The 72,089-nt window shown below is 42.1% G+C and overlaps 1 protein-coding gene across 1 annotated transcript; it reads right to left on the reverse strand.

Annotated features, from left to right (window-relative positions):
- Positions 1–811: 811 nt before the first annotated feature.
- On the reverse strand, positions 812–38,181 carry LOC310903592 (amine oxidase [flavin-containing] A-like). The gene is made up of 15 exons (XM_083847102.1): positions 38,016–38,181; positions 26,627–26,721; positions 24,589–24,726; positions 17,382–17,486; positions 16,939–17,030; positions 13,269–13,410; positions 11,469–11,618; positions 10,009–10,168; positions 8,572–8,668; positions 7,159–7,212; positions 6,165–6,222; positions 5,650–5,747; positions 4,101–4,212; positions 2,574–2,636; positions 812–2,183 (listed from the first exon to the last, which is right to left on the reverse strand). The coding sequence occupies exons 1-15, from the start codon at positions 38,089–38,091 to the stop codon at positions 2,028–2,030; spliced, it is 1,596 nt and encodes a 531-aa protein (XP_083703228.1). The 5' UTR covers positions 38,092–38,181; the 3' UTR covers positions 812–2,027.
- Positions 38,182–72,089: the final 33,908 nt, after the last annotated feature.

Here is a 72,089-nt window from a genome sequence, read left to right on the forward strand (position 1 = left end):
ACAACGCTGAAGATGTCTCAGAAGACAGCCTGTGCTCCCCCCACAAGCCTCAGGCTCGCACTACAGCAATGCCAGGCTGCATGCACAGAGGCAGTCCTTGTGCACAGAAACACCTGCATGGTAAAGGCTGGGGTGGAGGGAGAAAAAATGACCGTTTAATACCACAAAATCCAACATTGCTGCTTCCTGCTGAAACTACTCTCTTCTTTCCAGTGCAGAAAGGAGCACGAAGCACATATGTAAGTTCAAGGTAGATGGGAAAGCTGAAACTGAAAACATAGATAGTCTCATAAATAATCTGTCAGGTTTTCTTTCCCCAGAGAAACTGGTAGGGGCTGTCTGATCCTCACACAGCATGGCTGGGAACAATGAAGAAAGTAGCTCAGGAGATGCGTACCAGCTGTACCTTTTATGTGTTGTGCTTGACTCCGACACTCTGAGCACCTGCTCACATCTGAAAAGAGCCTGATGACAAGGGGCCGCCTGAAGTTCTCCTTCCCTCTGGGAAGAGCTTCTGTTGTTAAGCCCGCCAGCATATAGGCTGCGATTGGTCTGCACTGAATTACGGGGTCTGCAAAGCTTTTGTACAAAAAAAGTGAGAGGATATACGAATGTAGTTGAAGAGGTGAGCAGGAGTGAAGTCATCTTTCTGGGTAGGTAGGTCTGTTTTGTGTAAACTTTTGTGTACGCATACAGACCACGTTGAGCAGAGCAAGGGTTTGTTGGCTGCTGTATGTGATACGCCCTATGATTTAACACAGGTGCAGAGAAATACCACCTTGCACGAACTCACAAAAAATGACACAAGAGAAAGAATATGAAGAAAAGTTTATAGAAGAGATCCTCTTATCAAGGTTTCGGGACTATTGAAAGGCACATTTCACTGATGTTGAATGACAATTGAGTCCATGGACACATACAATGGTCACATTTCATGGCAAAAAGACCGCATAATGACGGTACGTTGTGAAACATATATTCTAGACTTCAGTTAACACTAAACTGATTATTTTAAGTGTGTCATGTACATAATAACAGCGGAACAGGCAGATGCATCCAATTACTGTAATTTACAAGGCAGTAATTCAAGCCCCAAATATATTTCTCCTTATTGTAGGAAGGCAGTATGGAGTATGAGCAAAATGAGGGACAGCGAATTGACAGGGAGCCAGGAAACTGCTGATGTTCTGAAAATAACAGCCAGCATCTGCTGCAAGTCAGAGGGGCTTCAACTTTGCTAATTCACTTCTCTCCGCTTTAACAGTCAGTGGCCAGCCTGGGTCGAATGCACTTGGGCCAGGAAGCGACTGAGAGTTGCTCTGTGGAAGAACTGCAGCAGCGTGAGGCTCACTGCCCTACGCACCTTCTGCGACCATAAAGCATAGTTATTCGTTCAGCAGCAGGTGGAACAAAGTCCACCCGTGCGTCTCCTCTCACTGTTTAGCGATCTACTTCATGCTAATTATCTCCTTTCATCCTGCTCACAGTTAAGTTTCAATTGTGATGATCAATAATTAATCAAATGCCTTTGGAAATTAATTTAGCAATTCTATGTCTGATTGGCATGCTAATCTCTTGCGTGCAGCAGGGATGCTACAGAAGTAACCTCAAATATTCTGAGACACTAACTGAGGTGAATACATAAGAGTACTTATTAACTCGTGTGGCAAAAAATAGAGCAGCAAGTGGAAATGAATGCATGATCCAAAACCTCTTTGATTTTTGGAAAAGGTCCAATCTGCATTTTGCCTTCCCTATGTTAGGAATATAACATTGATATTAACGGGTCCAATCAAAACAAATGGACAAGGAAAAGGCAAATTTAAAAAATACCCCCACAGTTGATTTAAGTTTGTTTTGCTGGTAGCAATTGCAGTAGATTTAATGCATTAATTATGACACTAAAAAGAAAATCACAAGGAGAATACCTTTTGCCCTTTCCAGCCCGCTTCTCTCCAAAAATAACCCTCATCTGGTAAATGGGATGAAGAGTGAGTACGCAGCTTCAACTGGCCATTTAGTCCACACTAATTTCGAATTAATAGTCCCTTTTTATAGGCAAACAGCCCTGCAGCAGCCACAGAGGTGAAAAAAACAGTATTCCCAAGCAGACAGAGCAGTCCCGGCGCAGACGGCAGGTTCCTCTCCCAGAAGGTGGTGGTAAATGGTCGGGATGGGACATCCTGGAGGAGAGAGGAATGTGTATGACCACAGACTCTCCCTCACTGTGTGAGGGGATGCAGTAAATGTCTCCCACTAGGCTGGGGAGATCACAAGATTTTCCTGAGGGCCACGTAAGGTGGGGGAAGGTGGGTCATGGTCGTGAAACACGTGTTTTATGTTGGCCCGTAACGCCACAGGACAGTCAATGTGGAGCTACCTATGGGTCTTAGTCATCCACCCCTTAACCAGAGGTAACAATATACCTTGGACAAGTTGAAAAAATGAATACTGTCAGCACAAGAGGTAATTAAAATCTTGTAGAGGGACAGGTCCCACAGGAACCACCATCACAGGGACCGCAGCCCAACCAGGGGGTTCACTCTTCTGGTGACAACGAGAAAGTCACTCACCTTTGACTCTGGTTCTGGCATCCAAATTTCATTTTCAGGGATCTTCCCCATACGGTGTAAAATCTAGAATTAAAAACGTTGGTACCACATGTGAAAAACCACACCAACTACTTTCTGTTTTGGAAAAAGACAGCAAGTCAGAGCAAGCTGACACTGAGAAAAAGCATAACTATGACTAGCTGAAAGTGCATTGAACCAGAAAACATACAGTGATTTGTCTGCTTATATCAGCAAAGAGAGAAGGAGGGAGTTTTGATAGTTTGCCTAAAAATATGATAGCTGGTGATCAAATGGCTATGTGTGTGCCTAACCAATGTTTTAAGAACACAAGGACAGTTTCACAGACTCTTTCACCCTGTGTGTAAAAGGCAGGCCTACACACAGAAATCCAAAGGAACTACAGCTTTTCCAGATGTTTATTTTTCTTCCTGAGTACAAGTAAAAATGCTTTTTCACATGACATTTGAGAAATAGCATAGTGCCACATGCTCTGGACACAAAGCCTGTTGGGAACAACGCTTCCAAACTAGAAAGAGGAGATATTCAAGTCCTGGGCTTTCAAAGCATACTATTACGAAGTTATCTCTTGGCTACACTCAGAACATACAAAGTTCATCAAGGTTTTTTTGACAATAGACTGGTTGTAAAAATCATGGAGGTTCTTGGGGGCAAATTAATGTCTCCAGAAGAGACAGCTAACTTTGTAACAGCTGCTCACAGGCACAGAGAAAAGAAATGAGAAATTAGGTTACTTGAAACAGAGCAAGCAATGAAGATTATAAGGTGAATTTGATACTCTGTCAAAGGGAAGCAAGGGGCTGATTTTCCATTATTTAACAACTCTGTGGCTCTGCCATACAGCAGTTTTAATTGTAATGTATACCCTTTAAAGACGTTTTTTTCCCCTCCATCCAGACAGTTGTAAAGAGATTTTACTGTGACTGGGAACCCAGCCCAATGTGTGTCATTCTGAGATTTAGACATTATCAGAGCCACCCGTTATGGATTCATAAAGCCGAGCTCACTATACTCTCTGGTGAAAGGAGAAGCAGAAGGGACAGATCAAAAATCTGAATAATGCTCAGATTTCCAGATTGCTGCACAGGAAATAACCGCACACATTTGTAATGACTGATTTTTTTTTTTTTTTTAATGTGATTAATATGATAGAAATTGTGGTGGAATATCTAAGGGCTGCATCAGTTTGGAGGGTTTGTCCATCGGGACATGAGGTATATAGCTTGAGCTTTGTTTTAAGTCTCTAGTGCAGCCACATAGTGTGTGATGTTCAGTTTCTTGTGAGATTTTGGCTGCACTTTATTCAATAACAAACAAAGTAAAGTTTAAACAGTTTTTGAAGTTAAAAAAAGAAAGCCTTTGGCTCAATTTCCTTTCCAGGATTTTTCCTCACCACTTCTAGGAGCCCCAGCCCAATTACAGTGTGCGATACACCAAATGAGACCCTCCAAGCTGTACTTAATTCTTTTTAGCCTTTTAAAAGAGATGATCCATGCCAACAGTCTGTACCTCTCTGGCTGCCCTCTCTCCTGCCTGTACGGCCCCCTCCATGTACCCGCTCCATTGGGTAGCCGTCTCCGTGCCAGCAAAGTAGATTCTGTCAACTGGCTGGCGAATGATCCTTCAAAACAAATGGAGAATGTCAGATGACAAGTAATAAGAAGGCGATGATCCTTCTTAAAGCAATTCATTGGCTTTGATGGAGCACTCAACTTGGTTTCTCCAGAATCCCTGCGGACCAGGGCTGGGGAGCACAGCGCAACAAGTTGTCCCTGCAAAACCACCCACCTGCCTCTGTACACAGACACAAGATCTGAGAAAGAAAATCCAAAGCATAAATCAGCTTCTGTGCAAAATAATACGAGCCTTATTTTAGTGCTGGGATAAGGGATAATCTTAACGGCCTCCAGAAATGCAGTGCAGCTGATAGGTTTATGTGTTCTGCATGGCAGCTTTGTTGTTATCCTGCCATTACAATGGGATATGAATGATGTTTTTCTCAGCGAGGGGTCACCAATACCAGCTTCTCTTCAGGGTGGTGGACTTGCCTGGCTGCTTGCCAATAGAGGCTGGCAGATGAAGGCGTCTGCATTCAGGGATTTGCATCTGGCCCTGTAGGGTGGTATAAACCAGCCCCTCAGCTGGGCAAAGCTGCACAAGGATCCTGGTCAACTCAGCCATAGGGAGTGAGCTGCCTTTCCCAGGGACGGACATGCTTGCTCTAACAGTTCCCATCCAACTGCAGGCCGGAGACCTCACCCATCACTACCCGAGCTTTCAGTTTAATTGATACAAAAAAGTCTGTGCATGGGATGACTGCTTCCCAACTCACATCTTGGCACAGAGGCAGGGTGTAGCTCCACGATGGACAGTCTGAGGAGAACATGCTAAAGAGCTCACGCTGTCATGTGCTACATGATTTGCTTGCTCTTTGGTTTTCGATACGTGATCTGTCTGGTTGTTCCCAATAGGTGCTGAACTGTGCTTTCCACAAGCATTTCAGTGATACACCACATATTAATCAGTATTATTGAACACGCTCCTTTAGGAATACAGCAGTTCTGTGTGGGGAGGGCATGGGAGGCTTTGCTGGGCAGGAGGAGAGAATGAGTTTTCATGTACGGGTTTCGTGTCTTCCCCTGGTTATGTGACTCAATGGGCTTTGCCAGAACCCAATGCTCCACCAACACAGTCAGTGGAGATTCCTCCTGTGTCCAAGATGCATGTCTTCAAGACCTCGGAAAGCATTAAAGGGTATAATGAAAACATGCAAATACTGCATAGTGGCAAATACTCTAAGTGGCCTGACTTGTGGGGAAAGGTTTTGTAGCTGTAGCAGGTCCCCTTGTGACTGTGCTTTGTTTTCTTGAATGTCACAAGAGAAACTGCTCTCATTAAAGTCGAAAGCAAGACTCTTACTAGCTGGGGTGTAGGGGAGCGGAAAGAGGGTTGGAGTTCCCCCAGAGGCCTACATATGTCCTAAGTTTGTTGCACAAAGTGCCTCATTGTAAATGAGCTAAGAAATGCAAACTAGAAAGCAAAGCGTTCTCTGTTTTACCTTCCGTACGAATACATTATGCCAGGTGGGAAGTAGGCTGTGTAACAACCCCCTGAATATTGTTCCATGGTCCAGTTCTTTTCTTCATAATGCACTGGCTGTAAGTATTAGCAAACATTAGAGAGTGAAACAGTGGCAAAGAAACTGGAAATAGAAGAAAGAAAAAAACAAATTTCCTTTGAAGATGGAAAAAACAGGTTAAGGGTACAATGTCATATCATCTGATTAATGCTATCCATTAACACCAAACAAACATTTGCACTTCTAGAGAAGCTCTATCCTCCCACAGAGAAATGCAGGACAAATTAAACCATGCACTGCCTTTTCTTTTCTTGCAAAGAGTGAGACTCCCAGGTCTTTTCTTCCTGTACTAGATGCTGCTGCCCTCACCTCTGGTGTACAGGTTCTATGGCACAACATACAATTTTAGGTCCCAGGCAATTTGGCTTCATCCTCCAGAACAAAGTAGCAATGTTACCATATAACAAAGGTGAAAACAAATATTCGTGTCTTACATGTAATGCCTCTTCCATCTCCATTGCCTTGGCATATGCCTCGCAGATTTTCTTCTTCCTATATGAGAACAAAAATATTCAGGAAAAAAAAAGTGGAAAAAGCCTCTAAGCTATTGCTCTTGTTATTAAAAAAAAAAAAAAGAAAGAAAAAAACAACATATTGCAACACATAGGAAAGAAAGTTATTTTTTTGCTTTGCTTTTAAGTCTGATTTCCAGTTCTTATCTTAGTGTGCATATTCAAATGCTGAAGCATAACTGTGATATACAGAATGGACCCTGGAATGGGAAATGAAGGCCAATTTTGGCAATGAGCTCTAAAAAAATAAATCTCTGTGCAGTTATTTTAGGATGCGGAGCCAATTCATTCTCCTGTTCACTGATGTAAGACCAGAAGAGAAATAATATAAATCAATGAAATCCTTACAGATTTACTATACCTGAGAACAAAATATGAGCCGGAGAATGCTACTCACATTCCTAAGCAGAACTCCTCTTTCACTTGCATGTATACTAAAATCACATTTAGAAAGTACTGTTTGTTCATGCCACAGACTAACAGAGGAACAACACTGTTGTAAGCATGGAGGTTTAACAATTTTGTTGCCCAGTCCAAATGTGAAGGAAACCCAAAACTATGGTTGTCAGTGCTCCATCTCTTCCTGGGATGAAGCATCATTCAGTGGGGTGCAGCCTGGCAACGTCTTGAGGAAAGTCTTATCAATGCACATGCAGAGCTGATCAATCATAAAACGGAAGAGCAGGCAGGACTTTGAAACTCAGAAATAACCATAACTGCATGGATATCGGTGTTAGTGTCTTGGCCTGTTTATGCTAAAAGCTAAATTTTCACCCCGATTTCCAGCACTTGTAGTTGCACTGAGTATGTGCGTATTTACATACACACACACACACAAACCCACATACACGCCTGTGGGGAAGCATTCCAGACAACCGATTTGTATCCAAAATATTTACAATTTCTGACCTCTTACCTCTCTTCCTTAGTGAGACTGGCCAGTTTAACAGCCTTTCTGGTAAGGATGAAACTGAAAAGAAAAATATGGCATATAAATATCACACAGTGTTAACACTCCAGCTGATTTGCAACATCTTGCTTGAAATGACGCTAAAAAAGATGGACAAAGCATTTTAATGGCATGTAATGGGTCTGACAGTTTTTCATGATATCTAATCCCTAAATAACTATAGGACGGACGGGTGTAAGGCCCCTGTGGGATACCCTGCATTCAACAAACTAGCCTGCACCGACTCCCTTCTTACACCTAGTTCTTATCCAAAAAGGCTGAGACCCTGAGTTTTCTTGCGCTTTTGACGTCTCACAGGCAGCTGGCCATACCACTGCCCATGCTACTTGGTGTTAATACGTGCTGGTAGCCTGCTGCTCTGACAAACACTGCACAACACCATGGACCAGTCCTGTAAGAACTGTGCTTGATTTTTCCTCAGCATGAAAGAAGCAAATCTGGTGATTAGTTCCTCTGACCTCAGTAGAGATACCCCGGGGATGAATTAGGTTCCTGCACTCTTTCAGAGTGAAGTTGCAAGGAGAAATCCACAAGGAGAAAGCAAGAAACGATTTCCCATTTGGAGGAGGTTTACCACTTGCAGGACGGAAGTTTTTAAGCCTTGAATATGCCCATAAGCATGTACAGTTTGGTAGAAGTAGCATGCTTTCCTTGCCAAATACTTCACAAATAGTTGCTTGACATTTATATTGGCCTTTTTTGGCAGGTTCCCCTCAGATTACAGTGGAAACATTTGTAAAGATTGTTTGTTCATATTGGCTTAATTTCATTTTTAAAAGCCAATAAATGCCGCTACACATTTTCTCATCTGTTTGTCCAAAGTCCAGCTCCAATATTTGGTAATTTCTTCAGAATTCCGATTTCCTCACTGAACAGCTGCTGCCTAACGTAACCACAAGCTGATGTTCTTTGTCCCTCCTCAGCTAGGTGGGGAGAGGATGCAAACGATGATGTCTTGGACAATTGCATTTTCATTTTGCTAAATACAAGGTCCTGACATAAGCAGAATACAGGCTCATAAGACTCTCATAAAACTAGGTAAGTAAAGGATTTATTTCTAAGTCTACTCAGCAGCAAAACACTGTCTGAATGCTTCAAACGAGCAAAGGTGAATCCAGCAACCCCTTCCCAATGATCACCTTTGTATCAGGCTATTTGTAGCATAAGTTTCACATAAAAGCTTATGTGGACTAGAGAGGCACAAGGGAGCTGTCAGAAGTACTCTCCACCCTCTACTAGGGCTGTGGGAGTGGGCACCACTGATAGGATCTGTCCATTTCCCCCTCTTCCTCCTCCTCCTCTCACTGCTTTATACAAAAAGAAATGCATATCTGTAAGTATGGGCTAGAAGCTCCTAACCCCATAATGGCAGGAAAAGATCCATCTGGTTTTGTGTCATCTATGGTTATTCCAATTGGGCATTCTTCATCCTCAATGAGGAGAGAAGCACTGCAACCTAAGGGGGAAAAAAGCAAAATAATTGTCAGAGAGACCTGTTGATAATCACTACTACTGACAGCAGTGAACTGGGAAAACTATCAATAAAAGGAACTGCACAGTAATTCCTCGGTCACCAATAATAACTACAAGTCTGTAACAGTCTTTCCTCTCTTCCCTCTGACTCTGGGAAATTTTGTACATGGACTTATAAAAGTCGTATTTAAATTCCATTACTACTTAGTAAGGAATTTTTGTGGCTTGTTGCAAATCCCTGTGGCTTTCTGTATTGGACTCAGTAAGCATTAAAAATAAATCGATCTAGCAAGAACTACGATGGTTCATTCCATAAGTAACTTTGGTTAGAACAACAAGAGCAGCAACAAAACCCGATGTAATTATATCTGGTCACTGTGGGCTCAAATATACACTCTGTATTGATTTTGTTGATGATACGACTGTCATGAACGGTGTCCAGTAACAGTAATGCAGCAGAAACATGGGCAATCTAATCTAGTATCACATCCCTGGCACCACCTACATGTTTCAGATGAACACGCAAAAAATCCTGCACAGATAGCAATGTATAAACCTACCTACATTTCTTTCTAATCCCATTTGGTAGCTGTCTTATGCCCTGAAACATGCAAAATTATATTCTTTCGATTAAGAAATATTCTCATCCAGCGCAACTTTCAGTGGCATTATATAGGAAGTGGAAACTAACCTGTTCATGCAAATAGCTCTAGAAATGGTAACTGATTTTTTGATCATTCTTTAACAGTTAAAGCTGAGAAAAATGTGATGCTGCAGTACCTGAAAAAATATCTTGAGCTAAACAAAAAGCTAACCTACTTTTCCCATTCCTCTGAGATACCAAGTCTGTAGAACAGAGGATTAAAAACAGGGTAAGGTCTCACTTACACCCAAAGCTCTCACTGTTGCCTGCTGTAAATTCCCTCTGGCTGCCCTAACTCTGTCTCTGCAGGGAGAAGGAAGGACTTGCTGCTGCATGGCTGCTGTTTCTGTGCATTGCAGGTGGCCTCACAGCTTTCAGCAATACTTCCCAGGGAAACCTGGCTTCTTCTATCAGTCATCACAGTCATCAGCTGGCAGCTCTGAGACTTGGGATCCTGCTGGAGTTTGAACTCTGCTTTGGGAAAAGGTGTATACTTAAGCTTGGACAAAGAGCTCTCCTTCTCAGGGAGAGTTACCTTTTGCTTTTCTATTTCTGTTTAGTTTTGGGTGTTTTGCACATTTAATGCTCCCCTCCCCCCCCAGATTTATTTCCTGATAGACAGCAGAGCTTCAAAATTAGCATAGCACTGGGTTCCCAAGTCCTTCGCTTCCCCCACATACCTTTCTTCTCCCAGAAGGCTTCCTTGTAGTACACCATGCATTTTATGACAGACCCCATAGGCAAACGCTGAATTAACTGGTTTCTCTTCGGTGGCAGTTCTGGGTTGTAATGGATCTTTGTTGTCAGGATAGGAGGGATAGCACTGATCACATACTTGCCCTGAAAAGTAAACCACAGTCAGCAGAGACAAGGCACTGCCTCACACTTAGGTTGCCCTGCAGGACACATTTGAAAGATGCTCTTATCCGTCATTAACAACTTTCTCACCCCTGACTTTCCTACTTGGCTTTCCCACACAGATATTTCCAGCTGGCCAGAAGAATTTCTGCCATTTCAGAAAAAGAAGAAAGGGAAAATATATTATTTTGCGATTATGTGATTCCTGATAGCTTTCTGGACGCTACAGGACTAGAGATGAAACTTGGCTGGAGACAGGTCAGGGAGTGGGACAAGAAAGATCTTACAGCACAGGTAGAAGTGTCTTTTACTATTCCCAAGAAAATATGACCTTTTTTTTTTATTATTATTAAAAAAAAAATATCACTTCAATGCATGTTCCCAATATTCTACTTCCAGACAGGCAATACTGATTTCAGCTTTCCTGAACACGCTCCATTCCTCCCACAGGTCTGTCTCTGACTGGAGTGACGAAGGATGCTCTGCTTCAGGGTTCAGGCTGACACTGAATCACTGCACTCACTGCTGCTCCAAGGAGTGCTGATGCTGGAAGGGCCACTGAGTGCAGGAAGCCCATCTGCTCCGACTGGGCTCAGCCGGCACAGAGGAAGAAGCCTGTGGTTTGACTCCGTGGTTAATAATCCCTGGGGGAGGTAGAGAGCCCCTCCTCAGGACGTCCTCAGACCGGTTCCTCTGCCAAACAGCCCCTTCCCTTTCTGCTAACTTTCTTTAAATATCCTCTGAACACTGCAGCTGGTGAGACAAGGATCTTGCAGGCGGTGACTGAGCCCCGCAAACCCTCCTCCCCCCCACAGCAGGCTTAGCTCTGCGTTCAGAAGGGAGCTGCTGTCACTGCATGGGATGGGGCTGAGCCCTGGCCTTTCCTAACTTGTGACAAGCTGACCTCACAAATCTTACTAACTGGGTTTGAAATGTTGCCCCCCCCCCCCTTTTTTTTTTTCCCCTGCAAACCACAAACTTTGATACAAACAGGAACCTTATTTTTCTTTATCTGAAATGGTCTCAATGAGGAACTAAAATGTAAAACTACATAATCACAGAAAAAGGTCAGATAGACAAAGCAGACTAATGACCAATTAGCAGAACACCAAGATGTGACCCAGCCATAAATAAATCTGCAAAGCAGGTTTCACAGACTGTCCGGACAGTCTGAGAAATAGACACACACAAATAGGTACTTCCTGATTACATCTGGCTAAGAGCTACAGCAGATGTATTCACCCACTAAATGCATACTCTACTTTTATTTTAATCAAATTACCTCATATATTTCATGGTTTAGAGTCTCCACAATGACATTATCACCTGTCTGATCAATACGGACCACAGGTCTCTCCAGTTTAACTTTGCCTTCAAGGCGATCCTTTATTTTCTCCGATATCTGACCAGAACCCCCAATAAACTTCCTCTCCTAAAAAACAAACAGAAAAAAAAATAAACAAAAATTCACAAGTATTAATCGCAATGACATTGAACATGACTCCTGCTCATAATCAAGAAACTCCAGGACAGATCTGCAAGTCCTAAGGATGCATAAAGTAGCCCAGACTTTCAGAAGAGCTAAGACAGAAGCCTGAACCTCAATGGAGATTGATAGCTGAGACATTTTTACAATGGCTTTCTCAATTAGCTGGCTTAAAGGCTCATGAAGCCTGCAGAATAAAGAAGTATAATGCAGGTATTTTAGCTAGAATAAACAAATCACCTCATTAAAAAGTTTTTAATATTTTACCCATCGCTGTGCTATCAAAACCCTCATGTGTGACAAAGATACCAGCCTGCATCTCTACAGCTAAAGCCTTCTCAAGCTCGTAAGTAAGACAGGTCTTTAACTGAGTCTGGCCTTGAGTGCAGCAGGCAATGAGCTTTATCTGTCCCTGGGATGACACAGAGACAGTGTCGTCTGGGAAAAGCACAATTTGTGACACATATTTTTTGTGATGTCTGTGCAGAGGCCCATTGGAAGCACTAGCCCTCTTTTATCCGCCAGCCGCCGTTGCTCTATCAAGCAGCTCACTTTACATAGAAGATGCTGGTACTGGCAGGGAGGAAAGGAGCCACAAATTCTTGTGCTGAAAGACTGAAATGACTGCCTGAAGAAGTTTTTTAAGACTCGTCATGGCTGCTAAGTCAGAAATACTTTTGCTCAGCTGATTTTGATCTGGGAGAGGGAAGGAAGGCAGCAACCAAGGCAGCCTGACACATCCAGGCACAAAGAAAAGGAAGTGCCCTTCTCAGCCTAGCTTTCTCCTCTCCACGTCTTGTCTAGCTAAGGGTATTTGTTTTATTTTTAATCCTTACCACAACATCTAGCAGCTGCTGACATGGGACAGCAACTGTGGCTGAGAGGCCCCTAGGGAGGAAGGCTCTTGGGTTTTACTCCTACCTGAGGGCAGCACTAGCTCTGCTTCCAGCCTTCCTGACACATGGTTGTCTATTCCTACCCCAATATACAAGTATTGATAGCCCCCCTCTTCCCTGTTCTGAATTTTCCTCCAGAACAATAAGATGAAAAATGAGGCTCTGCAGGCAACCAGCTGTCTGCCACGACCAAGGTGAGGAGCAGATTCAAGTAACTCAAAAAACGTGCTGCCATGTGAGCTGTCTCAAGAAGGAAGGGCCTTTTGCTTCCTACTTCCAACCCTTGGCATTAGAGACTTTCACAAAAAAATGAATAAATCGGTATTTCAGTCTGAAGCACAATTGCTTTGAACTGTTGAAAACATTCAGATGTGGTAAGTATCCCATAGAAAACAAATTGGCACACAAAGGAGGGGGGGGGGGGAACAAATCTGCAACAAAAGAACTGTGCTGAAGTGAACACAGGACAGAAAAATTAATTAAATTGTCCCAATTTATCCCACAGCCCAGCTAATGAAATTCCTCATTACACAGAGTTAGCTGAGAGGGCCGTTCAGCCCCATGAGAACATAACTGTCTTTGGTGCCCCATAAACTTGGTGTTTTGTTCTCCTTTCATTAATTACAGGAGTTCGGCGGGTACAACACTCCACTTGCTCTTTATGGTTTCAAGAGGGGGAAAAATAGGAGACATTTTGTACCTGTCCCCCGTTGGTGACAGAGAATATCCTGGCTGTGCCCCCACACTGCCTCACGTACCACAGGAACCAGAGAGCAGAGACTTCATGCGGCTCAGACGTGACGTTGACATTCACAAAGAGGGTAGCAAATTCTTTACCGGCTCTGCATGAAACACAGGAGCAGAAACAGGTACTGAATAAATGCGACTTCCTGATTGCTTTCATTATTTTTTCTTTATTATTCTTGATAAGGGCTGCTACCCCACAGTCAGAGAAGCCAAAATGATTTATATTTGCCTCATTTGTTAGCCTGGAGCTTGATTGTTTCAATGGTTATATCAGCGCCTCCCTCCCTTCCTCCCAAAGCATTTACCCATGCAGTTCGAAATCCCACTGATTTTACCTTAGTTATTTCTTTAAATACTTTCCCAGTTGCCATTCTTTTCATCAAAACAAATATTTTTCTCAACAGGAGAATGCATTTGGTAACCTGTTAGCAAACCTCTTCTGCATTTCCCCTCCACGGGGAGCTCATCAGGCACATAATTTCCAAGGTCTGATTGGTCCTCAGGGACTCAGCTAGCCACACTGCTAAGACATTTCCCATCTCTGGTATAACAGTGCTTTTGTAAGACCAAAAATCAGACACCATAACTAACCCAGAAAAACCAAAATGTCAATTAATGCCACAAATATAGGGAGAGGACCAGTTGTCTTCTGAAGTAAATCCTTTGAACATAAACAGAGTTACACCAGCAGGAGATGAGGACATTGCTATCTATGAACAATTTGTTTCATCTGTAGCTACATATTAGTAAAAGAATTGAGATTATTTTGCAAAGACGGCAAAAGGTCTTTGATTCAGATGAAGCTTCATAAAACCACATGGATTTATAACCATCTCCTAAAGGAAGCAATTTTGCAAGTTGTCCAGGCTAAAATATATAACTTTTAAACTTTTATAACCTAATTTCCCTAGGCATGAAGTCCAGTCACCTCTATTTCATTAGTAAGAATATGAAAACATCATGCACACAACAGACCTCTGTAACAGTCCTGAAAGCACTGAGATGCCAAACTGCTGTAGCTTGAGAAATATGAAGAGTCTCCAGGATTAGTAGAGGCTGATCTGTGGCATGTGACAAATTACTCTTACATTGCAATCTTGACCCAAGTCATACAGAAAATGTTGTAAAAAAGCTTTTCCATTTAGGGTGGTACCGTTTTTAACTATGTTTAGAAAAATCTGGTTTGGCTTGAAGATTTAAAATGGCTTTTTGGACGTGTTTCGGCTGAGTGTGTCCATTAAAATTGGAGTGCCACAAAGCCACCAGCAGTAGAAGCAGTCTTGCAGATAAACATGTTCCCGCAGAGATCACTATAAACCTGGTTTTGCTTATACTTCACTGACTTCCTGACTAAGAGGAACAGTAAAAACTAGAAAAGGAAGAGCCAGTGCACTTGGAACAGAAAGGGTAGCTCAAAGTGACTGAGTTTGCAGAGAAATGGCTCATGAGATTTATTGTAAAGAAAACTGCAGTGCATCAGAGAGCAAGAGAAAGTCCGAACTGCTGTATATTGTATCACATGGAGTCGGAGTAAGATTTAACCTAGCAAAATCCTTTCAAATGGAAAGTTTTGGTTAGGAAGCTGCAAGCACAGTGCTAAACCACAGTCAGCATGAAAAGGCAAACAGAGCACAGCCAAACAAATAAGATGCTGAATGCAAGGGAGGAGAGAAGTACAAAGAAGCACAGGGGCCAGCACAGCAAGCAGGGATACAGGTGTTAGCATGAGCATGTTTCTCTTTGCCAATAAATAGAATTTATTGAAAAAGGAAATGAAGAAAAGAGTATTTCCAGCTGTTGTTGCCCCATACTGAACATTGTTCCTTTTTCTATTCATATAGTGGGCTCCTTCATAGACATATAAAATACACTGCACATTTTTTAAGCAATATATCACCTTGGGCCCTGATGCTGAAAACTGGTGGAGACATTTTGTTGGACCTGCTGCTCACAGATGAGGAAGACCTGTTGGATAATGCAAAGGTGAAGGGCACCCTTGGCTGCAGTGAGCATGAAACTGTGGAGTCTAAGATCCTGAGAGGAGTAAGACAAACAGCAGAGTTACAACCCTGAACTATGGAAGAGTGGATTTTAGCTTCCTCAAGGACCCGCTTGGCAGAATCCCATGGGAAACTACCCTGTAGGGCAAAGGGGCCCAGCAGAGCTGGCTAGCACTCAAGGACGGCCTCCTGGGAGCAGAAGGACGGTGCTCTGCAATGAGCAAGCCTGGCAAAAGGCCAGCAGGGATGAAGACAAAGCTCCTAGCCAAACCCAGGCACAAACCAGCAAGGGAGGTGAAGGGCAACAAGAAGGCCTTCTTTCTCTCCAAGGATTAAAACAGACACACACTATAATTATGTAGGAGATGACACGGCCAAGAGTCAGAGGACATCATTTGTGCTGATTTTTTTTTGTGCTGTTTCCTCCTGCAGAGGAGGAAAGGCATGTTCTCACCTGAATTAAGTGGAAATATGGTGAGAAGAGCACACGCTGTCACTCCTGTGTATGTGGGCCTGCAGAGGCAAAGCTCAGGTCTCTCCAGCATCTTTAATCACATCTGCCAGCCCACACAAGCACTGTGTCCTACCCTGTCATCCACATGCCCTCACCCAGCGCCTAACAACAGTCCCTCACAAAGATCAATCTCATCTCAAACATCTCCTGCTCTCTCATTGCCTTTGTATATCTGCTGTCTCTTGTCCTAAACCTAAGCACTTTGGGTGAGATGCCATACATTTCTCTCGTGCTTGTACAGCATCTTACTCTGTGGGTATGTGGTCTGTGAAGGGGGCCCAAAGGCACTAAAACAACTGATGATAATAAAACTTAGCCAGCTCAAGTCACTGATAACTACTTCTTCATGCTATGTGGATGGCACACCCTTAAGTACTCAAAAATGCTTCAGACGACTTAGCTACTGGAAGAAATAGCTACTAGATTATGCCACTGTGATCTGTACGTATGCTCAAAGTAGATGTTCATACCCTAATCTTTTCTGCTAGCCCCCGCACAGCTGAAACACTAACTGCACTGAAGACCACAGGAATTTTCCCACAAGACTTCATGTCACACAGTGACGCTTCTCAACCCCTCTATGAAGACTTTCTCCAAACATCTAGTAATTTATTTCCTCTTCGAGTCTGTCATAATTTTCCAGTTCCTTTTTTTTTTTTTGTCACACTAAGAAAAACTATTCTTTTTATTTCCTCCATAGCACTGAATAAAAAGGAACAATTACTTACCTTGCTCTACCTGGGATACAGTGTGTTAAAGCAGTGTGAACTGTAAATGCATTCAATGTACTGTCCACAGTACATTTATTTTTTCTACTCTGTCACTATCTGTCACATGTTACCATCATTGCCTTTGTTGATATGAACCACATTTCATCAACTTGAGACATTTCTAACTTCTCGGGCTCGTTTGGACTCCGCAAGGTTTTTGCTGTCCCTCCTTGCCATGGGTACTTGGCTCAACAGAGATCTGAGTATGCCCCATCTGAACTCAATTGGAACACGAGAAAGCTCTCCACAAGAAGGCTTCATGCAGCTGTAACCCAGAATTTGCTAGGGACCCACTGTCATTCTGCATTTGGATTTCAGAATGTATGAAGAGTTACGTACTTGGTCCAGCAAGTCTTATTTATTAGTTCTTTCATGGTCATTTTGTCCCACTCTTCAGCATGTGGAGCATCCCATGGTGCTTCAAGAGGAATCTAGAGACAGAGGCAAATTATCCAATAAATTATAAAGCACTTTATCGTTGCCAGGTCCCAGCATGAATCCCCAGGGGCTACTTTTTGTACACAGGGAGATCTGAAGTTGTACTACTTGAATTTTTGAGGCATTTGCTATTTAAGAATTTTAGAAATAAAATTACTCCAAAGACAAATCAGAGCTCAGCTTAGCAAGCTACAAAGATGACCCATCCATCCTCTAAAAGGCTCGAGCATGGGAAGGGGAAAAAATCCTTCTACAGCCTGCCAGAGAAGAAAAATATAACCAACACAGATTTACTTATGGTGACATGAGCTCTATAGGAAATAGGTGCAATTTACAGAACCTACCTCTTTTCCAAATTTGTCCATGGTCCTCCAGAAGTTATTGTAATCCAGATAAACGAAGGGATTCCATGTTGAAGGGCGAATACCCACGAAGTGGCGTGACTTTCCCTAAAACAACAACACAAGCAACTGAAACTACAGAGCATACCTGCATTAGTCAAGAACAGAGAATTCCCAAAGTCATCACATGGTCAAACTTCTGGCCCAAATGACCTAAATTCAAGCCTTTTTTTTTTTTTTTTTTCTTCCCTACATACACGTATAAGCAATGGAATGCAGGAATCTAAGTATGAAGGAAAAAAAATGACAGTTCGTCTGACATTAACGCTGTTGGTTTTTCATTTGGGGTGGGAGAGTGCATTTGTTCTGAGCTGATTCTGTCAACTTCTGGGCTAAGGAGACTCAAGCAATGGCCAAGGTGATATTCCTTGTTCCTAAGTATTCTTTATTATATATGAATGAATGTAATGTTCACCTGCCTGCTCTAATGTGCATCCTAAAATTTGCATGGGTTTAAAATTGCATGCATTTTAGATTTTTAGACTATCTAGGTGCCCTTATGATATGTAGCACCTTTAAAAAAATATATACCTCTTTATTGTTCCAAGTGCCTTGAGAGAAAATTAGCCTGCAAAAAATTGTTTCGCCAAAAAGAAAGTTTTTGGCTGCAGAAAGAAAATTCTGCACAATTGTAAAAATAGTACCAATAATCACAGTGTGTATGACACATAGATGCAACAGGAATAGAGACTGTTTGCAGATAATCCTGTGATATAAAGATAAGTGAGACAATCTAACAGCAGCTGGTTCTTTCTGATAACTTTAATCTGAAAGAGGACTGGATGAGTGGGCAACATTTTCTCTTATTAAATTGCTTTGAACTTTCCCCCGTGTAAGTCAATGGCAAATTTCTCATCAGACCTCTTACATGTTTGCTTTTCCAGGTGTGTCAAAAATTTGCACGAGGCCATGTGCCAGGATGCAGTGAACGAGCTGGACCATGGCAGGTAGGAGCTGTGGTGCTATGCCATGTGTAACACATTTTTTAGTGCAATGCATACACCATGTTGCACCCACGGGTAGGATTCACAGGCCAAGCAAGAGGCTGCAGTGCTGCAAGTGCATGAGGTGCAGACCCAGGGGCAGGGGGAAATGAAGCTGGAGCCGACAGTGCCATCCTCACACTCAGTGTGAGATGATTTATCAGTCTTCCCCACTGATAATTGTGTATGTGTGTACAGCCTGATAATTGATACAATGATAACTGTGTATGTGTACAGCTTTCTGATATTCTTCAGAACATTTTTCTGCAAAGATGGTACGAAAATAAAAGATGCAAGGTGAAACTCAGACAGAATACTGAACTCCCCATCCTCACAGATGGCACCACCAAACACGGTCTCCAGTGTGCTCTAGGCACAGCAACCTCTGGGCTGAGCAAAGCACAAGGCTGTGATCCCACATTCAGAGACAAGAGCTTAAAGGTTTGTTTTTTATTTTCAACAGATGTCGAATTTTCTGTTCAAGTCACCAGGAGGACTCTGGAAGTGGTTGGTTGCCTCTGGGTTTCTGGGTATATGTAAATTGGAGGAGGAGGTTGCTCCATCCTTCTCTAGGTGCACGTGTGCATGCAAAACACAGTCCTGCCATGGCAAGAACAGAGAAAATGCTCCTACAAACTACAAGCAAGGGAATCCTCTGCAGGATACTGCCTCTTCCTTTTCCTGGAGCAGCATTTCTCACTGCCATTTCTTCACTGTGCGTTCAGCCTTAGAAGAGCAGACCAAAAAATGCATGCAGAGTGATAAACTGCTTGCTTGCAGCTTTTACTGTCATAAACTGATGTTGTATCAAGCATGGTAATCTTCACGCAAAGCTGTAATATATCATTAATATTTTTCTTCTTATTGCACAACATTTTGTTTTTCAAAAAGATCATCGCATACCACTCCTTCAGAGCTTATTTATTACTACCCTTCTTATTCTGGTCAGGGATGCAGGTGCCAACAATGTGTCTTCCTTTATGCGCTTTAAAACTAATAATCCTGCCCTTAAGCAGAGACGAGGTGCAGTACTGCCAGGCCACCTAACAACAGGTGAAGACGAGTTATTACTGAGGTCTTGTGACGGCGATATTGTAAGGGAAAAGATAAGCCCTCAGTTCAAGGCTGTTTTCTTCAGTTTAAAACACTTTTCTCTTTTCAGTAAGACCTCTGTCCATGCAGCTTGTTGAAAGGGTGACTGTGCTGGAACTGAGGGGTGTAACTTGAAAACACCTCTCCTGTCCTTGGGTTACTTAACTCAAAAAAAAAAAAAAATCAGCACTTATTTTAATAGAAAGTCAAACAAAGTAATTTCTTCTAAGGCTCCTCTCCTCCTCTTTTTTTTTTTTTTTTTCTTTTTCCCAGCCAAACCTACATCAGCCCAAAACATCAGCCCAAGAAAATATCTCTCAGTAACTCTGTGATGGGGTTTGCGCCAAAACATTTTTCCAGCTCCCAGTGTTTACTCTACCATGTTAAACAGCTCCAGGTTCAGAAACTCCCAGACTATCCTGATTGCGGCAGATTTTTCCCTGCTGAGGCAGGGAGAACCTGCCCACTGCCTGGCTGCCTCATGTCTTCCTCCAAATTTTCCAGCACTGTGCTAGCTTTAAATCAGCATGACCACAATCTGTTGAGAACTCATCAAGAAAACTTATGATAAAAAATACTCCCACTTCTTTGGTCAATGGCATAGCCCAGGAGGATCAATGGGAAAATGTATTTTAACCACTCAGAACTACCAGTTTCCTAATGGTGATGAATACAGTCTAAACCAGCATTACTTACTGCTCTTTTCTGCATGTAAAAACCATAACTTTAGTAAGATTCAAGACCAAGGGAAGGAAAACCTTGAAAAATACAATGCCAGCAGACCTGGAAGTGGCTAAGACAGAATTTATGTAGCCTGAAATAGTTCATAGGCACGGTATCTCCTTGTGCAGAGGTCTGGATCTGTAACAGGTTGGAGCGGATCAGACAAAAATCCCAATCTAAGAAATTCCAGCAGAGAAGTCCCCGTTGTCCACCAGACAGACAGACTGACTGCCTTAGTCATATCAGTTTTTCAGCCCTCTCTCTTGCACAAGTACTTCCACAGAATGGACTAAATCCAGCCCAGCTGACATGGGGCTGGTAAATTATTCATTGGTTTTTAATATCGGCTCCCTACGAGGCAAAGGAGCTCTGGCTGCATGCTTCACAGAGAAGCTCACTGCAGGCAGGCAAGATCTTGCAATAGTCCATTTTTAAACAAGTTTATAATGTTCTGGGTGGATTATTTAACAACTACTGTTTTCTTAACTAAAAGGCAAATAACCTCCTGGCTTTGTTTGCAAGCTAACACAAGGCTGCTTGGCTGACCCACAGAGTTTATCTAATTTTTCTTCCATTTCCTGGCATGTTGAACGCTTTCCTGTGGACCTCAGATTTGCGTCCTGCTGCCTGCCCGGATTAGGTACACCACACCAATCCAAAGGAAATGATATGCCCAGGCATCATAGTTCAATGGCTAGAAAGAAGGCCACAGAAAGATGCCGTGCTCTGCAAGGTCCATCTCTCCGCCCAGGGCTAAGTTGCAGCTTGTAGTCATCACCACAGGAACACAGCCCAAGCTGTGACACCACGCCAAGAACAGACAATTTTTCCAGCTGGAGAAAAGCAAACGTGGCTCCTGCCCCCTGTGCTGAAACTATGAGTCAGGAGCACAGGAGCAGTTCTTGTGCCCCAAGAGCAGGACTGCGCTAGCCCTTGGGCCATGCACAACGTGCCCAGCTGGAGCAACAGCTCCTTACGGTGTGAGCCCTCTGGCACGCATCCCTCCCTGCTCAGTGCTTCCTAACCTTGCAAGCTTTGCAGTGCCAGGGACTGCCTGCAGTTCCCGTGTCTGAACTACACATTTACAGCGATCTGCACAGACTTATCTGCTGCACGCTAACCTCCTAACGTTAAGGCTAAAGGAAGGAAATAGAAGGCTAGATGGCAAATGTGAAGCACTATGTATGAAAATTCTTTTGTCTTGTGTTGCCTTGCTCTGAAAATGATAAGCAAACAAATAAGCAAAACCAGTTCTTATTTACTAGTGGTATGTACACTGGAGCTGAGTGCTGCAGCCAAGCACTAGAGGACTGCAGTTATTCGAGAAGTTTAATACTACACCAAGGCATGAATGCCTTTACTTTCTAATGTCTTCTGCTAAAGAGAAAGTGAAAACTGAGCACGGCGTGAGCTTCAAGGACCTCTGTAAAAATAAAAAGCTATCTGCCCCTCTGGAAAGGGACAACTGCTGCACATTTGCCTTTTCTTAGTCCAGAAATGCTGTTTATGATCTATGGGAGAGCAGCCGTGGAGCAATCAGGCTGGAAAGAAAGTCTGGGGCTCGGAAGAAAATCTACAGCTAGAAGTTACAGATTTACCGTGACAGGATACAAACAAGTTCCTGATTGATATCAAAGCAGTCTGTGTTTCCATGTTAACCAATGGGAGAGAATGAACAAACAGACAAAAAAAAGATAAACAATAATTACATATTTCAATCTTCAAATAAACTGTGACTACAGAAGAAACCTGCCCACACGAAGCAATACAATTTCTAACGCATGCCGCATGTGGGATTTTTCCACATACATATGGGAAAAATTCCTTTCAGAGCAGAGCAGCTCATGAAATCCCCCGGGGGATTTCCACTTTCCCTTGGCTGCTTCCGCTTGTAGGATAAGGCTTCCCCACTTTCTTCTAACCCAGCCCGAGCTGTATCCTGAAAACCTGCAGAAAGAGCCAAACTGAGCCAGACCAGTGTGGTAAACAAGTGACCAAAAATCTCTTAATCTGGAGATGCTGGGGATTGCATACGATTGAATGAACGACTATCACAACAACATCTAAAGCCATGTTTAGCTATTCCTCAACACAACTCTCCCTCTCACATCCGGCAAAACTGCTGCGGAGTCACAGAGTTCAGAGATATGCCCTTGGGATGAGACCTTCCTGTCTACCCCTGGCTCCACAGTGCCGGACAGCCCCTAAGGGGCAGAAACAGCGAATGAGACACGAGAGGAGAAGTTTTCAGTCACACTCTTCAAACTTGAAAGGCAGCAGCTGGCCCACAGCCAACGGTGTCCAAGAAGCTGAACATGTCCCTATTCTAGATTAATATTTAATTTCTGGAGTGACAGTCCTTTAATATCAAACAATTTCTTCTCTAACACATCTTTTATCACCTAGAAAATACTACTTCTGGTTCCAAAGAGCCTCTACTGAATATGAGAGGTATACATATAGCCAGGAAAGCACATATCTCCACCTGGACACCGTCAAAGCATGACAACAGTATGTAGCAGGTAGGCAAAATGTACAAGTCCTAAGATCACTGAGCACTCATCAACCTAGCCAACAGCCTGGGCTGCACAGTTTGTTTTCAATAGGTTCCAAGAAGAAGTGGGATTTAAAAGAGGACTTAGCAACAGATCCTTAAAACAAAGGACATGCTGACTACATGAATTCTCAAGAGTAAGGAGAAAAAGCAGTGAAAAACCTTAGGGAAAGAAAGGAAAACAAAAGGCCTGTAATCCATGGGAAAATAATGTGGGAGGAATGAAACCGACTGCAGTAAAAGCATAACTATTATTTATTCAGTGCTTAAGGGAGTCCCTTTGCTGATCCCCTGTTCCAACAACTATGCCTCCTTTGAGGATACTGGTTTGCTCGGCAAGACCACAACGCCAAATCTAGAATTGATCCACAGCCTGTGATCCAGCTGAACAGCTCGTAATTCTGCCTCTTGCTTAGGAACATGCTTCCACTTCAAAGAAAACTTACGAAATTACATGGTCATTAGCAAGGACATGCATAATGTAATAAGGGACAAAAAAAGCTGTAGCTTCACTGTCAAAATGGATTAAGGGCTCAAATTCATGTAACCCATTAGAGCCTTTTATTTAACACACAGAAGATAAGTGCCTTTTAAGAAGCTAACAGTTCCATGTTTGAGCTTAAATTAAATACAGTGGGCCAAACATACAGCTGGTAAAATCAGCCCAGCTCCCTTGCTGTAGAACCACACCAATTTTACACCAGGTGGTGCAGTTTATTTTTTGAGTATTGTGGAGAAGCTATGCAATTATTTAACATGTGACTATTTTACAAGCATGGTATGAATCTTCACAGTAAAGAGAAATTACTTAGAACCAGATCATAAAACCATCCAGCATGAGCACATTGTTCTAATTATAGTAAAAAAAAAAAAGCAGAAAGATGATAAAAATTAAATCAGTTAAGGATTCACCACATAGCCTTGCCTCTATCATGCATGTCAACTCTTACTCATGTAGGCTTCAAGCCTTGTTCTGCTAATGTCTGGGAAGTACTCCAGCAAAAGAATATTAAAAAATAAATAAATGATGGAAATTAGTTTGTGAGTTATGGAGATGGACAATGCACCTTATGCCTATGAATCTTAGGCCTCTCTTTGTCCCTCTCCCTACCGCTCTCACTCTGTACTTATTTTGGCAGTAGGTCCTCAACAGGACCTGAGCAAAAAAATGGTGGGCTGAAGAACTAAGATAAGGGCCTGAAATCTGCTCGGAAGATAGGTTTCATGCCAGTTCACTTTAGCCACTTGCATGCTAGTTGTCTACTCAGAAGCAGCTGTCTGAGCTCCCTCTGCCCCACATCTCAGACACAAAGTTTATGGTGAGCCTTGGGAGGTGCCTGTTCCTTACCATTAGCTAGAGAATCTCAACAAGTCTCAAATCCAATTTCCAACTTCTAGACATCCAATTTTTAGCAAGATGAATCCCACTGTAAGGGACTAGGATCTCATGTGAAGCTAGCTACATAAGTGGACCAAGTACTTTGTAATACTCCAGGCTGGTCCCATAATACTGTTGTCTAATATTGTAATTTAATATTATCCAACAGAATTATATTTTTTCTGTATTTAAATTGGCCTTGTATTTCAGAACTAGAATTTTCTCATTTTTTATGACTTTTCAAAAGAAAACAAGAATCATTGATCTAATTGCCAATAAATTATAACAGAGTAACAACACTTCAAACAGGTGCTTCCTGAATTCGCAAACGTGAGCTCTAAATGAAACCCCTTGAATGACTGCCAGCAGTTTCCAAAATTTAGTGTTTAGGTGTCTGAACATGAAAGATGTAACACTTACCCCCTTGTAATGGATGGCATAGCCATCTATATTCACTTTATAGGTCTCAATACCCAGCTCCTTTGCTAGACGGAGAATCCGATTTTGGGTAGGTCCCACATATGCTCCACCAACATCTACGTAATTAACTTGCTTATTCTGTCAAAAGAAATAACACAAGAATCAAAAACTCTGTGTGAGACTCCTCAATGTAAATACCTAGAATTAGGAAGAATTATTCCATGGTGAATGGCACTGCATCTAAGTGAACGGGAGACAAGGCACTCTGACTGGCTTAAATGTAGGCAGTGCTGAGCTCTGCAACAACAGACACACAAGAGATCACGGTGTCTTCACTCCACTGCACGTGGGTTTAATTCTTATTTAAATCTCACTATACTTACCAGTTTTGGCTTTGTAGTCACACAAAAGACATGCAAATATGAAGAAATATCCAACTAAATACCTTGGTTAAAAATCTAACACCGCTTTCTCAGAACTCACGATACTTTTCTTGTCTTCACAAAACCCTTCTCAAGTTGAAACCATCTCCAGCACCAATGCTTGTTTTCCCTGTCTCTGCAGATACCTGCTTAGATTTAATACTGTAGATGCTGAGCACAGCAGTGCAGTATTCAAAGGGAGTAAGCTCCTTTCCAGCAGGGCACACCCTGGCTCCAGCCCGCTGCACTTGGGCTATCAGCATCCAGCCACGCCTGCCAGCAAAGAAACCCCACACACCACTCAGACCAGCATCACGCTCACTTGGAAAGTGGAAAGAAAGCAAGTTTGAGACACATACTATTAGAAGCAGGCTGATTGCCCAAGACAGTAACACTTGTGCAGATAGCTAACTTTTTAACGCTGTTTATAGTGAGCAGTTCAAGCTAGGCATTTGCAGTATCACAGAGGAATGCTGTTTATATCTCACGTACAATGATTTCTACTAAAACACCCCTGTTTATCTCTGGTTACCAAGCAATGGCATCTGACTTAATTTAAATCTTTCCCATTTTTAGGCTAGGAAGCACAGGGAATATCTGTATTACATTACCCTGCGCCTCAGGTGACTCATTGTTTCTTTCATTTTCTTTTTAATGGCATCATTTTAGTGGTGGTCCTTTGTTGGATTTTCTCCAGTGTGTTCCATAATGGGACTGGTAATGTTTAATATCTTTATTAAAAACATCGATTTGCATAGATTGGGTGCAACCTCAGCAAGTTTGTGGACAACACCAAGCTGAGTGGTGCGGTTGATATGGTAAGAAGTAAGGGATGCCATCCAGAGGGACCTAGATAGGCTTGAGAGGTGGGCCCATGTGAACTTCATGGACTTGAACAAGGCCAAGTGCAAGGCCCTGCACCTGGGTCAGGGCAACTCTGCTGTCCACACAGACTGGAGGATGAATAGCTTCAGAGCAGCCCTGCAGAGAAAGACCTGGGGATACTCACAGATGAAGAAATTGGACATGAGACAGCAGTGCATGCTTGCAGCCCAGAAAGCCAACCGTATCCTGGGTCACATCAAAAGCAGCGTGGCCAGCAGACTGAGGGAGGTGATTCTGCCCTTCTACTCTGCTCCTGTGAGACCCCACCTGGAGTGCTGCGTTCAGCTCTGGGGACCCCAGCACATGAAAGACATGGACCAGCTGGAGTGGGTCCAGGGGAGGGCAATGAAGATCATCAGAGGGCTGGAGCACCTCTCCTACAAAGACATGCTGAGAGGGCTGGGGTTGTTCAGCATGAAGAGAAGGATCCAGGGAGACCTTAATGCAGCCTTTCAATACTTAAAGGGGGGCTTCTAAGGAAGATGGGGAGGGACTCTTTACCAGGATGTGTACTGATAGGACATGTAAAGATTTAGATTAGATATAAAGAGAAATTCTTTACTATGAGGGTGGTGAGGCCCTGGCACAGGTTGCCCAGAGAAGGCATGGATGCCCATCCCTGGAAGTGTTCCAGTTCAGGTTGGATGGGGCTTTTGGCAACCTGATCTAGTGAAAGATGTCCCTGCCCATGTCAGGGGGGTAGACTAGATGATCTTTAAGGAAGCACTTACCCTGATAGTGAATGTCCTTCCTCCAACTCTGTTCCGGGCTTCAAGAACCACCACACTTAGCCCAGACTCAGACAGCAACTTGGCAGCTGATAAACCTAACAGAAAAAGAGAAAGAGCGCTTTAAAGCAAGTGGCAGCAATCAATTACAATGCTCAAAAACTGAACCAAAGCTTCATGGTCAGAGATTTTAATACTGTTTTCAAAAACTCCTGAGAGAATTCTGAAACTTTTCATGGTTCCTTATCACAGAAATCATGCGACTGCTGCCTAGTTGCATCTGCATAAATAGCATTCCACAGACTGAAGTTTCCTCCTTTGGGCTTGCATTTTGGCATTTTAAAGAAAGCAAAATCTTGGTTATTAAGAGCATGCATCTTATTCTTCATTTGTGCAGTGCAGAGAAAAGGTAGAATCCACCTTGAGGGGCTTGCATGGCTAAAGTGACAGAAATAATAATATACTAAATACAGCAAAGTAGGCTTCCGATTTCTTCTCTCACTCCTCAACTCTCCACTTTATTGCCACCCATTGTCTTCATTCATATGCAGAAAGAAAGTCTGCCTCACTGTCAAGATTAATTTTAAGCAATGGAGTTTGACCATGGCAATCAAATAGCCTGTATATAGATACTTTATAAAAGGAATTACCGTCTCAGCAAAAATCATCTAATTATGGGACTTTGTGATGGAAACACTACAGAAAACTGAAAATTCAATAGGACAGGAGTCCTCTTTACTTTTGACAAATGCGAAATGAAATTGTAAAAAGCAATCATGAGTTTGTGAAATCAGATTATCCCATTGTCCTGCAGGCCAATTTGGCACTGAAGCATTGTTTCTCTGGAGTTGTTTCCCCTCCTTAAGTATACAAAAGCCAGTCTTATTGATCAGAACTTCCAAGATACCCTGCAGTAAGGAATAATAATATTATATTCATGTTTACTACACTACTTCAAAATGTCATTAAAAGCAACCGTTCATGAACCCACAAAGAATGCAAGTCTTAAAAGGTCAAATGAGAAGAATCATTCTAAGGTGCCGGGCAGTGCTAAGTGTACTCATTTATTCTGAGGACAATACAGAGTAGCCCATAAACTTTTGTGCACGTGATCTTCTAATGTGGAAGTTGAACAGCACTCACTGGAAACCAGAACGGAGGAAGTTCTGTCTTACACTGACAAAAATGATATATATGATTTCAGTGCTCACCAAAAAATGACTTCATGTCCTTTTATCATATTCTTTGGATTGTTGCTGGAGCAAAAGCGTACTTAATTCTTACATCTATTTAATGTTGGAAATTTTAAAAATTCTAGCCATTTCTCAGTAGGAATGAACATCTTTGTTCTAATTTCTTTCAATGGCTTTTGACTTTTTTTCTGCATGAAAGACTACAGACAACACAGTTAATTATAGTTAATTCTTTAATCCTTTTGGTGAGTGTTCTCATCCTCAACATAATCATAGAAAACACAAGTCTATAATGCTGGAAGCACAAACTACAGCATTTTCTTATGAACACATATTTTCATATGAGAAAAAAAAGTCACAAAAATGTGGATTTCCTACATATACAAAACACAAGGTGGAATTTCTCTGTTCTTTGTAAATACCATTGGACACTCAAACATGAACGATAATTCTCTTATTAGAAAGTTTAAATAGATAGATATTGAATAGATATTATGTCTTCTGAAAATACATGTAGTAAGTAACACGAAGTGGAAAAAAAATCTGTCCTAGGTTTGAAGAAAGGATTGTATAATCCTCTAAACCCATTAGTGTCAAAGACTGATAACCTTATCTCTCATTTTGTGCTATATACAATAGCAATATCCATGCCACAGCTTGTTTAGGAAGAATAATAGTTTCACTGGACTGGATTGGAAGTTAACCTTAATGCTGGTTTGTACCTTAATTAAATCATGTGTTCTAATAAAGAAGGGCAGCTAAGGAATGAACAACATGAGGTAATATGACTGAGGTTCTCTATTCTGTTTGCATCTTAAACTGTACTTCTTGCACTCCAGCCATACAGATTTTTAGATTCATTATTGTTGAACCCAAGTGTCACTGTAGACTGATCCAAAAAAAGGCTTCAGAGCTATAGAGGAAAGGGCAAGACATACACCAGGACAGCAATGACGTAACGTCAACTGACAGAGGGCCTGACTGAGAAAAAGCAGTGCCAATTTGTAAATTCAGGTTTACAAAACTTGAAAGGTCAATGATACAGCATAAAGAGAGGTGGTTATTGTTTTAATATTCCTAACATTACAGAGCCTAAAGTTAAAGATGAGACCTGGAAGGTCGAATTTAAAATTATGCATATTTATACAAAAAAAAAAAAAGAGAGCAATATAAGATGAAAATAGTTTTGTTTTCCCAATAGAATAAAACCACCAACAAAGGCAGGGGATGGGTGTTGGGCAGAAATAGTAGGGGACAAGCAAAATACGTCGATTGAAAATTGTTACTATGCAATTATTTGTTTAAAGCCTAGACACAATTTTCTTTGAAGACTAGCAAGAACACACACACACAGAGAACACACATCTACATGAAGCTGTCTGTTGAACCCAACTTTTCAGCTCCATTCTGGTTTGAACCAAAGTGCACTGGGTAGAGATGCTTCCAGAAGCATGTCTTAAGCATCCTACAGGTCACAAAGCCCATGTGCTTTTGATACATGGGCATAATTAGCCTCAAAATAGATTGCTGTGCCCCCCTGCTACACATGTACTCTGAAAACAGCCACAATATCCTGTCACACTGTGGATATCCACCTTGTCCTACAACCATGGCACACCAGGCCACGCCGAGCAGTGGGCTATGACATCTCACGCCACAGCCAGGACTCAAGCGAGGTATTTCATGATGCATTTGTGTATGCCTGTAGGACAGCAGCACAGACATGCCTATCACTGCCACCTCACACAGGTTCACAGCCTGTCCCCTCTCATCACACCACGCTTGGAGATGTCCTCCTCACCTTCCCATCCACACCGTGGCTTCCAGTATCTGAGCCTGGTGTTGTGCCTCACTGTGTCCTCCACCTCCTTTGAGTGTGGCCTAGAGATAAAGCTGCAAGCCACCCAGATCACTGGCCATGTTCCTTCCACATATCACTCTCATTCTGTGAGTTAGAAATACTGTCTGCCTAAGTAAGATGAAAAGAGCCTGCCAAAACCATGCCTCATTTGAAGTATCTGGCTGGAGAAATTCACTTGTTATTAGATCAGAATAAACAAAACGAGATGACTTATACATCCTCCACAAGGGTTTCTATGGCAATCTCATACCAAGCTCCCTCTGTTTGAAGACGCTGTACAAGAAAGCTCTTCTCCAATTGATTCTGCAGTGCTGTTAAGAGCCCGCAACTGCTGCTGTCGCAGATCATACTGCTGCTGCTTTCATTTCAGAAAATTGTCATAATCCTATCAAGCAAAGTGGTTTCAAGTGCATAAAAACATTGGATGCACAGGTTTTTTTTTGTTTTTGTTTTGTTTTGTTTTTTAAAAAGAATAATTTAAGATGAATTTATGCCAATCTGCAGAGTACCAGGCATACATCACGGCCGAAACTCAGTAATACTGAAGAATACTGGGTTTTGTATGTAGCCAGATGGAAAATACAACATAGCGTGCCTGTATCTTATAGGAGAGGAAAGTTCAGCCCTACAGGTAGAGAACAAAACTGGGACTTAAGAGACTTGAGCTTGACTCTCAGCTGAGCCACATGGTATGGGGAGTGTTTCCCTACAAAATAGGGAGGCATTTATAAGAGAAGCATTTATGAGAACAATTCCAAGTTGCCTTAATACCAGGGTTGATACAGCACATATAAATAGATACTGTAGCATAAATGGTGGGAGTTAAAAAAAAAAAAAAAAAAGTTACCTCATTGGAAACATGATATTATGGTAAAGTATAGTAATTCTATTTTTCAAAATCTGCCCTCTAAATCCAGTACATCAAACAGATTCACTGATACACCATGATGGGAAGCAAAAATCACCAGCATCTTTCCAAGAGACAGCACTTTTTATATGATGAATGCTCAACATCTCCAAAACATGCAAGGTCAGTACCCGTGCAGGGTAACGAGGGGCGGTGAAGGAAGTAGTGACAATTGGAAACCACAAAAATACCACCACACCAGACAGAGAACGTTTCTGACTATCACAACAGCAGGCCCAGAAGTTTTAGATTCTACCCCCATTCTCTTCAGATTACTTGCATCACCTGAGCAACAATTAAATATTTGAACTGAAGACTGGCCCACCTGTGTTATGTATGAACAGGAGCCATGGGTGCTCTGCTCCATCACAGATATCCCGGACAGCACAGTTTGTCTCCCACCAGGCACTGTCTTCTCAATGAAAAGTCATGACTTTTCACTGCAAACTCTATCTGGATTAGCTGCAGCCTGAGTGACAGTGAGATTAGTTGCATTACAGCACAGCAAAACTGTTACAGTACCTCTGGCCACTCGTATAGCTGGTGATGAAGATCATGCTATGGGTACAAAGTCTGAAAAGTACTACTGAGTTCACAAGGTGTTTCAACGTATTAGAGAAGCTTCATTTTTCAGGGACATTTACCTTCAAACTGAGGCCCACTACATATGTGTCCCATTGAGCACACCAAAATAATGACAGAGAAAATTAACAGTTACTACAGAAAAGGTAACTGTCTGCTGTTTTTCTGGATGTATTAGATGCTAGCTTCTTATAAAAAGTGCATTTGCTTTTTATGCATCCAACGTTGGGGTGTTACAAATCCGATGTTACCATAACCAACCTAATATGACATTCCTCCTTAAAATTCTTGGTAATCCACCCTACTATACATAAAGTGAGATAATTACATTATATGAAAGTCTACAAGCCCATTATTGTGCTGTTCTAGCAATCTTTAATTGAATCATGTAAGGACAAAATCTTTATGGAATGTCTCAACATTTTTTTGATCTTAACAGCAGAATGATTTTTAAACTTTTTCACTCATTATTCTAATACACATCAGTAAAGTAAGGCAATTGTCAATACATCCTCACTAAAGTTCCACTGTAATGACATGCTAACGCTGTGATTGTTTTTCACCGTTCCACTGATGGAAAATGAAACTTTTCCCAAGTACAATTGAGTAATTAAATCTGGCAACGGTCACCTCAGAATCATTTCTCATTAGAGTAGAAGTCTCTTTGCCAAGTAAACATGAACCTGCCAATAAAAGATACAAAACATTTCTATCATAGCTGTAGAGTAAAATCTCCGTTTCTTTCTTTTCTTCTACTTCTCCCCTACAAGATTTTGCATTCATTCATTTTTTAGCGTACTGTGGGACTCAAGTAAGTTTTAAAACAAGTTAGTTTAAAATATAGTCAGAATGTACTTAGTTACATCACACTGGCTCCAGAGGAGTCACTAATGGACAACACCACACAGAAGGCTGACAGCGAAGGAACTGGTTTCCTATTCAGACTAAAAGTTTGAAAGGCCTAAATTTGCCACTGAAAACAAACAAAAGAACTTACTAATTAAATTACATACCTTAAATTTGCACAGAACAGCAAGAATGCACAGCACTGATCACATGTCTATATTCATTTCTCCTTTCAGTGTTGCCTAATACCACAACACTAACTTTCTGACTGTCAGAAACTGTTTTGTCTTTCCATGCATTGTTTCATAATCCCCGTCATACTGCAGTTGACACTGGGGATCATGGTGCATATATTTAGCTTGTCATTTCCAGATAAATATTTTTGTATACATCTTTCTTCCCCCCATCAAACATAGTCCAGTTGATTGATCTAAGATTTCAACCAAAAAAAGACCAAATATTTTCTGTTACAGAGTACACTGCTGAATGAGAGCAAGCCACTCTAACTGGTTTCAATGGCACTACTGTATAAATGCTTTAAACAGATGCAAACCTTGTCCTGGAGGGTACAAAGACAGTTTCTCACAGACAGTGTTAACAGAAACACAGTGGACATGAAGAGGGAATTGTATTTGGAGGACAATTCCACTCCTACGTACACACCCACTATGATTTTTAAGTCCAAAGCCTGCTGCAGTAAACACCTCGGCCCAGCATAACTTCCTCTGTAATCCCAAAATAAAAGCAGAAAAAAGTTAAGTAGTACAAGCATGGAGTTAAAACAGGAGCATGCTCCTTCACCTTACATACAAAAATGAGTAGCACCAATTAAACAGTTATTAAGCTGATGCCTTAATACTACTTGGCTTATGGAAACATCTAAGGTATTTATGCACATTTTCTAACTATTGCTAAGTGTATTGATCAGCATGCAGAATAAATTCTTATCAGTTAAACGGTGATCACCAGATAAATATGTTTGTGAAAAAAAATATTGCTGTGACCCTATGAACAACATCATTACTACAAATACCAAGAACATCAGCATTGGTGTTCCTGGGAAGGACACAACACCTGTACCACCCCTATCCTCATTGTACTATGATATTTTGAGATACACCCTAACGACTTGGCTATTTCTTTTGCTCACTGGAGTAAATAATACTCTTAAGACTTCAGAGCTACCTAGCTAACAGGAATATTCTTCCCCACCTTTCAACAGCTTCCAGCTAAGCTGGAGGCATGGTGCAAAATCTGCTCCTCAAGGAGGAACCATAGATTTACAGTGCTCTCCTAGGAACTCTGAATTTGCTAACCAGCGAATCACAGTGGGGTCTGATTGATTTGTTCCTGCAGTAAATTCTTCACGTAATGACATTCAGCTTGCTAGCAGTACATGGGGAACTGAGAGCCTTTTGAAACATTGCTGTTTATCTCTGCATCCAAAAACCTGGCTTATAGGGATTTCTAGCACCAAGTGACAATATTATCACCAACTGCTGGCTTTCCTGTTAGATACAGAAAGTGGCAACAGACCAACAAGCCAGAGCCCAGCACAGGGTGCACATAAAGAGAGAAACACAGGACATGTCTTAGGGGGCAGCTACTGCATTCCTACAGGTCAAATTCTGGGTAAACGTAGAAGTAGTGTTAGAAAAAAATAATCTATGGGAAACTACTCCAGATTTACACAGGTGTAGCTGATTATATCTTCTACCAGTAACTGTGCGTTTGACAGTTTATCTGACACCGCCACCCACCAGCAGGTTGGCATGCTGTCAAAATAAACAGAGCAGTATACAAGACAAGTTGTGCTGCCACTATAGCAAGCAAGGAAAAATCTGCATCTCCTTGTTATTTGGTATTTCACTCAGAGACCACAGCCAACGCGTAGGTAGCTCAGGCAGTAAGGTTGTCAATCACAAAGTGTGGAGCAGGAGATGCCAAGGCAAAGCGCTCTTCCATGGAGGGGAAAAAAATAACCAAACTAATGGCACATCGTATGCTTTACTTCAATATAAAGACTAATTACTATCATTTTTACATCCCAGCTTCTCCTACAGTTTGTGGACCTTGGACTTCTCCTTAAGTTCAACAGAAAACACTGCTGTTTCCTGCATGTGGCTGGCAAATCTAAGCATCTGTTTTCTTTAGCCATGAGATCTTCTTGTTTCTAGCTACAAACAAATGTGTTTTTGTTCGGAGATAAGAACTATCCATGTCAAAGAGTGACCGTCCTCAGTACAAGCTTCAATTAGAGCTGTGTTTCCCTTGTGCCTTGTTCTCATAACACAATGTGCTGAAAATTCTTCCAAAACATATCTGCATACAAGTTCCCTTGGACTTGCCTGCTCCTTTCTATATTTGTCCATATCTGACATATCTGGTTTGCGTTACGGAGACAATCAATCTTCATCCTCCATGCGTTTTTTTTGATAAACTGGGCTTCCAGTGTCTAAAATTCATGTGTGAAGAGAGGCTGGCGTATGAATATACCTCAAACTTCCCACTGAAAAAGTTGGAATATTTTGCTTAGACTCTTTTTTTTTGCCAAATATTGAACTACTTAAGCTTGAATTTTCAGGGTGTGGTTCTCATGCTGATTCTTTTATTTTTTTCCTTCCGGAAAATCTTGGTAAAAATTGGCTGGCTATTCCTAAATCTCTAGGAACAAACATTCTTGTATGGTTTTGAAATCTTGTTTGTTTGAACTTGGAAGTTCTAGCAGCAACTTGAAATTTGGCAAGGAGGTAGCCTTTGAGTCAACACAGCACATTTTGTTATCCACGGGAAAATATGCCCCAATAAAGTTAGTTAGAAAACTTTGAGGAATTACAAATCACATGTACGCTGTGGTCATTTTCTAGATCTTAAAAGCTGAAATATCTGAGTGTTCACTAAAAGCTCTTGGAGCACTCAGTGCTGTCCAGCCCTTAACATGCAGACCCCAAGGAGTGAGTGAGCATGCTGGAGCTCCTTACAACGTACCTCATACGTCAAAGCAACTGAGTATGCTCCATCCCAGGGATATGGAGCCGAAATCTGAATTCCCTGTAATTTTTGCTTTAGCTTGGAGAACAAGTAGGGGAGCTAGGATGGGGACAATGTGTTAGGTGTGACAGTGACTTGCTGCATAAAGGGACAACTTCTGGAAACCGTCAATACAGTAGTTAGTCCACACAGAGGATGACCATCTACTAGTCCTCAGCTAATGTGACCCCTTAACCAAAGTGGCAGAGGACTGTCTGATGGGATGTCAGGGTTACAACCCTGCCAATTAATCAGATGTGTCCATGGTGTGCCACGTGCTGTCAGCTTGCTTCCTGGCAAATGAAGGAATGACAGCCTAAACCACAATGTGTGAGCAAACTGTGAAATTCATCCAAAACTGAACAGCAACTTCAGTTCACTAGAAAATCCCATAAACACAAAATCGGAACAAGGTTTGAGGCATATACATGGGAAATTCCCATGGGTACAAGGAAAGTCTTTAATTTCAGGTATCAGTTTATTTAAGATGCTTGAGTATAAAATGTTGTCATTACCATTAACTGTATTAGGGAGACACTATCCATCAAGCATGACACAAACGTGTTCCTGGGGCTTTTCCTGGCCACCATCCACACTTAATGTGCATGCCCCTATAAAAAGGGGAATTTAGCCCAAGCTCTGCAGCTCCCTCCGTGTTGGGGTCCAAACATACTTGCTCAGACAGTCTGGACAGTTTGAACATGACTCCACAGAATATGAAGAAAGATCTGCAGAAAGATCTGTGGTGGAGGCCACCAGAGCAAACTTCTTGCAAGAAGTGAAGTACTCTGTGCAGAAGCTTCCCTGGTCCACAGCTTGTGCTTTCCTACAGGCAATCGATTCAGTGCCTCTGTCACTGGCCACATACAGATACGTGTGTACAGAGTCCAGGAGGATGGGCAAGAATAATGCATTCAGCTGTACAAAAACTGGGTCTCAAGACTGTTCCTTGCTCCAAGGAACAGATACCTCCAGAGGTGCCAGTCAGGATCTGAGCTTCATTTTGCTCGGCATTGTACAAATATTTTTAAAAGCCACAATCTCACCGCTGGGAAGCTCACTCAATATAACAAGCAGCCTGCTTATCCCTCATACACATTTCATGTATTTCTATTAAAGAACTGGCTTATCCCGACATTTTCTATCCTTTCTTGTAAGCATTGGGTAATGTGCATTTAAGATATAACAGAAGCAGAAGAGACAGTAATTCTATTAGATGAAGCAACTGCAAATGTATCTTCAGAGGAATAAGCAGCAGCAAGTCAAGACTGGGATCACAGAGCCATAGAGGCAGAAACCTTGCCCATACTGGAGCATGCTTTACTATTTATCTCACTAGAACAAAAATACTAGAAAAAAAAAAAAGTTAGGACTAGAAATCGGCACTTCTTATGTAGCTGAGGTGTAGGCATCTTGGTATAGAAACAGTAGCGGCAGAGAAGCTGTGTGCAAGGCAAAACAGACCAAGAGCTAACAGGAATTACTGTGCACAGCTATGAATGGTACTGTGTATTAAAGATGGATTAATTATGAAATAAGGCATTTATTGTTCATTTTTCTAAGGCTGTTTACTTAAAATGGTGTCTGTTCTAATTCGTAAGAGGTAAACACCAATTTCTATGCCACTGGCATGACATTAAGGGTTTCCACTAGCAAGAAAAACGTTCCTGTATCCCAAGAGTGCTGTGATTGGTCCTCCTAATGCCACCATCAAATTTTCAGGGACTTCAACGCCTTGAAATTTCCTGCTTGGCTCCATTTTAGACTTGACAGTAGGCTTCAATCCAAGGAATAAGTGTTCTGAAGTAACTTACTGATGCTCATACTAGTGAGTCAAGATACCAGTATGAAATGCCCAACACAATTTCCAAAATACTACTAACAGATCAGAAAGTCAGAGGAGCACGGTGCCCTCTGAGGACAAAGGGCTTCTTGGAGCCTTAGAAACCATTATAATATCACATCACTATCAGCTGCACACAGCATGGGCAGTAATTCCCTAAGGGAACCGTGTGCTTTACAGGAACCTTAAGGATGAAGACCAAATGACTTGTGCTAGCAGGAGAATACCCAGGCATCTGGTAAAACCAAAAAGCAAGCCAACCTCGGGTCTAAACCCTTTCCATCTGTTTGAGGATACTACAGATTATTTTATACGTTATTGCATTTTTAAATAATTATTAGGAAAAAAAAATAATTGTTTTGTGAAACTGAAAAATGTAATTAAGTAAGCAACATCCTGTTTTGTGCATTAATTCATTGCAGGTTAAGGAAAGGAAACCTCCAACTCCTCAAATCTAACAAAAACTAATTTCATCTAAAGCAATAGCAGTAATGCTTGCATTATTAGTGAAGTCACTCAGTCACATAACTCACTTTTTCTGAATCGTTAGTGAAGTCAGGACTCCCTGAAACCTGCCCAAAGCTGCTAACACGGCATCTATCCGATGGACGAACCAAACACGGATTTTCCCCAACTGTGCAACAGGCTCACCTGCAGTACCATTGGGTGTCCTAAGAGAAATGACTTCTCTTTTAAGCACGAGGACCAGGGTTAAAGTAGATCTGGGGAGTACTCTGGGATGTACCGTCCTGGCAAAGTGCGAAGAGCCCGTCGCACCGGGGGAACTTGGCTGTCTAGAGAGCAGCTCGTCCCAAGGCACCAGAGCCCAGCCTGCCTTTACAGGTACTCCCCGACGCCTTTCTGCCGTATTTATCAGCGGGACACAAACCCCAGCACCCCGAGAGCTACCCAAAAACACCCGAAAGAACCCCACTATCCACCTCGGGACGCACAACCGCCACCCTGCACCCCTAAGCCACTTTTCCCTAGGGTCTCTCCCCGACGAGCGGACGCCCCCCGCGCCCCCACGCGGAATATTTCCCCTTCATTTATCCCCCTCCCTGCACCCGGAGCCCCCGGCGGGCGCCCACGGGGCAGCGCTGCCGGGGCTCAGCGCCCACCGTGCCCACCTGAGATGCCGGCCCCGACCACCACCACGTCGTAGCTCCCGGCCACTCCGCTGCCCCCCGGCCCCGCCGCCTCCATCCCGCCCCGCGCCGCCGGCTCCGGCTCCTCCGGCTCCGGCTCCGGCTCCGCGGGGAGCGCACGGCCGCACCGCCCCAACGCACCGCCCTCAAGGCGGGGCCAGCCCCTCCCCGACCCGTGGGCATCAAGAATATGTGAGGCAGAATAATAAATCTCCTTCCAAAATAAAAGCAAGTACTTGGGAAAGTCAGGTAGTTGTGCAGGGCTAGTTGAGTTTGGTGCGCTTGCTACAGACACGCAAGTGGCAGATGCTGTAGCAAAGCCAGCAAACAGCAAAACCCCTACTGCTCTCTGGGAAACCCTCTAGTGACAAAGGAGTTCATCATCACTGACATTGCTGCTGCTTGCCTACCAAGGCGAGTTAAAAGGGGACAGCCCAACAAGTATATTCTGAAACAGAAAATGCAATGCATCAACAGTTGGTTGTGCTTATTGGGAAAAATGCCTTTGCTTCTTGAGATTGGCAAGGACACCTCCTCTTGCAGCTCTGCTGGCCCCACTGAGCAGGTCGCAGGCAATCTAACAAACAATAAGCATTGCCAAGAGGCACCTCCCTCATAATCCAGAAGCCAAGTTTGGTGGAAAGTAACAAAAACATCCTCTTCAATTACAATAGGAAACTTCTGTGCATCTAGATAATTACCTGATAGATGAGCTTGGCAAAAATTCGCTGTTGCTAAATGAAGCTGCAACAGGCTTGTTAAAGAGCAATAGAGTTTTGAGTGGATTTACCTAGAGCAGCTCTAATGATGAGAGCTGACATCAAAGTATGAAATACACATGACAGGAGCCTCAACCCTTGGAGTAAAGACTGAAAAACCTATCTAAGGGGCAACCAGCATTTACCTCAGGCATTAGCAGCCTCCAAGAATAGCAATTGCTGTCAGAACTGCCTATCTGCTAAGCACTTAGCATCTCTGTAATAGAGACCTTGGAATACTTCTACCTCGACATATGTAGATCTGCAGACATCTAGGATTTGAAAACAAAACGAAGCAAAGCAAAGAAAAAACAAGCAAACAAGCAAAGCAAAGCAAAACAAAACAAGTAGATGCTGAAGCCTTGCCTGAGACCAGGATGACCCCAATGGGAGATGATCAAGTGTATCTTGCCAATCTGACAGCAGGGTCCATCAGGGTTTGCTAAGGACCTGCTGAAGACGCAAGAAGCAGGAGAGGAAGCAGGTGATGTGTCATACTGAGAGTGATCCTCCTTTCAGAAATTTTATGACCACATTTTCAAAGATAAATCTGGAAGAGGTCAGAAATCAATGGGAAACAAATTAATTGAAAACTTTACAGTAAAGGATATTTTATTCCAACCTGATAACATTTGATTAGGAAATAAGTTAATTGCTGTTCAGATCAGAGAGATTAACAATAAAGAAATGCTCACCAATGGGCCCTATTCCTTATGCACCACAAAACCAAACCAAACAACAACAACAACAACAACAACAACAAACAGGGGGCAACTCCAGAGGGTGAGTATAGGAAACTACTGTTGCTGAAATCGTATCCCAGCAATCTGTCTAGTTTACTTTTGTCTGCTGCAGTAAATGAGTTGTAGTAATAATTTACTGAGTTTGCAGAATGTGCTTGATTGTTAATGTGAAGGTATATAAAGTCACAAGACTGACACAGATTTTTCACATTCACCAGGAAAAAAAAAAAAAAAGGTGCTGAGAAGTACAGTGGAACAACCAAAGCAAGGCTTTCACTTGACATCACAGCTATGTCAACAACGAAAAAACATTCATGTAAGAATGAGCCAAGATGCATCAATTTCTTGGTCAAACATCAGGAAGAAAAATATCCAAAGATAAATGTTGTCACTGAGTTCTTTATTGTACTAAGTGTATCTTGCCTACTGAATACTCATGTGCAGAAGTCAAACTTTTCAGGTCATGCCATCAGTAGTCACAGGCAAGTGTTATTTTTCCATCTTCTTGATACCTCAAGAGATGAGTAAAATCAGTCATAAACATTGGAGAAGACATACATAGTGTGTATTTCTTCCTGATTTCACTGCTGTTCTATTTTGCCAATGCATTTGAATACAGGAACACAGATTTTCACAAAAAAAAAAATACGCTGGCATTAAAATAAATTGATTTTGTCTAAATAGAAAACATTCTCTATTCTACATTCACTTGCACCATGTAATTTGTGCCTTTCTTCAAATATTCTTCAAATAATTACTTTATTTGTTTTATGAATGTCATTTGACAGGTAAATACAAAGAACCTTAGTGCAATAAGGCAAAAAATACATTATCACTAGAATACTAATTATCATTAAGATCATAATTACCAACACTAAGCTATTCTAAAGCCATGTAATTCCTGTGTCTTAATCAACATCAACAGAGTTAGCTGAAATATCCTAGAACTTGTCATCTTAAGTATTACCACCAGCTCAAATTTTTGCCATTAACTCATGATCTGTGTTGATTAGCAGTCTGTTCTGCAGGCACAAAGATGAACTCAAGAGAGTATGAGAGCCTTTTGCAAAACTCAATTCACCTAAATCTACATTTACACACATTTTCATTCTGACACTTATATGGTTCGTTCTCTGGATGACATCAAGCTGGAACATGAAAAACTGCAAAAAATAACCCAAACTCTTCCACACATCAGACTTTGTAGTTCTGATGAGAGCCCATTATCTGGGCACCAACATGCATGGATATGTGGTAACTTCGAGCCTTAGCTGTAGGCGAGACTGTATTTTGTAAGGGCAGTTTTCCATTTTGGAACAGTATCTTAGATAATATCACACCAGATTTGGGTTCTTCAATTAGATTACAATGCTAATGATGTTTACAGAGTCATTTGTTATTTTTTTTTCCAAGGATTTTATCAGTAACAGAAATGATGAATGTTAATATAGCACATATAAATATACAATGCTGTACAATGTGAGTAGGAAAGTAAAGGAAATGACGCTCTATAAAATGCTTCAAGCTTTTGAGCACTTTCCTCTGAAACAAATAAAAATCCAAATAAACAACCCTAGACCAAAGTCTATCCAAGGGATTTATGAAAGCAGAAGGAGGGAAAACATGTTCCCAAGTAGATCAACTGGCGTAACCTCAAGAGGGAATTTGCAAAGAGATTGTGTTAGAGGTTGGTAAAAATTGGTAAGAATCAAGCTGTGAATGGTGTTGTAGAGTATTAATGAACATTTTTATTGACTGTGATATATATCTTTAGCTTTTCAAGTCCACTTTCTTACTTAGGCATATATTCAAAGCTATCAGGAAACAATCACCAGTCTGATATGGTAAAATAGTCTTAACTGGTATGAAAAATGCTTTTGTACACAAAGATGACTGTGATGTTTATTCATCATTATTCATTTTTATTGGCATGTTTTCAGCAATTATGGGGGCGTTATGCTTCCTGGCTAGCTCTATTTCAGGCACCACACTATGCTTTAATCAATGAATAAGCATCTTGAAGCAATTTATCATCGCTCGTGGTTATTAACATTTGATTAGTTCTTTTTACCTTATAGTCATAACCTTCTGAAGAATAAATGCAGGCATTAAAAATTCAGTGCTCACCCTCTCCTTGACTCATGTTTCCCACTCCCTCAATTCCTGAGCACCCAGCAGACCTTCTGGTGCACTGCCTGTCCCAGGTGCAAGGTGGTGGCAGTGGGACATGGAGGAACCCACAGGGCTATGGGGAAAGGGAGGCTTCTAGCCAGCCCTCACCCCTGGCAAGGCTTCTGCTCTTTGGTGACAGATCTATACTAGACCTAATTATTTGCTTTCCATCTCCTGCACTGTTCCAGGGATCTTGGTCCCTGCTGCAGTGCTGGATGCAGAATGAATCATTCATGTGACTGTGCTGCATTTGAGGGCCTGGAAACTTTTTGTGGGGTTGGGGAGAATAGGGGACTGGATGTCAGGAATTTTCTTAAAGCCATGAAGAAAGGTTGACTTTGATGTCCCTAAGTAAATCTACTAGATTAGATTTAAAACATTCATCCAAATTTCAAAGTGCTGCTCTACAACAGAGGAAACAGAATAACAAAATACAAACTGAGACATATGCCCTACAAGGGAATGCCATCAGCCACACGCAACGAAGTTTGCTGTTCCCCCAAAGAAAACTCTTACATACTCACTGGATAAAGTTTCACTGCTTCAGGCCACCAAAAGATAATTTGTCTTCACAAAACTGTGATCTAAAGTTACAGTTTTTAGGTATTTTTAGCCAACAAAGAGTTAAATATATGTTTTCTTTCTGTGAGAGGATACCATCAATAATTACATTTTGTAAAATATTTCCAAATCCACGTTTCGTTTTATAATACAACATACCTAGGCATATGAGGCACCAAGATTCAAAAAATAGTTTGGAAAGTAAAATGAATTACCTTATTAAAAAAATGTAAAAGTAACCTTCCTGAATGGTTATACAGTCTGACTAAGGTGGTTATTGATCTTTTAACAGTACCAAATTTTCCTCTTTGTATAAGTTTCAAAATTTTCAAATATTTTTAAGTGATGTAGATCTTGAAAATTTAAGAAACATATTATGAGCACTGGGCAGGCTGCACCAGTGGGTGAAACAAAGCTAAAATCTCTGTATATTGGGAGAACTCCGATATTCCCAAGCAGCTCTCACACAAAGAAATAGTTCTTTGATGTGGCTGCAGGCAGAGCAAGGATAATCTGCTTCCTAGTATTAAAAGACGTGTACACAGTACTTTGGGAAGAAGCAGATGAAGTGTGATAAGCTCATTTTTCTGTGTGAGGACTCAGCCCCCTCCTATTTACAGCTTTTCTGAAAGAAAACAACTATTTTTAGGTATCTTTATTTAATACCTAGCTACGTTCCATTATAGTGGCACCAACAGATTTCAGACAACCTCTCGATAAACATCTTGTGGGGGCTGTACTAGCAGATCTCAAAGTATTATTGACGCCTTTAAAAACTTACAATTCCCACATGTTTTTTTAATATAAGATGTGAGAGAAACGTAATTTCGGATATATGACTCATGCTAACTGCACAAATAGAAGCGATTCCAGTTAAAGTTAGTATGTGTAACTAAAAACATTACGCTGGAAGCTCATTTTTAATCTCTTTAGCTCTCTAACCTTAGTCTTTAATTATGGATGTTAGTTCAACTGCTGGTGTTAAGACAGACATGAAGTCTTTCTTCCTCTCTCTAATTTATCTTCATGACTCATTTTCCTATAAAGGGATTTTATTTTAATAACTACAAGATAAAATATGTTCACTGGTTGTAGAAATAGGGATCTCAAATACATATGCATGTCTTTGTTTGCTTTCAAGCAAAAGGAGCTCTGAAATGATTTCAACAAGCTGAAATTAAATAAATGCATCAGGATATTTAGTTCTACTAACGCTTTCAGGGCTCCAGACTGTGCTCAGGCTGCTGGAGCAACTTCTGCTTACCTCCGCAAGAGAGGAGCTGACAAGGTAGCAGCTGTAGTGCTTTTATTGCACAAGAGAAGGAGCAAAATAGAGGTGAAGTGGCATTGCAAGTGGCTTGGAACATTCGATTGCATCTGAAAGGAGCTGCCCAAATAGCTGCCAGCAGGTGATATCTGCAAGGGTTTTGACCAAAATGCATGCAAAGACCCCATCAGGTGTGTAGGTGATGGCAAGGAGCAGCTGTGGTGGTGCAGCCTTTGCCTCTGGAAATGAGGAGAGATGTTAAACCAGACGTGGGTTTAACATTTAACCTGTACGTTTTAGGTGTACCAAACTCATACTGCTCTGTTTCTGAGGGCATAGTAAATTGACTTAATTCCATACTTAGTTTTGCAGACCCTGCTGATTTGCCTAGACTCACACGTCAGATACCATATGCATTGTAAGTGCTTCCTGACCTTTGGAGGGGTGAGTGTTGGTATTACACAATGTATGCGCCAGCTAGTAGATATGGCTTTATGTGAGGATCTGAACTTTGCTCACGTTCGTTAAAGCACATGAAACAGGCTATACTGTACGCTGCCATAGCTGTTATCAAGTTTCTTTGTGTGCCCTTCACCACCACCACGCTATCAGATCATTTTTATGCATCAGGTTTTACAACGCACTTTCAGTGATACTAAGAAAATGTTCCTCTGATTACCAGCTCCATAGAAAAGTAGTTCGTACACAGCTCGTGGATTGCCGGTGTAATTCAAGATTAGATCAAAGCTCACATAAGATATAACTACAATCTGAATATGATAGTACATTTGAAGCATGAGAGTTGGTTAGAGATCACAGAACCTGACTGCAGTCTGAACAGGATTTTAGAAGCAGAGCAGCCATTATAGAGATATTGGGAGATCAGAGAAGACCATTAGTGGAGACAGTTAAAAAGCAAATAAGTACAATAAAATCTGATCTGAGAGTAAGGAAAAGCCTGGTAGAAAAACCAGCCAGAATAAAGTATCCAGTTAGAGCCATTGAACTCCAGATTTTGATACAACAACAACAACAAAAAAAACCTTTGCTAGAAGTAGGTCAGAGAAGTTAGTCGTGTCTTTTCACTTCCTATCAGGTAAAACAGAGTTGGAAACATATTGAAAGCATCCAGAAATAGTTAAAGACTGTTCTCCTCTGCAAATCCTGTATGGGATGTAGGCAACCGGTGTGGAGAGATTTGTCTCCCTTTTACATTAGTGAGGAATTCACTGTATACACAAAACCTTCAATGCCTTTCAAGAAGCAAACTCACTGCAGGGGTTTGGGAGATTTCAGCCCTTTCTCCTCTGTCTGTGCAGTGACCCTGGTCACTTTGCAGTTGGACCCAGCCTTAAGTACCATCAGGTGGAAATCCAGCACACAGACACGTTTTCCCATCTCTGTCAGGCAGCTGAACTAAGAAGGACAGAAAGGTTCATTTCAGCTTTTCTGACAAGTCCTTGACTGGAAGTTACCCCATGGATTGAGCACTCTTTCTAGTGTGACCGGAGGATTCACATTTCTATATTGAATAGATAATGTCCATTGCATGTTTTCCTTTTTGCAAACCCAAACAGAGAATCTCTGATCCTAAAACCGTTTTAACCTTGCAAACAATAATTTTGGGTGTTAAGGCAGGCCCTGGAAATTGCAATGTACTCATGCATAAGACTGACTTAGAGAAGTGCATCTTTGTGCCCTGAATAATTACTCAAATTTAAATAAAATACTAGTAATTGACCAAAGCAATAAATTAACAGATTTTGTTACCGACAATTGTGAAAAAAAAATGGTTAAGGTTAAAATAAAAAGAATTGATAGTAATTTTTATTGTCCTCTGCTGTAAAATATTTGACCTCAGCAGTACTTACAATAGTCACTATCACTTATCTGGTGATATCAAAACTTGATCTAGAATATTGTTAATTGCTTTGCTTCATGCCATCTGGTAAACTATTAAACTTTTTGACTGCTTTAGGGAAGAAGTGTCTCAGATATGGTTGTAAAATAGGAAAAATAAATAAATAATAATAATAATGAATTGAATCTCTGTTTAAGGCAAGCCTGGCAACATGTTTTCTGTGAAAGAACAAAAACCTGACTGTGTCCTATGATGGGTAGCCACTGACATTGCCACTTTACATAGTTTCTCAGCTGCCAGCTTCCAAAAAGATCATCCAAGAAGGTAAATGGCATTGCCTGGCTGCACAAATCTTGATTAATAAATGCGCATGCAGCTGTGCTGGTGCCCTGCTGCATGCAACTCTAGACAGCAAGCAGTGTGAGCCTGCAGGGCCTCAGAGGGTTTTTTAGGGTACAGAGGGCAAAGGAATCAAAGTTCAATTTGTAGCACTGGGGCAACAGAAATGGAGGACAGGAGCACTTTCCTCAAAAGGGGGCTGCTTGCTGCTTGCCTCTGGGGTGTTGATTTGCTTAGGTCCAAAATGCCATGCACAGATACAAGCTTAATGAACAGCAGCAGCAGGAGGCCACTTTATTTATATGCTGCTTCTGTCTTTAGCACAGGTGTGCAGTGCAGTACTTGTGGTACCAGGTGCCTGGTCAGGGCAGCTAAGGCTTTGCTGTCACTCTGTGCAACCAGGACACGAAGCTGCACATCTGTCTGCAGGGCTGGAAATGTGGGGTGCATCAGTGGGCAGCTTCACAGGCACCTTCTGCTCCTGGGTCACTAGGAAAATGCATCGCCTGTTGTCTCTTTCCTTAGTTGTTGAAGCAAAAGGGCAATCTTAGTGTAATCTTCTAAATATTTTTGGGTGTTTGTTAAGTAGCTGTAAAAATGATTTTCTTTCTTGTATGGCATATCTTATAAGATATAAGCATCATCAGGAGATCAACCGTCATCTTACACCTGTGAAGAGAAAAGATGATCAACACTCATCTTACACATGTGAAAAGAAGACTGAAGGAAAACCAGATACGGGAATGTACATCTACTTTTTGCTCAGTTCTGCAGGAGACAAAAGGCCACCCAGTCTGGACAGGCATGGGGATGGCTCCATCAGCAGTGCCTGCTGGGGCCGTTTCTCACGGTGAAAACCTCTGTCCACCTGATCCTAGGGTTTGGAAACAGAGGCATCTGGCCATGAGGAGTGATTCACAGCATCTTCTCTTGTGCATTTGCCTTGAATCAACAGGCACTTTTTTTTTTTTTTTTCAGGGCAGGTGCTGCTTTGGGGTCTGCTGCAGGCTGGAGGTTGTGCCTGGTCCACCAGCATGCGTGCATCAGAGGAGAGGCCAGGGGCCCTGAGCCTGGTTCCTGAAGCCTCATGAACATCTAGCAATTTGGGGTGCCAAACCCCTGAGCAGCTTGCCTCAAGTAAGGCAACACCTCATCGTAAAGACAATTTCTGCATATCACTTGTACAATGCTTGATAAGCATATATCTTAGGTGGTGCCCTCTGGATTTTGCCTTCTGGCAGTTTTTATTTTCTCTATCTTTAATACTATAGAGATTAAAATGAGCCCATAACAATAAACAATTTGGCATGTTTCCTCTTAGCGTGAAAGTGCATACTTTGAACTGCTGAATTATCACATACGTGAAGTTTTATATCTGCCTGAACTTTTTACCTGCAGAACATTGTTTGCAAGCACTGAAAGTTACACAATAGTAAATCACTGAATCTCTTCAAAGAAGAATTTTACCTCCTCTTTCAAATGTTTTCCTAAGGAGAGGATACCCATGTACAAACTTTTCCTGAGAAAATGTTCACATGATAATGGAACAGCTGTTGACAGGAGATTCCGTTAGGAAAGGCACAGAACAAAATTACAATACATCTTTGGGTGTATGATTTTTGTGTATTAGTGGGCTATGACACTTGTATTAGTGTGAGCCACTCCCAGAACAGTTTATTACATTTTTTTTCTGTGCCTGTTTGAACAGCAACTTTGTGAAAGAGCCATGCTATTTGCATTGCAGTAGGTATGCTTTTCTAGTCCATGCTTGCCATCTCCTCAAGCTCCTTGTTTTGTCTGAAGTGTGCTGACCACATTCAGATCCCCTGGTGACTAATCTGATTGCAAATAATCCCATCTATTAAATATTCTCCTATCAGGACTCCTCTGGTCTTTTTTATCTTATTTTCCACAGAAAAAGAATGGCTGTTCACCTATTTTGTCATATAATTTATATACTTATGGAGTTAAACACACAGATTATGTGCATATGCTTTTTTTCTTTTTTAATGTGTGTGTGTGTGTGTGTGTGTGCATATATTGTCCAGGACTAAGCAACGATGTAGGAAATCCTTGTTACACAAGCTTTGGTTATCCCCCTTGCTGCAGCCAGTGGTCAGCGCAGATGCAGAGCTGACATTAAAGCGGTCTGAGAGCAAACGGCTGCTTGGGTGGAGGAGCACGGGGCGATGATTTGAGAAGCGCCTTGCAGTGATCCAATGCCAGGAAACAGGTACGAATGGACTTGTTGGGGTGTCACTCTGTCTGCCCAGGCCAGACGAATAAGGGCTGGCTGCACTGGGCAGCTCAAGCAGAGGGGCCATTCCCACGTGCAAGGATGGATGCAGTTTCCTTGCAGCTTCTCCCTCCTCCATCACCTGCCCATGCTGCCTCCCTGCTTCCCCCCTCCCATCGTTGGCTGAGCCTCTGGCTCTCAGAAAACCTGCTGCTGACCTGGCCATTCAGCCATCAGTTCAGAGTAGGGACAGTCCTCCAGTGGACTGCATCTCTGGCACTTTGCTGTGGCCTTGCCTTGCATCTCCAGCCTGCGTGATTTTGCTTAAGTGCCTGGATGCACTAAACAATTTCAACCACCTTGTATGTGAAAAGGCATTACTGCTTTATTTCTAGGACACCCATAATCAAAAGCCTCTTTCAGTGTCCAGCCAAATAAGAGAGAGTGACCCAGCACAACCCATCTCACCTGACCTCACCTGTCTACCAAGAAGACATGAGGATGTCTCTACATTTCAGAGAGAGGGGTATATTTTGTAAGCACAATTTATCCCTCCTGAATTGTACTTACAGGTAAATGCGTGACATTGGTCGGCAGTATAAATACATTCTTGCAAAAAAAAAATAGAGATCCTCCAGGAAAATAAGACCTTTCCTTCCAGCATCATTGAAAATGGGGAGGGAAACAGCAGTGACCCCAGGAGTCCCTGCACAGCCTGTAGGGATGCTGCCTCTGGGTTCACTGCCAACTTTAGGAATACAGAACGATGAGGTGCAGGAGCTCAAGAGGCAGGCTCAAGGCTTCTGCTTACATTTTGGGGCACTTGGTACTTCTTCAGCATGGCTGAGAGTGGAAAGGGGAGTGCTGAGATCCCAAGAGAAAAATTTCCCGATTTATTATCCCCACGGGATATTTGCTGACTTTATTGTGCTTCCTCTGGGACATTTCTTATTGAGCCTGTACCATGTTTGTCTAAATATATCAAGTAGGATTGTTTTTTAGTTTGAGATGTACGGATGACTCAGGTAACTGTACAACTTCCATGCTTCTGGTTTTACCTGTGTTTTGATAGTTGCAAACCATCAGCCTGTCAAAATCTGTCAGACAAGATTATGTCTAGCAAACACTTGGCAGTGATGACTGCAGCCAAAATCTCATCCTCATTCCCAGATCCCTGTAGCAGAGGAACTGCACGCACATAATTTTTTTTTGTGTATGTGTATATGTACACACACAAGCACACAAAAAGCCTTGGGTTCAAACACACATTAGACTGAAGGAATGTAGAGTAAACAATGTCCATGTACTAAGATCACTTCCACAATTCATTACATCAGAAGCTGAGAATGCCTTTAAAAATTAAAACGCTAATTCAAAAAAAAATGAAAAGCTCATTATATATAAGCCAATGCATTAACTAACAGAACACTTAAAGAGTTAACAAATGTGTTTTCTGGCTATCTAGCAGAAATCTGTTCCAGAAGGCAGCAGGTATTTTTAAAGACCTATTAAAAAAAAAAAAAAGCTAGGATGCTTTTCCCTTGTCTAGGATTGCAGCTGTGGTGGCATGAAAATAGAAAACTTCAAAATCTTGGAGTACCTGTTAAACATTTGATTAACTGATAATTTCATTTCCTAAAAGACATTATTTCTGATTTTTTGTTAGCAGCTGTGGAGCTTTTTTTAGAACAACTAATGCAGCATTTAGCTGAACTTTTCTCTCATTATCATGAATAGCAACTAGGTGCCTGCAACACTTACTGCAAAAGTAGGCAAGCAAGAAAAATGTATTTTTCTTACCCTTCCTTATTTCTGAAGCAAGCCCGATGTCTTGGGAACTGCACAGGCAAGGCTAAAATCTAATCATCATACTGGTGATACAAAGCTGTGATTTAAGTGATGCAGTGCCATAAGGTGGCACTTTTCCTTGTATAATTTGGTGTACACATTTCATGGCATAGTCTTTTATTTACTGTCAGAACAGGCCTGATGAAGAGACAACCTGTGGCTGCTGGTGTGACTGCCACGCTCACAGCTTCTGTTGCAAAAGCAGATGTGCAGCTCCAGTGCGGGGGGGTGAAACACTTCTGATGAACCTGTTTGAACTTCCACAAAGTCGGATTTCATGGTAATTCCAGCCTTTGAGGCTTGTAAATGCAATAGTTCTCCCCTATTATTTTCCATTTTCATGCATCTTTTGCCATGCTCCATCTGAATAAGCTGGGATATAAAATGCTGAGATATTACACAGAGGTGGCTGTTCTCACAGGAGCCTGGCTCCACGTTTACTTCCAGAGGCTTTGCAGCTCCCAGCACCGGGTTTGGTCAGGCTGCAGGCTGGGGACGAGGAGGGTCACCTCACCTCTCATGCAGAGATTCTGCATCTGCTCGTGCCTCTTCTTCATCAGTACTCTGGAAGGATTGTTGGAAGCGTTTCTGAAGCCTAACTACCCGTGAATGTGATGTTCTCCTTGCCCTGCCGCTCCAGCCCCTCTGACAATGTGTTAGCTGAGAGAAATGTTCTTCTCGTGGCTTTGCAGTCACCCTCCAGCTAGTTACCCATGAAGGCGAGGCTGAGAACAAGGAAAGGGTTTTGCTGTAAAGGCATCTCTGTTGTTCCTAGTACAAAGATTATTTGATGGATGAAGCCTGATGAGCAGAGATGTGGGCAGGTGGCACAACGGAACCACTCGGGCAGCAGTTGCCCCTGAATCTTTGGGTACATGTGGCTTCATTCTCACAAAGTTTCCAGGACTCTAGACTGCATATGTCCAAGCACCATCCGATAGGGCCTACAAAGTCATGGAATGGGCTTAAAACTGATGAGAATTAGGAGGAAAAAAAAAAAAAAAGGAAAACCCCAGAAAGAAAAGAGGCATTTCTATTGTTTCTTCCGCATTGTTGTCTTCTTTAAAAATAGCACAGTCTGAGATTTTCATACAATCATAAGAACTTGGAATCTGAAGCTTTAAAGACAAAGTATAGAAAACACAAAATTTTTGGTGGAGTCACAAGAACTGTCAGTACTTGCTTTCTGTCTCAGTTATATGCCCCTGTGGAGAATGCAGCAGTTGTAGTAACACCCCAGATATTTGGCATGCCTCTTAGAAGAGAAATCCTGAGCTTTCAAGTGTGGCTTTCTTTATTCCTGTTTCTCTATATTCAAGCTTGAGGCAGCTGGTACAAAAATACAACATTTCCAGTAATGCAATTATGATTTCTGCCCAAGTGTAATCACTTATACAGAAACTTATGGCACCCTCAGGATCAAGCTTCTGGAAACAAGATGTTTTATGACAAGTAAAAATATGGATCTCCTTCCACATCAATCTACAGCACTTGTTCTAATACTCAGTCATAATAAATGCTTTCCTTCTTTCTTTCCAGACCAAGTCACAGGCTGAATGACATATGGAATATTTATAAAAGATTTGCAAATATGTTTTTCAAGATCCACTTAATGTACTATGTTGGCATTATAAGACAGGTACTATAAAGCAGGTGTTGCTTTCCAGACAGGGACAGACACAGCTGGCAAAACAAACAGCAAGTTATCTCCCAGGGACTGCAGCAAGAACAGGCCCCCAGGCCATCTGGACACTGGCTGCCTTACTGTGTTCACTTATCTCCTTGTCCTTTATCTACTCCTTGTGTATCCTGGATAGACGGATCCTGCCAAAGCCAGTCCTGCAACGTCCCATGCTTCTTCCCCTGGGCACCGCCATGGCGGTGGAGGCCAAGATGTGGTGTGGGTGTGTGGGAATATAAGGCCATGGGGCTGGGTAGTAGACAAACCAGTGCTGACATTAATAGAATCACAGCATCACAGACTGGTGTGGGTTGGAAGGGACCTTAAAGACCACCTGTTTCCAAACCCCTGCCATGGGCAGGGACACCTCCCACCAAACCAGGCTGCCCAAAGCCCCATCCAGCCTGGCCTTGAACACCTCCAGGGATGGGGCATCCACAGCTTCTCTGGGCAACCTGTGCCAGCACCTCACCTCCCTCACAGTGAAGAATTTTCTCCTAACATCTGTTCTAAATCTCCCCTCTTTTAGTTCAAAACCATTCCTCCTTGTCCTATCACTATCTGACTGAGCAAAAAGTTGCTCTCCATCTTTTTTATAAGCCCCCTTTAAGCTTTGAAAAGCTGCAATGAGGTCTCCCCAAAGCCTTCTCCAGGCTGTACACCCCCAGCCCACAGACACTGTTCACGGAAGGGCTGTTGCACTGGTTTGAACCCCATGGTACCAGGGGACTCCTGTCCCAAAGCCTCAGAAGCCTTGTGTAAACCTGGGGGGCAGCTCTCACAGCCACCAGGCGCCCTTCCTCGGGGTGCTCCTGCGTTTAGGGTGTGGGCTGTAACACAGGTGAAGCAGAAGTGCTGCTTGGAGAAGTGAGCAGGCGGTGGAGCTTCACCTTTGTTTCTATTTAAATCCAGTGAGTGCTAAGATTCACAGGCACGGAACAAGCTTTCTGAGGTTGCAGATTTCACCAGCAGCAGCAGAGGACATTACTGGTCTTCCACATAAGTTTTTAATTGAAATAATGATGCTCATCTCCTTGGCTTCAGTGTCATGCAGCTGAGACATTTTGAAAATACAGGAGTGAGCAGGAATGTGACAGACTTCATACTGTTAAACATACCAGAAAGGAGTTGTCTTTATAAAGATTTAGCCAGCATCATGGCCTTTCTGAGGGAATTTTCAATCTCAGTTGTATCTGGAGAGAGAAATACAATAGAATATGTGCTTGTGTGACAGCCACCATCTCAGCTGAGACACTGGTGACTTATATGTAGCTAACCAAAGATAAAACCATAAGCTGGTTCAGTTTAACCTATAGAACTAATATCAGGGGCTGTAGCTGCTCCTTGTAACAAACCTTAAATAGCAGATGACAGATACCTCACAGGCTAAGAATAACATTCCTGTGGTTATCCTGAATCAGCTGTTCAATGTCCAGGGTATGACGTTGGTGGTTAGACCATTGCTTGGTGGTTAGACCATTGCTACGAAATAGGAGCAAGGAAGCTATCTAAGCCAAAGCAGTGAAAATAAAGAGTTATCCAGTCATGGGTTGTCACTCACCACCTCGTTCTCTCCTTGTCTTGGTCCTTGACCTATCAGTCTGTGTGCTGTAACTTGCGTTTGGTGGGTGATCAGCCATGTTCCACAAAGGGGGATTCCCCCACTTGCCTATGGGCAGACATGCAAAGCAAATTCCTGCTTTGTTTAGTCTGATGCCTCCAAAGAAGTAAACTGTAACTCTTGTGCTTTTTATTTATTTATTCTTTTTTTTTTTTTTTTTTTTCAGAGTCAGCTTGATTCTTTCTAAAAGCAGTAAATTGAAAAAAAATATGCACTTCAGGAAAGCAAAGGATCGAGATTTTGGTTTCAACTTGATTTTGATTCTCACTCTCTGAGAATATGCTGGGGGCCATCCATTTGGAAAGCAGATTGGCAGAAAAGGAGCTGGTGTTCCTGGTGGACACCAAGCTGAGCATGAGCCAGAAATGTGCCCTTGTGGCAAAGAAGGCTAACGGTATCCTGGGCTGCATTGGGCAAAGTGTTGCCAGCGGGTGGAGGGAGGTGATCCTTCCCCTCTGCTCAGCCCTGGTGAGACCACCCCTGGAGTGCCGGGTCCAGTTCTGGGCTCCCCAGGACAACACAGATGTGGTCATAGTTTGTGTTTGCAACCTGGACCAGGGACAGATTATGCCATCTCCACTTCTGCTGAGCAGACTCCTTTAAATGGCCTTAGGGATGCAATTAGCTGAGTGAGCTGGGAGCAAGGATGGCACCATCCCATATAGGAGGGCAGCTTGTGGGATGCCCTGGGTGCTCTGCCTCCATGCCACGTGGGAAAGCAGCCAAGCTGGGTTTTGGGGAGCTGCATCCTGCGGTACCCAGATGCTGAGCGGGCTGCTGCAGGGTCCCATGCTGCTCCTGACCAACTGGCTGGAAAAGGTGAGGCATTTGCTTTCCCGATGGGTCACTTCTCAACTGTGAAAGGCATGCTCCAGCACTCGGCCCCATGGCTGATGGATGAGGAACGGGGTTGTATAATGAGGCTTTTAAACATCCTGCAACTTTCTGCTGCTGGAATATACTTTGTTGTCCCGCATCTTTTATTGCAAGTTTTCAGGAGATAGAGTGTGATTCTTTGAAAGCTTCAGAAATAGTTCTGTAAAGGCAATGGCATAATTTGTCACACATGGCTGCCTGCCTGAAAAGCAGAACTCCAGAGCTGTACCATATCTTTAACAACACTGAGGATATTTAAACTCAAATTGAGATTTTAGACATTAATGGACATAAAACGTTGTTTGTTGTTGTTGTTGTTTGTTTGCTTTTTTCCTAAAAAAAATAATACTGTTAACATACTCAAACTCCTTTCCCAAGTGAGTTCTTGCACAGAACCACATCAGATAAACAATAGTTAAACACAAAATGCCATAATCTCTTTCAAAACTTATCTTAACATGTAATACCACAAAAACTTCACAGTTTTTATAACTTTAAAAATTTGATGATTTTTTTTTTCCTTGGGAAGTCTATGGGAACCTGTGTTCTTGTGGATCCTCCTGGACAGTGCTCTTTAGAGACATCAAAAGCCACTCAGATGGCATTTCTTAGTCCTGCATACCGTGTAGACCATTGCCAGGGGGACCCTGCCTCAGAATATTTTCTCAAACACTGTGCCTGACCAACCTCCAATATCATTGACACAGCCCCACTCTATTGTAATTGAACATTTAATTCCCACAGATTTAAACAAACAAACAAACAACAACAACAACAACAACAACAACAACAAAACTTGAATAGCAGGTGACAGATCGCTTCCACTTTGGATATTATTTTACCACTTTGGTGTGCTCCAAGAAAAACCCTGTACAGCATGTTTAATGTTGATAGAGAATGTCTAGGGATAGATTAGGCTGATGTCATGATGTACACTCCCACTAGTTGATCCCCCAGGAGCATAGATGCTGCAGAGAAAAAGCTGTTAACCATGTCTAGCTGGAGTGAAGGTTCTCACCAGGGGTCTGGGCAGGGGGACAGACACGGCCAAACTCCAGCTGTGGCAGTGCTGGGTAGCCCAGGGAGGGATGTGAGATGTGAGTGGAGGGAGGCAAGGGGATGGAGAAAGGTCTGGAGAAAAAAACTGTGGTCATGCACTGGAAGCTCCTTGGCCACTTCTGCCTGTTTAGCTTTCATTGCTGTGAGAGGTTAGTGGCTCCCTTGGGGAGGGAACAGGGAAAATTTTCCCACAGAATTCTGTGTTTAGTGCGTGGTGTTATCTGTGCGGTCTAACCTCACGTTTTAAGGTTTTCAGCAGTGTTTGTTTTGTGTGAAGAGCTCTATTTGGGGTTATGAGGAGTAAGCATAAAAAATGGGCATTTTTCTAATATATATTTCATGGTCACTTCACTGCACAGTGGTGGTCAGCTAAGTAGGCTAGGCTATGCTAAATCAATATACTAGGTACCTGAGAATAAATATGCTATGAAACAAAATTCATTTCTATGCTTCCAGCTGTAAGTTGTTCATGCAAGAGGACAGCAAAGTGTAGGGCCTGGGTGAAGAAACAGACCCTGCTGGGGAAGAATTTAGAAAAAGCATGGGTACATAAGCCTGTGCACCCATCTCAGATGCTTCAGCGCTGTTGAAAGACTTCTGCAAATAGCTGTTGAACTGAAGATGTTCTGAGTCCTGTTGTATTCTTAGTTTCAGGATAGGGCATAAAAATTGGGCTGTGCTGACCTGAGAGTTTGAGAAATGTCCCTGCTGAAGGTCAAGGCACAGCCAGGAGTCCCCACTCATTAAGTGTCAGGATGTCTCTGGGGTTACTTAATGCCTCATGAGAGTCAAACATGAAAAAGAACAGGACAGGGAAGGACATGCCCTGGATGACCTGGATTAGACGTTGTCCTCATCAACGAGTAATGTGGCAGTTACGTAGCAATGCTCTAATTAATGCAGGGTCAGGTTGTTGTGCATGCTCTCTCCTCCTCAGCTCTGTTGGTTTGTATTTAGACTCAGGCCATTCCCCACATGTGCTGTCAGAACTGCACGCTAAGATGGTTTGTTAGGCAGGCTATACAGAAAGTTAACTGGTTGCTTTAATGAAGAATGCCTGATGTCCCACATGTTGTATGCTAATTGTTGCTAATGAATTGCTGAACTAAAAATGTCTAAACTTCGTGAATTGGATCAATGTCCACTATTAATTCTTCAATGGACACCACCAATAATTTCAAGCTTCATTAGGAATGAAATTACATTCCTAACCCTTATTTCACATGCATGACTTGGATTACTAAGAAAAGGAACTAAAATAGAAAAAAAAATCTCTGACTGACTTTGCCCAAATGTTTACCTAGTCACTGAACACATGGATCAATAAAATATAAAATGAAACTATAAAATATAGCTTTCTCTTTGGTGCATCTTATTTAAATCTACCTGACAGGACAATCTGGAAGGAGTAACCAATGTATGAGGAACCAGAGGTGAGGAATTCACCCTGTCCCTTCTCAAATGCTGTTAAGAAGAAAACTGTATGAACACAAAGGAATGGGGAGTTAGTGGGAAAAAATAGAGTACCCACCTGAGAAGAGTCACTGGACCAGATCTAGGTGACATTGACTAGGCTTGCCTATAGAGGTGTGATACTGACTGGTACTAGCTGAGACTATGGTCCTGAACCTGCAAGAATTTAACATGGCAAGTGTGTGAGAAACTTCCATTATGTCTGCTCTCAGGGTTATAAATTATTCCTTTGAAGAAGTCATTTTAGGATTACACTCTTACAAAGAGGAGCCAGGTTTCATAGGATCACAGGATGGTTGGAGCTGGAAGGGAGCTCTGGAAGTCACCTGCTCCAACCCCTGCTCAAGCACCCCAGGATACCATTAGCCTTCTTTGCCACAAGGGCACATTGCTGGCTCATGTTCAGCCAGAGACTATTCTGCCAATCTGCCTTCCAGCTGGGTGGCCCCCAGCAGGTGCTGGTGCCTGGGGTTGTTCCTTTCCACCTCCAGGACTTTACACTTTCCCTTACTGAACTTCAGGAGGTTCCTGCCCGACCATTTCTCCAGCCTGTCCACGTCCCCGTGGATAGAAGCATGACCAATCTGATGTATCAACCACTACCCCCAGTACTGTATCATCAACCAACTTGTTGAGGGCACATTTCATCCAGAATATTAATGAAGGTGTCGAATAGGATGGGAGCTGGTATAAATACCTGAGGTGTGCAGCATTTAACTGGCTCCGACTAGACTTTGTTTCACTGATCACCACACTCTAGAGCAATCAGTTTAGCCAGACCACCTCACTATCTGCTCATCCATCCCACACTTCATCAGCTTCTCTAGGAAGATCTTATGGGAGACAGTATTAAATGAAATGTTTATTACTTAAGACTGGTTTCTATCAGACTGATAAATGTGATATGTGCTTTCTGTTGTTTTATGGTTTTGTGCTTTTCATTTATATCAAATTCTCTATTTCAGCGGGGTATATAAGTCATGTCATGTAAGTGGTTCCAGTCAGAGACTGTAGCCAAGCTGGGGCTCAAGGTACCAGCAGAAGTACTAACAACTGAAGTTCCTTGCTTAGTCAGTTGAATGCAAGGTAGTGACCAAGAACCCCGACAAGTAGTGGCATCTGACACAGTAAGTGTAGAGGTGATTTGTATTGGCCATATGAGCATGGTAATGTTTATTGCAGATGGTCTACTCCACGGGCTGAATGTTAATCAGTCTCATCTGATGATCAGCCCCAACTGGAAGGAGCTGTGAAAGAAGTTAAGACAGGTGAGAGCTAAAGTAATCTGTAAAGTAAATGGCTGGCACTGGGGAGGTTCATCAGGAAGATAGGATGTGACAAAGCTGAAAAGCTGACCTGAGGCCTTCTTTTAGTTTTTGTCATTGATTGGCCATTGAATGCTCTTTTGGCATAAGATGACAGAATTCAAGAGGATAGGCAGAAAGTAGTGATACAACACCTGTGGAAAGTGTTGGCTGTCTCCTGGACTGAGGTGGATGTGAGGCAGCAGGAGCTAGACATTCAGACTGAACTTGTGTGATGGGCAACCGGGCCCTGTCCTCTGCAGAATTTATCATTGATCACAGGCTATGTTAGTGTGCTTAGGGGGAAGGAGGGGAAAAGGAAAATGTCTGGCATAAGGACATTAGAAAACTTGCAGCTGATTGCACTGAAGAGAAACTAAAACATTTGTGCTTGGTCCTGAAGCTCCTGATCCTGAAGCCAGAAAAAGCATCTGTGAACTGGACAGATTTGCCAAGTCTTTCATTCTTTCGCTATATCTTTTTAATGTTGATCTCTCCAGCCTCCCTTTCTCTCCTGCTGTTTTGTGTTTCCACTTAAAGTGCAGGTCCTGGCACTCTCATACAACGAATTTGAAAGAAGATGGGAAAAACAGCCATATGCTCCACTCTGTAGGTATAAATTGTGGCAAAGGGCCATTTCCAAGGTGAGGAGATGGTTACAGGCCCACATTCAATGTAAGTAAATGAACTCTTACAAGTATTCAGAGCAAAATTGGAAGGAGTGAGTCAGTCCCTAGTGCAGATGACCTTACCTTTGCTTATCCTTCCCTGAAATCAAGAGAGGCATGCCTGAGCTGAAAGCACTTTGCTGCAATGAACCTGTAAAAGGAATCACAAATTGTCAGTCTGCTTTGTCCACTCTGTGAAGCAACAGAAGAAATGGAAAGCACCACAAACACCAAAGAGACTGAGATGGAGGAAACAAAATGTAAAGGTTCATATAGCAAAGCTTCATGTTATCTGCTGTTCCCTCTGTTCATCCAGAAAATATGAAATCTATGGATAAACATCATATTTTGTATACATTTATTTTTTCTTTTGTTCTCCAAAGATATCAAAGCATGTTACAAAGGAGAATATATGGCAATAATTATGTCCACCGTGGGTTGGAAAGCAGGTTCTTTTTAACCATGCACTGCAATAAAGCCACAGGAAAGCTTTTGGTTTGGGAGACAGTACTGGGCAGTGCCCAGAACACTGTGGTGAGTCCTCCTATCTGTAAAGGAGGATACTTGGTTATTTCATGACCACAGATGTCCAGGGCATCTCTTCTGTCTTTCATCCAAAATCTTTCCTCTTCCGTGTAGTTTGGATCCCTTTCTCTAAAACTGATCTAGCCCAACTGCACACAAATATTCTCTGGACTCAGAAAAACAAAATGTTGGTGCTTTTTAACCTGCTGGAAAGCTAACAATCCTGATGTCACTGAAGATTTGGGAGCTTGAGAAACAATATTCAGAAGCCCCAAAAAGCATCTCACGGAAACTACATAACACAATGGGAAAGCTGAATGTGTAAGATTGCCTGTTTATTTATTTATGCAAATACATAATTTATAGCCACACTTGTGAATTCTTGTTTAGCCATGACTGGTTATACAATGATTTGGTAGAGCAATAGATTTCAACCAGAGTGTCAGCTTGGGTCTTCCATACCTCTGTTTGGCTATTATACCTAACCGTGAAGACACTGAAATAAATCGTTATTGCCTATGCTAAGCAATAAACTCTCTGAGAAGAGCCTCCACACTCCTGGAGCATTTTCAGCACTGGCAAGCAGGAGTTTGTTTGCTCTGGAGTTATTTCTGTGCTGCCTTCTTACCCTTCTTATATTACATTTGGGCTAAATTTACTCCTGGGGAAAAATAACACAGTGTAAAATGCTAACAGGTCTTTCTAGTGCCCATGGCTATATCCTCCAGACTATTTGTACTAACACTCATTTGTTTGCTATCACCCTGCCACATTGTGCTGTCCAAGGCCAGCAACCTGCTAGGAGCTAGAAACGGAAAGCTGGGTGCTGTTGCTCCAGGGAGATTGTGAAGAACCTTACAGATAGGTCTTGCTGTTGAGATGAAGCCTCAGGAGCTCCTGCACTACCTTTACACGGAAAGTTTAATTGAGGGGTGAGTGGTCATCAAGAGCCCATTAGGGTCAAACTCTAAGAGCGCACACATGGTCTGTTAGGAGGGGCCCTAGAGAGTGCCCTCTGTGAAGGAGTACTATAAATACCCTTGTTGCAACCCTGGCAGTGGGTCAGCAAAACTCTGACATGTGACTGATATGCAGGAGATACCCTTAGAGGCTCCAAATCTCACCATATGCTCATTTGACCAGGTGGCACCAGTGCCCCTGTACTGAATTTGGTGGCCATGAACCTAAGGCAGCACAGGGTGAGTGAGTGAAGAACAGGTTGTTTCTCTTTTCTTGGATTTTGAGAGGCAAGGAGGATGTGTGTAGGACCACTAGGAAAATTTCTGTTATAAACAGATGGGTTTTGGATCACTGGTTCAGGCTGGGTACTGTGCACAATGAACTGACCACTAGAAGAGATTAAGAGTTAAGGACCGTAGCATCATCACTGGAGGCTTTTCATGGTGCATATCCTTCTGTTGGTGCTTGTTGTGCAGTCTCTGCTTTGTCATTACCCTGAGAGATGAAAGAGAGATGAACCAGCTGAGCAAGGGGATAAAGCAGATGTCTTCACAGAAATGGGCAGCACTGCCAGATGCTGGAATAGGTACATCCAACTTATATACAAATAGTAGCTGAGCAGAGTTTGTGCTTAGTCTAGGTTCTCAGATAATGGGCATGGATCATCTTTGCTCAGGTGAATTAGGAAAACGTAAACCCTCCACTGTAGTGCAAACTCACCTATTGTGGTCTCTGGGAGAGGGAGGAAGCAGCCAGGGCTGGGGCAGGGAGTGCATTTGCTTATGGAGATACTTCAGTCTGTGATGTTCAAGGTTTTGTCACAGCAATTTTCACAGCTCCAGTCTCACACCAGCTGAGTCCTCTCACTCTTCCCATACACGCAAGCAGAGCAGGGAGGTACAATCCTACCTGTTCTCCAGGTGAGGACACGAGACCCCAGCTCAGCATCTCAGAGGTGTCTGGGCACACAGGTAATGTCCCAGCAACGAGGACATTGCACAAATCAACACACACACACAAGAAATATCTTTGGCAGGGTGTGGATATGATCTGCTTTTGTAGCTTTGACCAAATGAGGTCCCGTGATTTAAACCTGTGTTTGAGATCTCAGACCAGCTCCAGGCTGCTTTCCTTCTTACACCTTTCTACCAAAGGGAGAATTTCTTTATCGTAAGAACTACTCAAGATAACACCAAGATAGGTCTGCAGGACAGCTTTTGCAGGGCTTTTTAGTGTCTGAAACCAATGACAACATGATCTCATGGGAAAGCTCTTACATCTTACACATGGATCTTTCTTCAGCAAGCTACGTGGGACAGCCAGTGCCTGGCAGGTGTTAGGTTTGAAGGGAGAGCGTGTTTGTTTAGAGAGACCTCTAATTAGACACTACAGCTGCCCTACAGTTGGATATCCCACACTGCTTGCCTCTGACAAGAGCTCTTTGCTTGTGCCAGCAGTTGTTATGACACCGGCATATCCCAGCAGCGGCAGGCACAATCGAATAGATCCACAAATGCATGCAAGAATGCACGAGGCAAAGAGAAAGAAAGAAAGAAAAGTGCTGCTTCTGCTAAGTCTGCATGCATAAGCCCCTGAGGGTTTGCCTGGAGATCAGGGAGTAGCATCCCCCCTCCCCCCTCCTTTTTTTTAATTTAATGTATTTTTTAAATTAATTAATTAATTATTATTTTTATTTGTTAATGTATTCCAGCTGCGCCTTGGGAAGCACCGGCCGCGGGCCCCAGGGCGGCGCAGCCCGCTAGGGGGAGGCATCGGCTCGGGAAAGCCTCCGGATCCCGCCCCGCACCGCCCCGCACCGCCCCGCGCCCGGGGCCGCTCCAGCTGCAGCGTGAGCCGATTGCAAATTCAAAGATGCAACATTTGCCGTGAGAAAGCCAAATGATGTTTCCTCTGTACCCTTTTCGCTGACCCTAGCGTTGTTTTTGTTGGTTTGTTGTTGGTTCTATTGTGTTTTGGTTTTGTTTCGTCTTTCTCTTGTGGCAAGGAAATTGGAAAGGAACTATTCTCATTTCATTGTTCCTTCAAGACATACAATGGGAACCATTTGCTTTTCCTGAAGACATCTCCCCTCCTGAGACTCCTACCAGTCTCAGCTACTTCCAGCAGAAAACACACTGAAGAAAAGGCAGTTCACATTTTTCTCCAATTTTAAAAGAGCAAACTATAGCCAAAATCCCATTGGCCTTTTTCTTCTAGAGGAAACAGCCTTAAGTTGCAACAGGGGAGGGTTAGGATGGATATTAGGAAAATATCTTCACTTAAAGGGTTGTGAGGTATTGGAAGAGGCTGTCCAGATAAGCAGCTGAATCACCATCCCTGGAGGTTTTCAAAAAATGTGTCGATGTGGAGCTTAGTAACATGGTTTAATGGTGGACTTGGCAGTGCTAGGGTAAAGTTTAGACTAGGTGATCATAGGGGTCTTTTCCAACCTAAACAATCTATGATTCAATGATTACTCCTGATTGCCCTGTGTACTATGTTACCTTGATCTGGCTGACTCAGACTGGAACCAAACCACTTCAGGATTTGCTTTTTAAATAGGAGAAACCCTCCCACACTCCTATGTTACACTTTTCTGTTGGTGCAAGATCTCTTGCAAAGGGGTTGCCGGAATCTAAATGTTGTGCACCTGACACAGAGGCCCATTTGCCTTTTTTTTTTTTTTCTTCCTGTGTCTGCTCCAGTTCTACTCCCATAGGTTTGCAGCATCTGCAAAAAGCCTCTTGGAAATGGAGCCTATCTGCATCAATTCAAAGGTGTGTAATTTAATTTTGATTACCTGACTTTCTATAATTCTGAAATTCATATATTCCAGCATTGTTTCCTTCATTTTTCTCCTAGCCTTATCCTCCCAAATCAGGCATAAAAAAGAGCTTGCCCTTCCAAGTGAACTGTGTGATCCTCCTGCAAAGAATCACTTAGCAGTCTGTAGTGCACCTCTGTGTACACACACATGCAAAAGTGCACACACATTGACACACCCTGGTTCATTTTTATGTGCTATATTTCACCTGCTTTGGGAGGCAACTGTTGTGCTGACATAAGAGTAAAGCTTTATAGGCTTTTGTTTCTACTGAAAATGAGTGACACATTCATCAAGAATCTAGGTGGGTCAATGTCAGGGACAAATCTGAATCAGAAACAACATCCAAAGGGTAGCAAAATATCCAGAGTTTTTCTACACTTTCCATGTTTGTGCTGAATCATGTGAATTTAATTATGGGTATTGGACATTTTCATATGCACCCTATGTCCGGCACCAGCACACATGGCTAGAATAAACTTTCTTTGATTTCATATAACACCATTCTTAGATAAATGGCTTACAAGATTTTGTTTGTTATGCCCCGCTGCATTACACCAGAGGACTACAGGAATTTCATTCGAGGACAAAATAAAGTCATATGTTCCTTTAATTTTAATTGCTCTTTTGAAATGGCACAAGCAACCAAGAAATGCACACTGAAATGTTCACTTTCTGGTACATTGAAGAGAAAAAATACACTGCTTTTCCCAAATGCTATAACTATTGCTTTTGAAAACTATATCGCTCTCTCTTCCAGTTTACAGGACAGTGTTCTAGCACAACAGCTCTATGATCAAAGCTCAATCAGTTTTCTGATGGAGATGTATGACTTTGTTATGTTTTAATCTGTAACGTTAATATCTACTCTCTTGGAAAAAAAAAAAACAGATTTCCATGGAAAGACTCCAGTATTAGGGTTTAATAGTGTAAACCTGTGGCAGGTTTCAAGGAACTGTTGTAATTTTTATGCTTTGTTAATCTGAACGTTCATCAGAGGTGCATATGTCACAGTAACACCTGCTTGCCTCATTGTAGGCATTCATGAGGAGGCATTCATGATGCTGTCAAGGCACCCATGATGAAGAACACCTACTAAGTGTGTAACAAGGCCCATCAGGGCTCAGCATGAAGGAATGTCCTGTAATGATACAAGAACAGCTCTTCCACTGCTGCTATTTCCCAATCATCTTTTATGCATGGAATAATTGAAAACTGAAAAAAAGATAAAAGGGTAGAGCAGTCCTTGCGCAGATCCGTGGACTAGAGGATTCACCATCTTTAGTTTTGGCATTGTGAGGCAGAGAAAAGTAAGCAACTGACCCAGCTGATAAGAACATCTAGGCAACACAGACTTGTGCTAACTCAGCTCAGTTGTGCTGTGCAATACAGAACAGAAAAAGGTATTCAGCTTAGCTGGCTGGTTGAAATTGCTATATAATTAGCCTCCTCTGAAATTTCTTCCATCAGAAATGGCAAAGCAGAGGGCTTGGGACTGCAGGATCCAGTGATACAATTTGTGCAAATCCTGTGAATTCTGGGCTCTTGGGCTCACTGCAACATTCAGGGAAAGTCTCGTCACAAAACATATGGAGGAAGCGAGTCTCCCACCAAACAGCTACTGAGAAGCAGTGGTTGCTTTGGGCATTGTCTAGACAGTGCTACTGTCTACTAGCAGTATACAAAATTGGGAAGTCCTTTCTCAGCGTAGCAAAGCACGTAAGCACATGGTTAATAACACATGGTGTAATAGTTCCAGGGACTCCAATCAAATTAAGCTATGTGCTTACAAGCTCTGTTGAACTGGAACCAGATTGCATTAGCTTGCTTTAACCTCTCCACAGATCACAAACACTTAGACGGAAACACCTGCCTTAGAGAACTGAAGATAATAGAGCAACACAGGAGGAGGTGATACTCTGACTGGTGGCTGCTGGGATGGTTTGGTTTGATGTTGAGCCCAGCATGCAATTCTGGGTTCAGTAAACCTAGGAGTTAATTCTGATGCTGTACTGTGATTCAGGGAAATAAAGTCAAACCTACCAGAGACCTTGGCCAGGATAATTCTCTTGACTTTTATAAGGATGTTTATGCATACAGAAAGAGGGGGGTCTTCTGCACGTAGAAAGATTGGGGCATAAAATGATCTGTCAGCAATATCCAGCCTTATTGTGAGAGATGAGCCGAGACAGATGTAGTCTGGTTTAGAGAATGAAGTCCACAGAGTGGCACCTGCTTCTAATTTGGGTGAATTCAGTCTGGTTTTGTCACTTGGGGTTTGCTTACATTAGCAAGGAGCATTATCAATACTGCCCAAGCTACCTTCCCAGACTAAAATACCCTGTCATTGTCACTGCAATTCCCTAATGCTGGTTTTACAAGGATTTTACTGCTTGATGTCATTCTTTTTAATTGCAATTGGATTATTTTATTTTATTTTTTAATTTTTTTTTTTTAGTCTGAAAAATAAATGGTTGTTATTGCTGGAACTCTGGTCCTCAACAGCATGGCAGAGCTCTTGTGAAGCGTGCTGGTTTGTCCTATATCGTTGTCAATCACAAAATGGCATGAGCTCCTTTAATGACATACATACTTTATGTGAGAAAAATTAAACATGCTCAGTACTGGAAACCTGTCAGGGATTGATAATGGCATCCATTTTGGAGGCCATTATAACTGTATCTAGGGAGTTTCTGGCAAATTGCAGGTATCTAGGGACAATGTCAAAATAGTCAGATTCAGTTTTTCATGCTTAAAGCCTTTTGCTCTATAAGGACCTGATTGCTCTTCAGATCATCTTCATGAAGCTGTATCCCAAGAGATGTGGGCATGCTAAAGATGAAGAGTGATACCTGTAACCTCTTTTATTTTAAGAGACCCTTAATGATGTACTGCCTTCATCAGGAGACTGAGCATTGGCTGTGGGAAACCCTGGGATGTGAAATGAATCTCAGGGGCATCTGGTTCAAAACAAAGCTCTCCATGTAAAAAATAAGTATCTCCAAACATTTATTTTTCCACATTGAAACACAGTCAGTCTCAATATGACTTGCCAGCATTTCTGTAGTGGTGCTCAAAATTTTATATTTATCAAGGCTTTTAAGGGGGTTTCTGGTGCATGACCGGTGAACGCTCACGGCCAATAAAACCCAACTCCATGGCCTACAGAGGGACTTCTTAACAGTGACCAGAGCCAGCTGACTGCTGACACTTCACTTTTCTTCCATGGTGTCTGACCAGGGAGGTCAGGGCTGCTGGAGCTGAGCAGGGCCTAGGGAAACTCTGCCAAGGCACAGTCAGGCAGACAGTGCCTGAGGGAACCCTGGAGCCCTGGGCTGCTGCTCCAGATGCCCTGCTTGCTCCTCTCTTGCAGCCCTTCCCATACTCAGTGCTGCAGCAAGGACCTATTGCAAGGTCTGTTCTTCTGTGGCTCTGTGTCACCATGACAAGTCTCTCTTTTTTTTTTTTTTTTTTAATGCACAGCAGGAGCCCTTTAAATGCAATTTAGAGCAAAACAGAGATTTGTGGTTTTAATCATTGAATCATTGTCACAAACACTGGTATTATAGGTGCTTGTTCAGTTGGCCCGTAACACTCTAATAGGTGCAACACCAGAAATATAATAAAGATAATAAAGATAATATCATAAATGTAATAAAGATAATATAATACAATACAATACAATACAAGCAGTGACAGGAATAAAAGAACGATCTCTGAAAACATAGCAATACCCTGGCCCATTTTGCATAGCCCAGAGAATGGTTTCTCAACCCATCTCCCCAGAAATCAGCAGAATAGCACCAGCTGACAACAGGGAACAATGTGTCTAAAATTAGAGGAAATATCTTTTTGTACTGTTACTATTCAATCAATATTAAGAGACGAATATTTTCTGTTTCAAATGTATATACCACTTCAAAATATCTCCGGAAAGCTATATTCTGACTAGGAGAGTAAAGAAACTTTCGTTGTTATTTATTGCTATTGCTCAGGGAAGGAGGAAGGAAGGAGTTGGGCCAGGCCTTTTGTATTTCAATAGTATTCAGAGAATGTTTCACTAGTTTTCTTCTCATATTCTAAAAGTGTCTGATATGTTACCAGCACAAATAGCCTCTCTTTCAATAAATATAAATGTGTTTTTAAAGATTAGTTTTTCATGCCACTTGTTGCTACTCTTTCCTGCAAACTTGCAGGCTACTGTTCAAAGGCTACAATTTTAGACAGTCTAATATACATCTAAGCCTATCCTAACACCGGCACATTTCATTTCTTTTAGTATATTAGGACAATAAAGCGTAATATCAAAAGTACTTTAAACTTTGCTTTATATGAACATTTTCTAAGATAAAAGCATCAGATGTCCTGAGAAGCCAGCAATAAAATTCACATCAATTTTCCTGGTGCAGAATCAGTCCTACAGAAAATCTTGAATGATCTGGTCTGCAGACTTCAGCTATGAATGTCTCACAAACCTAATCTCACGGATAATAAGGACGAAGTGCTACTTCATCAAAATATGAAAGCCAGCAGTGAAGGAAAGCTGTTACACAGTGAAAGTCCTCATAATGTGAATACCAAAGCCTTCTGGCATAGCTCCTTGCTTTTTTTTTTTTTTTTTGTCCTTGATGTTGTATGTCATTTTTGCGATATTTCTTATGAAAGATCAGCTCTGCTGCCACCATTAACACACAGTCGATGTGTTACATTGATGTGGAGTCTGCAGTCCCCTAACAAAAGACCATGGAATTAACTCAAATTCCGCTAGAGTTCTGGGGAGCAGGATTTAACAGAAAGCAAAACTATTTAATTAAACCGTAGAAAGTCTCAAAAGTTTCCCAAGAAAATTGCACTGATATACAGTACACTGTAGAATAGCTGTGGCAGACTACATATATATTTCATAATTTGAAATACCTTTGATTATGTCAGTTCTACTCTGCTGTTGGATTATACCTCACTTTTCAACTACCTAAGAACAAATCTCTTCATTTCCCATCCATGTGTATATATTCTACTAAAATTACACAGTCTGATATTGCTAAAGCTCTCCAAAGTAGGGTTTAAGGTCCAGCATTTATAGAGTCATCCAGAGTCTCCTACCATTACAAAAATAATGGATTTCTGTTAAAAATCTAGCAATCAAACAAACACCAACCAACACTGATGTCAGTTATAGGTTTGTTTGTTGTTTTTTTTTTTAAAAAGAAGTTCTTATTTTTCTTTCTGTCTAAGATCATACTCCTAAGAAAGGCTGGCTACAGAAGTGTTGAGATAGAAAGGCAGTATACATGTCATTTAATTTCTCTCTACAGCTACTTTTAAAATGAGATGTGATAAAAGACTTCTAGTGCTTACATGGGACAATTGGCATGATCCACCTGGCTGTAGCCACTTTTCCAGCCAGTAAAACCTTGCTTTCCTTGCCTGCCTCTTATGTTTCTTCAGGCTCCACTTCTTATGATTATAAATGCCAAAGAACTGACATAGAATATTTGCTGTTTCATGAAAAAAAGTATTATAATGATTCAGCCCCTGTAATAAAATCAAATTGTATTTGATTTCAGTAACATAAACTCAGCACGTTGCTGTACACCCTGATGTTGTGCCTGGCAGCCACTTGCCAGCAGCTGGGGTGGTTGACTAACTGGAATTACAGCACTACCCATCAAGAGTCCTGTCTTGAAACAACCCTTTTGGTTTGCAGTACTCTGGTGAACCAGCTCAGTGCTGTATTGATTGTGTCCTGCTTTTCATCTGCCAACAAGATTTCATTTGACCTGCCCTCCATTCTGGTTTCTCTTGGTTGCCATCCACTCCTTCTCCAGCTGCTCAGCCTAATTCCTCCTGCCTTGCTGCCTGACCATCCCTCTTCTCGTCTTCTTCAGATTTTGTCATCAATGATCTCTGCATCTTCATCTCATGCCTCTCTGGCTTTTTTGGAGTTCATGAACAGTGCTGGATCTTCAACCAAGATCAACCAAGATTCAACCTTCAAAGCCTTCAACCAAGGCCTTGGGCACCCCCAGCTATTTCATTGTCACCCGCTGCTCTGCTTCTGACTTCTTTTGCTGACAGCTGTTGAGTCTCCTTTGGCAGCTCTGATGCTTTAATCAGTGACACAGCCTTGTTGCTCTGAAGCCTACAACTTCTCTAATGGTGTTTTTTTTTTTTTTGTTGAACACCTGGGCCTCCGCTTCCACTCTCCTCTCTAATAAGTGAAGAAGAACTCCACTGCATCTTGTTCCTCTGTAGTTTCTTTTTCTGCTGTAAAGAAAAATAAAAAATATTGTGGTTATTAAAGGATCATGATTTTTACAAACTTAAACCACAGATATCTTGTCTTTGTGATACTGATACAGGTCATGGGGGACTTCCCCTGTTTTTCTTTGTGGGGTAGGGTGGCTTCAGTGACTTTATGGATTCAGACTCCTCAGACACATTACTAGAAGCAGTTTAACACAGAAGCCTATTGGGACACAGCACGTCAGCTGGGTAGCTTGACACACATAGTTGCATTTTAAATGTAAACTAGAGCTAGTTGTAACACTTTCAGGAAAGGAAAATTTTTCAGAATTGTATTGCTACACTTCCTAAGAGAGCGGTTCTCTGCCCAGCTGTGAGATAATGCTTTGCCTTGGCCAAGTTCTCAAGTTTTACTCGGCATGATTCGGATCACTCAGCAATGAAAAGCTGTCCTTCAAATCTGGCAGAGCTTGGACTTAACCTCCACCTCTGGTATCTTAACCTGGAACCTAGGCTTTTCCCTGCATATTTTATTTATTTTATTTTATTTTATTTTATTTTATTTTATTTTATTTTATTTTATTTTGTGGAATTCAACTTAGACTTTTTCCCTGTGCTTCTGCAGGACACCCACATGTGTAGCCTCAATTTTGGCAGGAGCACTGATCCATTTAGCAGCTGCTTATTAAAAATAGTGTCCTCCTCCAGAAAAATGTTTATGTGAATGCTGTTAGAAAGAGTTTCTCTGACTGTCTTCAGATCTGGGAGTTTTAAAGGGTTAGTCACACAGATGAGCAGAAAAATCTTGCTGTAATAATCAAAGGCAGCCCACATTACCACTATACAGATACTAGCAGACATGTATTGTATGTGATTCTCTTATTCTCTTATTGCATGTGATTGCATTCTCTTATTGCATGTCTTATTCTCTTATTGCATGTGATTCTCTTATTCTTAAACCAAGTGCTGTAGTGGTTAAAGCGATTACTTGCAAATTAATGTGTGCTAGACTTGGTCTTCAAATTCAGTTCTTACTTGGAAGTCTTCCTTATAGTAGGGTTTCACTTAAAGATACTGAAGAAAATTATGTACTCCCTTTCTTGCTTTTCACTTGGTCAGGAAAGGCATTACACTGGCTGTCCACAAAGTGCCATTTGCTTTCCACCTCCTGTCTGTACAGATCTGTATGCACTATTACGTTCATGGCTCTCTCTGCTCCTGGACAAGCTGGTTACAGGTCCAGTATCAGCCACCTCCCATTGAATTCTGGCAACATTCATTTATCTGAACATGGCAGAGTGAAAATATGTTGCCTTTTCAGCCCTGCAAGCTGTACTTTCGATAACCAGCACTCAGCCTCCTTAAAATGACAGCAATCAATCACGTGTTGGTTCCACTAAGGGCTTCCTGTGGTCACACCTTACCTGAAGCCACCCAGTTCTCCTTTCAGTTTGCACAAGCACTAGGAAAAGGCTCTCTGCCTTGCATACATTGAGCCCCAAATTATTTTGTTTAGTCAGATCATAATCAGAGCAAACTTCCTCACACAGCTGCCAAGTAGGCTCAGTGCTTATCCATAGGGAACACTGTTTTGAAAGCAAACATGCTTTGCTTGGCTGCTCTCGGAATATCTGCTATAACTCTCCCATTATTCACAGGGTGGGACCCGGGGTAGGGAATTGAGGCCATTTGTCAGAGCACAGCCCTTACACGTGGGACTCGTTTTACTTAACAGGAACTGGTGCTAAGGAGCGTATGCGGCTATATCTTTCGGTCCTCCAGCGTCCTACTGCAGCACCAGATCCTTGCTGATGAATCCCTTTACCCCTGGCAATCCATTTATGTAACTGTACAGTCAGGGTTATTTTTGCACTGTAAAAAGGGTTGGAAATTTTAACAGTTGCTTTTCCTTTCACTCACTTAGTCCAATTACCTCTCTTCCCAAGCAGCCCCACTGCTTTCAGTAAGGGGTCACTCAGTGCAAGTGAAGGATAAGAGTTTATCCATTAATTGCATTGCGTAGCTGGGCTTGTCCTTCATGATTTCAGCTCCTCTACTAATCCAAAGGTGCACAACCCTGGGCTCTGTGGTGCTCAGGGTTTGAAGCTAGGAAGGGTGGACTCACTGGCTGGTGTAGTTGGCTGATCCTGCCATTTCAGTGACATTGTTTCTGAAGGCAGTTCCATCTTTGGAAAATACCCCTGCTTAGATCAGGATCTGTGAGGAGTCCTTTTTCCTCCCTGCTTACAAGTTTGATTCTCTGGCCTTCACAGGTCACTGCTTTCCTGATATATAAACAGAAATATGAAAATATGGATGGAAAGTTCCAATGCCAATGCTAACAGGACAATGATGTCCATGGCAAATTCTAATTTCATTTCTATTAACTCACTAACATGAAGAGAAAAAGTTTGCACTTGAGTATGGGTTTCAGAAAGACAGGCATTTATAAAACAGTGGATGAGTAGCAGTAACATGTTATTTTGTAAGCCTTTTCCCACACCTTAGATGTCTTCCATGTCTGTAAGTCCACCAAGGACATGAATCTAAAAATATCTCTCCTTATACAATTTTCTCCTTCAGAAAAGAAGGAAGTTTGGGCACACGACTGCTTTAAGACTCAACTTTCCTTAACTACCAACAGATAGAGAAACAGATGTTAGCATGCAATTACTACATACCTTGAAGACACAGAATTACAAACATAAGAGCACAAGAAATGCTTCCAGCATCCAGACAGTGACGGTAATCAAGAGGTCTCATAGTCATCATGCATACATTATTGTGCAGGTAAATGTGCACATAGTCACAGCATATTGAGACAAGAGCTAAAACAGCTCAGGCACTTATCTTTTACCAGGGCATGATACTTGTATAAATTATAATATGCACATGCAGAGAACAAAATAAGAATTGATCTGTAAGCTGTAGAGTGGCCTCTGATCACACAACAGTTCTAGCAAAAATATTAGATTCTCAACCCATGCCCACCTTGGTCACTCCCTGAAAACACTGCAGTGAAGTCTGCTGAGTG

The sequence above is a fragment of the Anser anser genome (assembly GCF_964211835.1).
Source record: "Anser anser genome assembly, chromosome: 1".
In the NCBI taxonomy this organism is placed as follows: domain Eukaryota; kingdom Metazoa; phylum Chordata; class Aves; order Anseriformes; family Anatidae; genus Anser; species Anser anser.

What these genes read in the sequence shown, in the direction of transcription:
- LOC310903592 (XM_083847102.1), bottom strand. Translation starts at nt 38,091, where the DNA reads ATGGAGGCGGCGGGGCCGGGGGGCAGCGGAGTGGCCGGGAGCTACGAC. An exon ending in GAAGGACATTCACTATCAGG is followed by an intron (nt 24,727 to 26,626) that starts GTAAGTGCTTCC and finishes TTCTTTTGACAG; the next exon opens with AATAAGCAAGTTAATTACGT. An exon ending in TGGACAAATTTGGAAAAGAG is followed by an intron (nt 17,031 to 17,381) that starts GTAGGTTCTGTA and finishes CTCTGTCTCTAG; the next exon opens with ATTCCTCTTGAAGCACCATG.